The sequence below is a fragment of the Budorcas taxicolor genome, unplaced genomic scaffold, assembly GCF_023091745.1.
Source record: "Budorcas taxicolor isolate Tak-1 unplaced genomic scaffold, Takin1.1 scaffold172, whole genome shotgun sequence".
NCBI classification, from domain to species: Eukaryota; Metazoa; Chordata; class Mammalia; order Artiodactyla; family Bovidae; genus Budorcas; species Budorcas taxicolor.
Genome location: NW_026291674.1, coordinates 964 through 73052, shown reverse-complemented (window position 1 = coordinate 73052; position 72089 = coordinate 964). Strand labels below are relative to the sequence as shown.

The following is a 72089-nucleotide window of genomic DNA, read 5'->3' as shown; positions in this document are numbered from 1 at the left end:
CTCTCTATTCTGTTCCACTAATCTAATATGCCAATATCATTCTTGATTACTTTGGTTTTAGAGCAAGTCTTTGAAATTAGTGTAATTCTTCAACTTTTTCTATTTTTTGAGAGTTATTTCATATTTTTTAGGTTCTTTGCATTTCCGTATGAGGTTTTTTTTTTTCCCCTTTATTTTAATTTACAATACTGTATTGGTTTTGCCATACATTGACATGAATCCACCACGGGTGTACATGCGTTCCCAAACATGAACCCCCCACCCACCTCCCTCCCCATAATGTCTCTCTGGGTCATCACCGTGCACCAGCCCCAAGCATGCTGTATCCTGCGTCGGACATAGACTGGCGATTCGATTCTTACATGATAGTATACATGTTACAATGCCATTCTCCCAAATCATCCCACCCTTTCCCTCTCCCTCTGAGTCCAAAAGTCCGTTATACACATCTGTGTCTTTTTTGCTGTCTTGCATACAGGGTCGTCATTGCCATCTTTCTAAATTCCATATATATGTGTTAGTATACTGTATTAGTGTTTTTCTTTCTGACTTACTTCACTGTATAATCGGCTCCAGTTTCATCCATCTCATCAGAACTGATTCAAATGTATTCTTTTTAACAGCTGAGTAATACTCCATTGTGTATATGTACCACAGCTTTCTTATCCATTCCTCTGCTAATGGACATCTAGGTTGTTTCCATGTCCTGGCTGTTATAAACAGTGCTGCGATGAACATTGGGGTACATGTGTCTCTTTCAATTCTGGTTTCCTCGGTGTGTATGCCCAGCAGTGGGATTGCTGGGTCATAAGGCAGTTCTATTTGCAATTTTTTAAGGAATCTCCACACTGCTCTCCAAAGTGGCTGTACTAGTTTGCATTTCCACCAACAGTGTAGGAGGGTTCCCTTTTCTCCACACCCTCCGTATGAGTTTTAGAATCAGCTTGTCAGCTTGAAATAAGGCTGCTGATTGGAATTTCACTGAAACAATCAACTTGTGTAGATATGACATCTTCTCCGTCTTCCTTGGAATGAATTTGCTCACTCACACTCTCTCTCTCGGGCCTTTGTAAGTTTCTCTTAGCTTTGTTTTATAGTTTTTAATGAGCAAATGAGGGACTTTGCTGGTGGTTCAGCGGTTAAGACTCAGCATTCCCGATGCAGGGGACCTGGGTTTAATCCCTGATCAGGGAACTAGTTGTCTGAGGAGGCCTTAGAAATAGCTGAGGAGACAAGCGAAAAGCAAAGGAGAAAGGGAAAGATATACCCAACTGAATGCAGAGTTCCAGAGACTATCATGGAGAGATAAGAAAGCCTTCCTAAGTGAACAATGCAAAGAAATAAAGAGGAAAACAATAAAATGGGAAAGACTAGAAATCTCTTTAAGAAAATTGGAGATACCAAGGGAGCATTTCATTCAAAGATGAACACAATAAAGGACAGAAACAGCAAGGACCTAACAGAAGCAGAAGAGATTATGAAGATATGGCAAAAATACACAGAAGAACTGTACAAAAAAGGTCTTAATGACCCAGAAAACCACAATGGTGGAGTCACTCACCTAGAGCCAGACATCCTGGAGTATGAAGTCAAGTGGGCCTTAGGAAGCATTACTACAAAGCTAAAGGAGGTGATGGAATTCCAGCTGAGCTATTTCAAATCCTAAAAGATGGTGCTGTGAAAGTGCTGCACTCCATATGCCAGCAACGTTGGAAAACTCAGTGGTGGCCACAGGACTGAAATTTTCATTCCAATCCCAAAAAAGGGCAATGCCAAAGAATGTTCAAACTACCCACACAATTGCACTTATCTCACACACTAGCAAAGTAAGGCTCAAAGTTCTCCAAGCCAGGCTTCAACAGTATGTGAACAGAGAAATGCCAGATGTACAAGCTGGATTTAGAGAAGGCAGAGGAACCAGAGATCAAATTGCCAACCTCAGTTTGATCATAGAAACAGCAAAGGAATTAAAAAAAAAAAATCTACTTCTGCTTCACTGACTACACTAAAGCCTTTGACTGTGTGGATCACAACATACTATGGGAAATGGGAATACCAGACTACCTTACCTGTCTCCTGAGAAACCTGTGTGCAAGTCAAGAAGCAACAGTTAAGAACCAGATATGGAGCAACAGACTGGTTCCAAATCAGGAAAGGAGTACATCAAGACTGTATATTGTCACCCTGCTTATTTAACTGATGTGCAGAGTGCATCACGTGAAATGCTAGACTGGACGATTCATAAGCTGGAATCAAGATTGCTGGAGGAAATATCAACTATCTCAGATATGCAGATGATATGACTCTAAAGGCAGAAAGCGAAGAGGAACTGAAGAGCCCCTTGATGAGGGTGAAAGTGAAAACACTGGCTTAAAATGAAACGTTCAAAAAACTGAGATCATAGCATCCTGTCTCATCACTTCATGGCAAATAGGGAAAAAGTGGAAACAGTGACAGATTTTCTTTTCTTGGGCTCCAAAATCACTGTGGACCGTGACTGCAGCCGTAAAATTAAAAGATGCTCCTTGGAAGAAAAGCTATGACAAACCTAAACAGTGTATTAAAAAGCAGAGATCCATCCAAAAAAGGTCCATCTAGTCAAAGCTATAGCCTTTCCAGTAGTCATGTGAGAATTTGACCATAAAGAAGCCTGAGCACTGAAGAATTGATGCTTTTGAACTGTGGTGTTGGAGGAGACTTTTGAGTGTCCCTTGGACTGCAAGGAGATCCAGCCAGTCAATTCTAAAGGAAATCTGTCCTGAATATTCATTGGAAGGAATGATGCTGAAACTGAAGCTCCAGTACTTTGACCACCTGTTATAAAGAGCTCACCGTTTGGAAAAGACCCTGATGCTAGGAAAGATTGAGGGCAAGAGGAGAAGGGAGGGGACGGAAGAAGAGATGGTTAGATAGCATCACTGACCAATGGGCGTGAGTTTGAATGAACTCTGGGAGATAGTGATGGACAGAGAAGCCTGGCTTGCTGCAGTTCATGGTGTTGCAAAGAGTCAGACATGACTTAGCAACTGTACAGTAACAACAGCAATGAGCAAATAATGCATGCATTTGTTAAAATTATTCCTAGGCATCTCATGGCTTTTGATAAAATATAATGTAAGGCAATACTTTAAAATTCCAATTTCTAATTGTTCACTCTAAAATTGTGTACAAGCCCCCACGTCCTTGAAGCAAAATACTGACTCAAGATTTAATGATTGGTACATGGACTTCCCTGGTGGCTCAGACGGTAAAGCATCTGCCTACAATGCGGGAGACCCGGGTTCAATCCCTGGGTTGGGAAGATCTGGAGAAGGAAATGGTAACCCACTCCAGTACTCTTGCCTAGAAAATGCCATGGGCCGAGAAGCCTGGTAGGCTACAGGCCATGAGGTCGCAAAGAGTCGGACACGACTGAGCAACTTCACTTTCACATGTAAAGATGCAGAAACAAAGAATAGCTGTTGGGCTGGGAAACTGGTAACAACTTAGATTATAAATCCACCACATAACAGAATCATCAAAATATGTAGACAAAGGGCTGGCACACATTCCTAAGTTGTTTTACAGGAAGCAGACCCCCACCAGATGAAAATTGCTGGCCACCAGAGCAGATTGACCTAGATTGGTTGAAACTAGAAGGTTGATGATGTTCGAAACTTCACCATGATGCCAACCAATCCGAGAATTGTCCGCAAGTTGACCGTGCTCTGCTCCTTGAACACTATAAGACTCCACACCACCCCCTCCAGGGTGGGGCACATAGTCTTGAGGGCATTAGCCTACTGTGCTGCCCTTTGCCTGGCAAAACAATAAGAGCTGTTCTTTTCTATTTAGCCTACAACCCCACTCCCATATCTCTATTAGGCATGGGGGAATGGAGGCTGAGTTTCAGCAACAACTACTAATATATAGAAATGTATTTGACTAAAAAGAAAAAATAATAAATTTCAGTTCACCAAAAGTAATAGTATCTGTTCTTCAAAACTGCACCATTGATTAATTAATGGGAAAACCACAGGATGAGAAAAAAATATTTGTAATACAAATATCTACAAAAGACTTATATCTAGACTATATAACTAATTCTTATATCTCAATAAGAAGATAAAAACCCAACTAAAATGAGCATTCTGTTTGAACAGAAACATCACAAAAGAAGATATATAAATAGTTAATAAAACATGGTTAACATCATCAGTGGTCAGGAAAGTACAAATTAAAGCTACAATGAGACTGTGTTACACACTGGAGTTCTAATATGTGTGCTGTGCTGAGTCACTTCAGTCATGTCTGACTCTTTGTGACCCCACGGCTCCTCTGGGAGTATGGGATTTTCCAAGCAGGAGTACTGGAGTGAGTTGTCATGCCCTCCTCAGAGCTCTAATATATTACTGGTAATATCACACAGCTATGTCAAAAAACAGTTCGGTAGTTTCTTCTAAGTTTAAATATACACTTATAATATGACTCAGATATTTCATTCCTGGGTATTTACTCAAGAAAATTAAAACATGTGTCCACAAAGGACTTGTATACAGATGTTCACAGACACTTTATTCATGATGGTCTAAAATGGAAAACAACCCTAATGTCCATCAACAGATAAATAAACTGTAATATATTCATAAAACAGATTACTCTTCGCAATACAAAATGAATCAAGTGCAGATATGCACAGCAACATGAATGAATCTCAAAACATTATCATAAGCGAAAGAAGCCAGAAGCAAAATAGTCCATATTGTGTGATTCCGTATTTATGAAAATATTGACTGGCAAAATTCATCTTTATCAACAGAGAGCAAACCTGTGGTAACGCAATGCTGAGGTTGGTGGAGACTGACTGCAAAGAAGCATGAAAAAATGTTTGGGGTGATGAAAGAGTTCTATATCTTGATTATGGTGGTTGTGGTTACATGAGTGTGTGCATTTGTCAAATGTCATCAAAATGTAGAGGTAAAATGGTTGTGTTTTACTGTATGTAAATTATACCTCAATCTAAAAAAGTTTCTAACAGGTTTTCACGTTTAGAGTAACCTCTTTCAGGACTTCCCTATTGGTCCAATGGTTAAGACCCTGCACTTCCACTGTTGGGGGTGGCAGATTTGATCCCTGGTCCAGGAAGTTCCATGGTCTTCCCAGGTGGTGCAGTGGAAAAGAATGTGCCTGCCAACATAGGGCACCCAAAAGACACAGGTTCAATCCCTGGGTCGGGAAGATCCCCTGAAGGAGGAAATGGCAGCCCACGCCAGTATTTTTGCCTGGAAAATTCCATGGACAGAGGAGCCTGGTGGGCCCAATCCGCGGGGTCACAAAGAGTCAGACACAAGGGAGCGTGCACACACACGCACCCGGGGAAGTTCCACATGCCACTCATAGTGGCAAGAAAAAAAATTTCCGCTTCCTTTCTTGGCATAGGCTTCTACTCTCCCTTTCTGTGTGGTGGGAACTTCCCCTGCAACACACTGCTGTGGCTTCTTGTTTACAGATGGATTTATTCCGGATGGAATCCATTTCCTTGTTTCCCACAGTAAAAAAGCAATAAGCATCGTCTACCAGGTATCTTAGATATTGCGGGAGAGACACTTAACAATCAGCCAACTGGTTTAAAGTCTGACATCAGTAATTTGACGGCTTGTTTCTATAGATTAGGGACCAGTGACAGGAAGTGATTTCACCCAGTGTCGTGCAACGAAGTAGCGTCACTCAGACCCAGTGGTCTCAAAGCCCACTCTTGGTATCTTGCTGCCTCACCTTTACCTCTCTTAAGGCAGCAAACCAATTTAAAAAGTACGGATACTACTGAAAGTTAAGACACTAGAAATAAGAAGGGATTGAGGAAGGAAGAACGGAAAGACAGTGTTGGAGAAGCCTAGCCAAATAAGTGCCTTTTCTCTCTAACTATAAGAAATCTGCAGTTTTTCTAGTGATAGAAGGGGATCACTTCAGAAGACTTTATGGAGGGCAGTGTGACAGATTTGCCCTACAAATGGAGTGCTGCATTTGAAGGTGGTTGACCGTTAGCAAGAAGTCTTTGCAAATGATTAGATTTTTGAAAGGAAAGGGGACAAAGTGAAATGGAACATATATCCCAACCTGCACGGTTTAAGGAGTGATCTTAGAGGAGCATTGTGATATAGAGCCTCTTTGGTTACAATTTTTTTTTCCTGAAGTCAGAATGAAATTCAGAATGCAATTATATTTTAGTGGTTGGATGTTAAAATGAAATAAATGGAAGGCTGCTTGGAAAAATGAAGAATTGCCTGATGGAAATGTACTTTCTTTGCCTATAGTTTTAGGTATGCTCTTAACTCAATAAAGATATTTCCATTATATGTGTGTCATATCAGGTGGGTTAATTATTTACAAGAAGCTCAGGCTAATATTCCAGGGGAACCATAGACTGCTCCAAAGTTTCTAGGAAACTAGATTAGCTTTGTTTAACCTGTGCATCTCTTCTGAATACATATAAATCTATTACATGACTTGTTTTGAAAGCGACTCACGTGTTGTTTTGAGAGCAGCCACGTACTCCTGAGTTAACCCTGTGGTTAACCTCGCTCCCCACCCCCACCCCCCCACTGCCCTTGGTCTTGGTCACTCACTCACATGAACGAGGGCTTAAGCTTTACCGTGGCTTGTTGACACAAATGCCCAGTAACAGTTTTGGAGTCTGGAGGGCAGATGGGCGATGAACTCTACCAGAGTTCCTTATCTCCATTTCAGTTCAGATACAGTGTTGCCAGGTGAGTGCCTTCGCTTCTGTGAGCTTCGGTTTCATCCTCCTGGAAGAGGGAAAATTGTGCCCATCTCTGAGGCTTGTGAGGCTCCAGAGTGACTGTTCATGAGGAACTATTAATAGTCTCGCATACTGATGCTTTCAGAGAGGTCCTTTCTTCCCACCCTGGAACCCTGTGAGGAGGTTCCATGGTCTGCGGTTTTGCCCAGCTTGACTCTAACCAACAGACCTTTGCTTACTATACTGTTGTTTACCTTTTAATTTGGATTTATGCAATTATATTTTTAGAGAGACACTCACCAGCTAGTTCTTAACTTATAAGATGAGGGAATGCCAAAGAGAGGATGTCTAATTGAAACAAATGAAAATGGAATCATCTGGGGATAGCAGAGGCAAGGTAAAAATTAATGATGTTTAATATCTTTGTAAGGAAACAGGACATTTTATTTTGCCAGGGGCTGTTACCTTCCCTGTGTCTTTTAGGAGATAATCACCTAATTTTAATGTACAGCATCAATAAATGATACGGTCATTTTTAGTCCTAGAGAAACTATACAAAAGAGATTTCTGTGTTCATATTTATACTGCAGGAGTAACCTGAAATATTTATTTCAGAAAATTATATATATTTTGGTATTGAATGCAGTTTTAAAAATTAATCATTACCACATGGACTATGCAGTCCATGGAATTCTCCAGGCCAGAATACTGGAGTGGGTAGCCTTTCCCTTCTCCAGGGGATCTTCCCAACCCAGGGATTGAACCCAGGTATCCCGCATTGCAGGTGGATTCCTTATCAGCTGAGCCACCAGGGAAGCCCAGCTTAATTAGACCATCCTACTATATTTCTTTCTCTATAGTCTTCCCACTCCATATGACACTTACAAGTATACAACCCTTATAGAAATTTTGCGTGGCTTACCTCACATTGTACGCACAATTCTAGAGTCTTCTTTTTGTTTTAGCATTGTATCATAAATGTTTCCCATATTTCAGTATTATCTTTTTGTTTATAATTATAAAGCATTGTCTGCTGTCCCATTTGTTTCACGTGTCATGATTCTCCAGACACTTCCCAGTTGTCAAGCATTTACGTTGTTTTGGTTTTATATGTTATTCAAAGCACAGCTATTCTTTTTTTCTCATAGTGTTTAGCTTCTCTTGAGTTGTTTTCATAGGCTAACTTCCCAGAACTGAGATTTACTCTTCAAAGAATATGAATAACTTTCTACTTCTTGATATGTTGCGCTATGTTGCTTTCCAAAGGGCTATTGCATCGTACTGCCTGTCTCAAAATTTTTCAAGTGCCGGGCAGCACAGACGTCTCCCACAGGCCATTTATGGGTAGATGGATCCATAATCTTAAATTGGAAGACAGTTTAACCTTGGGGACTATTTTAATGGAAACCCCTAGGGAGAGGCTAGGATTATACCAAGGCAGACGTTTCTAAGCTCTGGCTTTTTCACTTGCACAGCTGATTCTGTCATTTCATGACACCTAATTGTGTCCAAACCTTGTGTGCATTTGTAGGCAAGAGTTGGTAGAATCTTGAATGCTAGTGGTCAGAAGGCTAGACATAAAGCATGCCACAACCACGACTCAGATGTGGCTGTTCAAGAAACTTTGATTTATAGCAACACAGAACCAGCTGAAGTGGAAGGTCTTACTGCCTCCAGGGACCTGGCAGGTGTTGTTCATGAGTGAAACAGCGCAGAGATTGGGCTGTACAGGAGGTCAGGGGAGGGTGGAGGGGGATGGGATATACAGGCCTTATCCAAAGGAGGAGTGCCATTCTTGGCTCCTGCTGATGGCTGCCACGAATGAATGCCAGACCAATATCTTCAGTGCTCTAAGTTTTTCAAGACAGTTTGGGAATCTGAATTTTTAGGTTTCTTAATTGATACAGCCGCTGCAACAAAAATATCACAGACTGGGTTGCCTAAACAACAAATGGTTAGTTCTTATCGTTCTGCAGGCTGGAAATTCCAAGATCAAGGAGCTGGCACGTTCAGGGTCTGGTGAGAACCCTCATCGTGGGTCCTGTTTTTACTGTGACATATGACAGAAGGGCTTCCCTGGTGGCTCAGAGGGTAAAGCGACTGCCCGCAATGCAGGAGACTTGGGTTCAGTCCCTGGGTCAGGAAGATCCCCTAGAGAAGGAAATGGCAACCCACTCCAGTACTCTTGCCTGGAAAATCCCATGGACAGAGAAGCCTGGTAGACTACAGTCCGCGGGATCACAAAGAGTCGGACACGACTGAGCGACTTCAGTTCACTTCATGGCAGAAGGGACAAAAGAGCTCTTTGGGGTCTCTTAAAAGAGCACTAATCCCATTCTGTAAGAGTGGGGCCCTGATGACCTAATCATTTCCCAAAGGCCCCCATTGCCAAATATCATCACATTGGAGAGTTCCATGTTAATTAGGCATGTCAGGGGAATGCCAGTGGTACCATTCAAAGAACTGTGTTTCTAACTGCATCAGGCTGTAATTAATGTCATCCTACTGGTGTGCCTTCAGCAAAAATTACTTGCATTTGATTAAATAAAAGTGTATATGGATTTACATCAAGGAGTGATGAAAGATGTCAGTGTCAGGCATTGTTAGGAAAAGACTGATTCATATCCCATTTTTGCTGTTGATAGTGTTAATAATAGGAAAATTACTGACTCTGCTGTACATATAAAATAGGGATAATAATACCTACTATCTATGGTTATTGTGGGCTTCCCTGGTGGCTCAGATGGTAAGGAATCTGCCTACAAAGCAGGAGACCTGGGTTTGATCCCTGGGTGGAGAAGATCCAATGGAGAAGGGCATGGGTACCCACTCCAGTATTCTTGCCTGGAGAATTCCATGAACAGAGGGGCCTGGTGGGCTTTAGACCATGGGGTTGCAAAGAGTGGGACATGACTGAGCAACTAAAACATACAGCTATGGCTATTGTAAAAGTTAAATGAGATACTGTCCATAGGGATATATCATAGCAGCGTGGCCTATCGAAATGGTCTGAAAAGCTACCTCCATGCTGTTTTCGCTTAGCCCAGTGGTTTGGCTATGACTCTGTCCCCAGCCCAGGGCTTCCCAGATGGCTCAGATGGTAAAGAATTCACCTGCATTGCAGGAGACCTGGGTTCAGTCCCCAGGTGGGGAAGATCTCCTGGAGAAGGGCATGGCTACCCACTCCAGTATTCTTACCTGGAGAAACCCAGGGACAGAAGAGCCTGGCAAGCTACAGTCCATGGGGTCACAAACAGCTGGACACGATTTGCATATCAGGAAAGGAGTACATCAAAGCTGTATATTGTCACCCTGCTTATTTAACTTATATTCAGAGTTCAGTTCACTTCAGTCGCTCAGTCATGTCCAACTCTTTGCGACCCCATGAACTGCAGCACGCCAGGCCTCCCTGTCCATCACCAACTCCCGGAGTTCACCCAAACCCATGTCCATCGAGTCGGTGATGCCATCCAGCCATCTCATCCTCTGTCGTCCCCTTCTCCTGTCCTCAATCTTTCCCAGCATCAGGGTCTTTTCAAATGAGTCAGCTCTTCACCTCAGGTGGCCAAGGTATTGGAGTTTCAGCTTCAACATCAGTCCCTCCAATGAACACCCAGGACTGATCTCCTTTAGGATGGACTGGTTGGATCTCCTTGCAGTCCAAGAGACTCTCAAGAGTCTTCTCCAACACCACAGTTCAAAAGCATCAATTCTTCAGCGCTCAGCTTTCTTCACAGTCCAACTCTCACATCCATACATGACCACAGGAAAAACCAGAGCCTTGACTAGACAGACCTTTGTTGGCAAAGTAATGTCTCTGCTTTTGAATATGCTATCTAGGTTGCTCATAACTTTCCTTCCAAGGAGTAAGCGTCTATTAATTTCATGGCTGCAATCACCATCTGCAGTGATTATATTCAGAGTACATCATGCGAAATGCTGGGCTGGATGAAGCACAAGCTGGAATCAAGATTGCCAGGAGAAATATCAATAACCTCAAATATGCAGATGACACCACCCTTATGGCAGACAGTGAAGAAGAACTAAAGACCCTCTGGGTGAAAGTGAAAGAAAAGCGTGAAAAAGTTGACTTAAAGCTCAACATTCAGAAAACTAAGATAATGGCATCCAGTCCCATCACTTTATGGCAAATAGGTGGGGAAACAGAAACAGTGAGAGACTATATTTGTGGTCTCCAAAATAAGTGCAGATGGTGATTGCAGCCATGGAATTAAAAGACGCTTGCTTCTTGGAAGAAAAGCTATGTCCAACCTAGATAGCGTATTAAAAAGCAGAGGCATTACTAACAAAGGTCCATTTGGTCAAAGCTATGGTTTTTCCAGTAGTCATGTATCGATGTGATAGTTGGACTATAAAAAAAGCTGAGCACCAAAGCAGTGATGCTTTTGAACTGTGGTGTTGGAGAAGACTCTCGACAGTCCCTCGACTTCCAGGAGATCCAACCAGTCCATCCAAAGGAAATCAGTCTTGAATATTCATTGGAAGGACTGATGCTGAAGCTGAAACTCCAATACTTTGGCCATCTGATGTGAAGAACCACCTCATTTGAAAAGACCCTGATGCTGGGAAAGATTGAAGGCAGGAGGAGAAGGGGATGACAGAGGATAAGATGGTTGGATGGCATCACCAACTTGATGGACATGAGTTTGAATAGGCTCCGGGAATTGGTGATGGACAGGGAAGCCTGGAGTGTTGCCGTCCACGGAGTTGCAAAAAGTCAGACATGACTGAGCGACTGAACTGAACTGAACTGAACTGAACAATACTTTCTCTTTTCACTTTCACTGCCCCCAGCCCAGTGATTAGCAATATTAGCATTTCAGATAATAATTTTGACTTTCTGTCAATCAGTAGGCTGAATGTATTTGTACCAATACTGCTCTTCTAGTACTTCGGACAGATTTATCCTCTCCAGCCGTTCACTCCATCTGCTTTGTCAGTCTCCCCACATTCATAGGATGGCTAATTAAGATGAAGGAGGGGCCCTTTTGAGTCTTGAAAACAAGCAAATTTAAAAGGTCTGTCTACATGGAGTCACTCTTGCTGTCTTGGGCTAACTATCTTTGTTCTGCATTTGCTCTTTGAACTCAAAGACAGCCAATTTGTTCCAGTAGCTTCAAAGATCCATGGTTGTAAGATTTTACTGTGCCATTTTCTTGAGAAAGTCATGATTTTAAAGTAAATTTAAAATTTAAATTGGTTTGTCTATAATTTATCAGGCGATGCATGGTCTGTGTTCACCAAACAATACATGCTTGGTCATACTTGACATAATGTTTCATATAATTAATATTACTTAAACTTTTTTCTTAAACTTAAACTATTTTACTTAAACTATTTTACTTAAACTATTTTCATAATAAAATTCTACCCAAAACTGGTGATTGGCTCGATCCAATGGAAAAATCACCTGTTAAAACTCTTTTATTTAGCCGCATAAAGAATTCATCCTTAATTCTAATTAAGAAGCTTATTGGACATGCCAAAGTATACCATAAGAAACACTTGATCTCACAGTTCTTATGGGACCAAACCCAGGCCTAGCTTAGTTGGGTGCTTGGCTCAGGGTCTCACAAGCCTGCAGAGTGTCAGCCAGACTGTGTTCTCTACTGGAGGCTCGCCAAGGGAAAAAAATCTGCTTTCAAGCTCACTTGGCATGTTGGCAGAATTCATTTCCTTTCTCTTGTAGGACAGAGAACTTTAGCTTTTTGCTGTCACTTTAGCTTTTGGGGGCTGTCCTCAGATGCCACGTAGTTCCCTGCCATGTGGCCCTCTCCGTGGCAGCATGTAACACGGCAGCTCCCTTTTTTAAGGCCTGTGAAAGAGCAAGAGCGAGTCAGCTAGCACGAGTGAGGCTCTTTTTTAAAAAAACTATTAGATATAACATCTATTTTTTAAAATTTCATTGATTTGTTTGTGACTCTTCTGGGTCTTCGTTGCTGCATGACCTTTTCTTTAGTTGTGTCTCGTGGGGGCTACTCTCTATCTGCATTCCAGTGACTTGTTGCAGAGCATGGGCTCTAGGGCTCAAGGGCTTCAGTAGTTGTGGCTCATGGGCTTAGTTCAGAAGGCAATGGAACCCCACTCCAGTACTCTTGCCTGGAAAATCCCATGGACGGAGGAGCCTGGTGGGTTTCAGTCTCTGGGGTCACTTCGAGTCGGACACGATTGAGCAGCTTCATTTTCACTTTCCAGTTTCATGCATTGGAGAAGGAAATGGCAACCCACTCCAGTGTTCTTGCCTGGAGAATCCCAGGAAAGGGGGAGCCTGGTGGGCTGCCGTCTATGGGGTTGCACAGAGTCGGACACAACGGAAGCGACTTAGCAGCAGAAGCATGGGCTTAGTTGTTCCGTGGCATGCGGAATCTTCCCAGACCATTGATTGAACCTGCATCTTCTGCACTGGCAGGCGGATTCTTTACTACTGAGCCATCAGGGAAGCCCAAGTCTGAGTCTTATTCACCATGAACTAATCACCCCTGTCCCATCACATGTGCCATATTCTGGTGAGAAGGGAATCATAGGTCCTGCGGAAATGCAACGAAAAGGATTACTCAAAGAACAGAGCAGCAGGAGGTGAGACCATAGGGGTGCCTTAGAATCTCCCAAAGGAGATGTGTTTGTGTCTTGCTCACCACCGAATCCTTGGTGTCCAGAATAATGCCTAACATATATTAGATACTTCATAAGTGTCAGTAGTTGAATTAATGAATTAACGTTGCAGATATTGAATCATGCATTGCTAATTTCCTCCCCCACCCAAGTCTATGGTTTACCTTTGGGTTGTATTTATGTGAGAGTTGGACTGTGAAGAAGGCTGAGCGCCGAAGAATGGATGCTTTTGAACTGTGGTGTTGGAGAAGACTCTTGAGAGTCCCCTGGACTGCAAGGAGATCCAACCAGTCCATTCTGAAGGAGATCAACCCTGGGATTTCTTTGGAAGGAATGATGCTAAAGCTGAAACTCCAGTACTTTGGCCACCTCATGCGAAGAGTTGACTCATTGGAAAAGACTGTGATGCTGGGAGGGATTGGGGGCAGGAGGAGAAGGGGACGACAGAGGATGAGACGGCTGGATGGCATCACTGACTCGATGGACATGAGTCTGAGTGAACTCCAGGAGTTGGTGATGGAGAGGGAGGCCTGGCGTGCTGCGATTCAGGGGGTCACGAAGAGTCGGACACCACTGAGCGACTGAACTGAACTGATTACATGTTTTGATGTATTCAGTTCAGTTCAGTTCAGTTCAGTCACTCAGTCGTTTCTGACTCTTTGTGACTCCATGAATCACAGCACGCCAGGCCTCCCTGTCCATCACCAAGTCCTGGAGTTGATGTATATAAATGTTAAATTTTGATTAAGACAAATCAACAAAAGTTTCCCTTAATTTGTTGATATCACTTTACATCTCAGGGAATCCTTTGCCCATCCAGAGATCAGATAAATGTTTGCCTGTATTTTCACCTAAATTTTAAATTACTTTTTTTCCCATGTAATTCTGATATATCTAGAAAGTCAAAAATTAAATGGAGAGTTATAACAGGATGTAGCAAATAATCTTTTTTTTCCCATCTATCCCTGTTTGCTACCTTATTTAGTTTTATTGAATTATTATGTACTAGTTTCTGGGCTTTCTGTTCTGTTTCATTATTTTTCATTCTCGTTTCAGTTTTTTCCATCTAAGAATTATAGCGTTCTTGGTCAGAAATGCCAAAGCAGTTACTGTCAGAATCATTCAGTATAATAATTAAGACATAGCCTAAGCTGTTGAAAGACTCCAGCATAGAGAGCCGGCATGGCACCCACTCAGTATTCTCACCTGGAGAATCCCATGGGCAGAGGAATCTGCCCGGCTATAGTCTATAGGGTAGCAGAGAGTCTACGCAACTGAAGCCACCTAGCACCGCACAGCACAAATACAGCTGAAGCATATTTACCTTTGGCATAATAGTGGGTAGGTGAAACCCAGACCTGGAGAGGCACCTCTTCCCCACAGAGTCGTTTGAGAACCCAGGCTCATCCTGTCCCGTAGCTCTGCCAGCCCCCAGGTCAATGTTCAGGCATGTATGGTTGGAGCTGTCTCATCTCCTCGTCCATGTTCCAGTCTGTGGGAAAGGAGGTGGTGCGTGTCTTGAGACATCCTTTGCCTTTGAGCTGAGGAACCAGAAGTAGCATGTATTATTTTGCTCAGATCCCTTTAGTCTAACTAATCCATGTTGCCACATCTACCTTCAAGGCATGGAAAATAGTTTAAACGGCCATCCTAGATTTGACTTGAAAGTTGAGAGGATCTGTTATTAAAAAAAAAAGAGGGATGGGTTCCAAGAACAACTAATGGTCTTTGCTGCAGTCCAGTTTGCATAGTCACAAATACTCATATTTAAGAGAAAGGTAATAATCATTTTCTGCAAGTGAAGAACTATCTTTGGCAATGAAATACAAATATGTCCTGATTTTTTATTTTAGATGGCCAATAACCCATGTGCCAGGTAGCACTCTATGCCAATCTTGAATGCCAACAGGAAGTCACTGGACGGCAAACCCTTCCAAGATCATAACTGGGCTGTTGGAGTAACTTGGGAAAGAAGAAAAAGGAATTGAAAGTATGGCAAAAGTAAATAGAGCTCGGTCTACCTCCCCTCCTGATGGAGGCTGGGGCTGGATGATCGTGGCTGGCTGTTTCCTTGTTACCATCTGCACCCGGGCAGTAACCAGGTAGGTGGGACTTTCTTCTTGATTTGTTATTATGATCTGGCTATTTTCCTAACTCGGCTGCATTCTATCTCTGAACCTGTCATTGTGAAAATAAATGTGTATATGTGTGTTATGTGTGTGTGTGTTTTCTTTGACTGCTCAGATATCTTCTTCTTGGCAAGGAACGTCATTTTCTGACACTTAAAAGTCCTGGATAGTGATCTCTTTTTTAATATCTGACCTATAAACCTGGAGTTTTATGACATTTTTGAGTAAATATCATGGCTATTGCCAGACATTTATTTTCATAAGCAGTTCATCCCACAAAGGACAAATGTATAAGCTCAAAATAGCCACGAGAACCTCTCGGCTCACCAGGATGCCGAGCCACGGGAAGCTTAAAGCCTAAAATTGAAATCCTTTTGCTTCATTTTGCACTTGGCTGTGGTAGTGGAGGCTGAACTCTGGGCTGAAGGAGAGAAACAGCACAAATGCAGGGATTCTCTCATCTCTTTGGGTTGTGGGTCCTCTTTTTCTTTTACTCAAGGACATATAGTGTGGAATATACTTGCGTTAAATGGCCATACGCTGAGATGCCTTCATCTCATTTACATTTGGAATAAATACACACTTGAAATCTGCATGTGCCAGCTCTTCTAGAGGTGCCTTTGTTCAGACTGAACTCTCTTCTCTGGCAACTCTCCCTCGGCTGCTCTGCTGCTGCTAAGTCGCTTCAGTCGTGTCCGACTCTGTGCGACCCCATAGATGGGGGCCCGCTGTCTCTGGGATTCTCCAGGCAAGAACACTGGAGTGGGTTGCCATTTCCTTCTCCAATGCATGAAAGTGAAAAGCAAAAGTGAAGTCGCTCAGTCGTGCCTGACTCATAGCGACCCCATGGACTGCAGCCCACCAGGCTCCTCCATCCATGGGATTTTCCAGGCAAGAGTCCTGGAGTGGGGTGCTATTGCCTTCTCTGCTCGGCTGCTCTACATAACTTTATTTGATGGTATCATCCATAAAAGCATTGATGTGTTCCCCATGACAAACAGATAATGCAGGAAAGAAGCAGTGTGTGTTTTTGCTACAATAAGGTTTTGTTATGTGTCATCATAAACTGTAGATTTATTTAAAATTATGTGATGGTTGAGTCTGATTTTTCTCCCATCTATTTTATGGATCCTCTGTTCTGGGAGTGAGGAGGTCATAGAGTTGAAAGGAATCTTTCATCTTGGTTCTTCCATGTGGATGCTTTCATCATTCATTTAAGCATTTCATCAATAGTTTATTTATTTTATATATAATTTGATGAGAGGAAAGTTCTGGAAGTGAGCTTGGTGCTTTATAAGAAGGGCGGCTGGAAATTTAAAAAGAGGCTTGTGGCTGGCAGCAAAGACTTGTCTTCAGAGCTTCCTGGGAGAGGCTGAGAGTAGGGTCCTTGAGCAGAATAAGCTTGGAGGAGACAAGTATGATGCACCAGGAAGCAGCCAAGAGAACTGAAGACAGAAGCAAAGACAACAGCCTACACGGGGGTTTGTCAGTTCAGAGAATCAGTGCCTATTGGGCAGTCTGATTAATTCTTTTTTCCACTTTTTTCAAGTTGTATTAAGAAATAATCAACCTTAGTCACTATATAGGTTCAAGGCATACATATTGATGAGTTTTTACTGAAGTATGTTTGATTTACAGTGTTGTGTTAGTTTCTGGTACAGAAAAGTGAAAGTGTTAGTCATTCAGTTGTGTTGGATTTTGTGACCCCCATGGACTTTAGCCCGCCAGAATTCCATGGAATTCTCCTGGCAAGAATACTAAAGTGGGTTGCCATTTCCTTTTCCAGGGGATCTTCCCCACCCAGGGATCGAACCTGCATTGCAGGCAGATTCTTTACCAACTGAGCCACTAGGGAAGCCTATTCTTTTCCATTATGGTTTATTACAAGATACTGAATGTGGTTGCCTGTGCTATACAGTGGGACCTTATTGTTTATCTATTTTATATATAGTAGTTTATAAGCATGATGATTTGATTTACATATATTATGGGCTCAGCTAACATCCATCTTCTCATATAACTACACTGAAAAGGGAAGAAAGAAGAAAAGAGGAAAAAAAATTTCTCCTCCTGAAGAGAACACTTAGAATGTACTCTTTTAACATCTTTCCTGCATATCATACCACAGTGTCAGCTGTAGTCATCATATTGTACATGACATCACTACTGCTTATTTATCTCATAACTGGAAGTTAGTATTTTTGACCACCCTCCTCCAGTCCCCTTTCCCCCACCCTCTGTCTCTGGCAACCACAAGTCTAATCTCTTTTTATATGAGTCTGGTTATTGTTTTAGATTCCATATATGAATACGATCATACAGTATTTGTCTTTCTCTGTTTAATTTATTTCACTTAGCAGAATACCTTAGAGAAGGCAATGGCACCCCAACTCCAGTACTCTTGCCTGGAAAATCCCATGGACGGAGGAGCCTGGTGGGCTGCAGTCCATGGGGTCGCACAGAGTTGGACACGACTGAGCGACTTCACTTTCACTTTTCACTTTCCTGCATGGGAGAAGGAAGTGGCAACCCACTCCAGTGTTCTCGCCTGGAGAATCCCAGGGACAGGGGAGCCTGGTGGGCTGCCGTCTATGGGGTCACACAGAGTCCGACATGACTGAAGCAACTTAGCAGCAGGATACCTTCAAAGCCCTTTCATATTGTTACAAAGTGGGAGGATTTCCACGTGTTTTTTCCTGGCTGAATAATATTCCATTGTATATATACACCACACCCTCTTTATCCGTTTATCCATGCGTGTCTTGGCGGTTGTAAATCACGCTGCTGTGAGCATGGGGACGCAGACATCTTTTCTTGTTCGGGCTCTCGTTTTCTATGGATCTATTCCCAGCAGTGGGATTGTTGGGTCCCATACTGTTTCCTGCGGTGGCTGTACCAGTTTACAGTCCCATCAACGATGCACAAGGGTTGCCTCACTGGAAAACAGATACTTAAGATTTCATATAGATGAGTCCATAATGTATTTAAAATGATTTTATTGATGGACATTTATATTGTCTCCTGGCTTTTGCTTTACAAATAATGCTACCATTATAATCTACCATTAAATCTACCATTTAAAAGTCATATTTCACTCTTGCCTTGTAACTGGTAATGCTTTCTTACACATGAAATTTATAAAAAGCTTAAAGTTGTGCAGGTTGTTAAAGCAGTCATTCCTGTTATTTGCTCCCTGTGCTTGTTAATATGCATTGAGTACCTGTTTTTGCTTCAAGATGTGTTATTACCAAACACATTATCTATGTTAATAAATTCATTTCATTGTGGAATTACATGACATTCTATTAGTAACTTGAAAAATTGAATTGGAGTTGATACTTGAAAAGCAATGTTTGTTTAAAGGCTCAGTTCTTGTAAATAATTTCTCATGTTACCTGAACACTTACTCTGTGTTTGTTGGCATTATTCCAAACAATTTTCATTGATTAAATCATTTAATCCTGGTAATAACACACAGAGGTTGAATAATGTGTCCAAAGTCACATGGTGAGTAAGTGATAGTACTTTTAACCACTGGGCTGCGTTGCCCAGTGGATTACTTACTGTGCTGACTTAGTGGATAACTTCATCAACGAGGAAAAAAAAAGTCTTTACCAAATATCAGATGTTGTCAGCTTCCAGTTCTCCAGGAGCCAGAGAAGAATTTTACAACACAGTGACAAGATAGAGGCAGCAAGTATGTTGACCCCTTGAGAGAGAGTATCTCTGAGAATGATATAGCAAACACCACTTGGATGATATCATGAATAAAACCTACTAACCCCTGGAGGCTGTTCGGGGTTGTTCGCTATTGCAGCACAATCGAATCCAATCTGACTGATACAGTCTGGCTTCTCCAAACGCTTAATTTATAGATGAGGAAATCAAGACCCTGAGAGATTTAGAAGCTTTATCACAACTCTCAGTTATTCAGCATGGGAATCAGAGATCAGAAACCAGTTCTGCTGACATCTGTCAGATGCCCAAATATTCCAAGGGACAACAAAAATAACTTGGGGTGAGAAGCACATGTACCGCCAATAAAATTTGTTTTCTTTCAGGTCGTGCCAGTGTTTGCTTGTGTGCTCTCTGTTGTGTCTGACTCTGTGACGTCGTGGACTAATAGCCTTCCAGGCTCCTCTGTCCATGGGCAAGAATACTGGAGTGGGTTGCCATTCCCTCCTCCAGGGGATCTTCCCCACCCAGGGACTGAATCTGCATCTCCTGAGTCTTCTGCTTTGGCAGGCGGACTCTTTACCTTTGAGCCACCAGCAAAGCCCCTTTCATGGAGACTTCCTGATTCTCTAGTCTCCACTCCCAAAGGACCCAAATTAGACTAATTCCTCAACTGAATATCCATTGAGCTTTAGGCTTATTTTATATTTCTGTAATATGTGCTTTCATCATTGTGCATCACCCCTCTTGGTGGCCTCTCACTTCTTAAGGGGCAAACACCTCTGGCACCAAAACTTGGGGAAAGCCTGTCAAAGCCAACATGCATGCCCATGGGTCTCACCTTCTGGAAAAATCTGAGCCTCAGTACTTTCTTCTTGTCTGTTACTCTTCCTCATTCAAAAAATATTTATAGAGAGAATTCCCTGGTGCTCTAGTGGTTAGGACGCCTAGATTTCACTGTCTGTGTTTACAAGGCATAAATCATAAAACTTTACCATCTATAAAGTTCCATGGTCCTTTCTGTTTGGAGAACAAAGGAAAGGACCACAATAATCCCTCCCATATTTCATAAAAGTCACAGTCATTCAGAAGCCTGTGTATGTAGTTATTAAATTTTACCGCTGACAAGCCTACTCACATGTTTAGACAAGAATCTCAAGTGTTACTTTTGAATTTTGCATGCCTATAGTTTGATATGACTAATCATTATCAGTTGGGGGAAAAAGCATCAAACAGAAAGCAAAATGACAATAGAACAAGATTTTTAAAAAGTCACAAGAGACAAACATAGCCTCACAGATTTTAAATTTCCCAAAACTATTTAGTGGAGAGAAGACACTTCCACAAGTGCTGATCCTAATCTATCTTCTGCACATCAAACTCCACCCCAGCGCCTTTGGGACTTAGAATTTAGCATCCTATCCCATCCCTTTTCTCTTTCCTATCACCAGCACTGGCAACATAATTGCAGGACCCAGTGCAAGAGGAAAATGCAAGGCCTCTTGTCCAAAAGGCAGGAAAGAAAGGGCTGGTAAATATACTAAAAGGCTTCCCAGGTGGCTCAGTGGTAAACAATCCACCTGCCAATGCAAGAGACTTGGGTTTGATCCCTGGGTTGGGAAAATCCCCTGGAGTAGGAAGTGGCAACCCACTCCAGTATTCTTGCCTGGGAAATCTCTTGGACGAGGAGCCTGGTGAGTTTCAGTCCATGGGACTGCAAAGAGTCAGACAAGACTTTGCGACTGAGCACAGACTTATGCGCACAAAAATGTACTAAAATAGGAAGCTTTTCCTTTTTCAGTAGTCTATCTTGATTTTTCATGATGTTTTCTCTTTGGTGTTGTTCTGAGTAAAGAAAAATGGAAACTAGCACAGATCTACTGATCATCTTAATATTACCAGTAGCCCTATCTTTTTCTTTCCTTCTGTGTCATCGTTTTCAGCATACGGGATCAAATAATACCGAGAAGCAACATGAGTAACAAAGGATCTGATAGGAATCCTTGTACCTTTGTGTTTCTTACAGTATCACTGCCTTCTGCATTTGAAGCAAGTGTTGATTTGAAAGGAAAGCCTGGTCTCTCTTCCTCCCCTATGTCCATGATCACTCAGTTATAGGCATAACCCACTTACCTTGTACTCAGTCTGAGCTTTACTGGACTCCCACACAAGAGTCTGCTGGAGTTTTGTGACCTGGAGCATCTCTAAGAACTGCAGACTGAAGAATCTGTGGCTCTTCTCGGCTCACACGCATGCTTCATTGTCCCAGTGGACTTCACTTACAAAACGCAACTTCAAAGATAAAATTATAAGGAATTTTAAGACAGTGACAGCTGAGTTAAACCAAGTTTTATGCCTCTAAGTATCAGATTCTGTGCAGTTGTATAGGTTGTAAACTGTAAAGCCAGACCTGCCTGACACCACTGTCCTCAGGCTTCCTCATTCTCTTCCCTCTTCTTTAACTTTCCCATCTACTCACTTTCACTTCCAGCAGCAACTGGAGAGTCAGGAAGAATAAATAACAGGTTGCTAGGGGCTGTTGAAGCATAAGGAGCTGGATTGTAAGGCCTGTCCCAGGAGACAGATACCCTTCTATCTCATCCCCAGCTGCAAGACCTGATTTCTTTCCCCGCTATCATGGAGCTCTAAAAGCTTCCTGGCCTGCAGTAGGACACCCTGCTAATCTGCGTGTGGTTCCGTCTGAGTTGTACAATGGTACAAACTGTTGCTTCTGACTCATTTATGTCTTGTTTTTCCTAAGTAATTCTCTATTTTTCAACATAAAATATTCTGTTTGTTTCTGTCTCTGTATATATACTGTCATATATATGTATATGCACACACACATAAGTTTCTGTATAAGAAATATTCACTGTCAAATAATTCAAAGTGCAGAACAAAATAAAAACCATTTACAGTATCACCATGCACATGTAATGGCTGGATACATTTTGGTTTATATGCTTTGAGGCTTTTTTTGTTTACATAAACTGTGTTTTTATAACAATAAGCCCTTTCTACGTGAACTATTTTGTAACTTAGTTTGTTTCTTAACATTATGTTGTGAATTTATTTCCAAGTCAATAAATCAAATACCTAATAAATATTTCATTTTATTGAGATCCTATAAGTTACTTAAGCAGTCCCTCAGTTCAGTTCAGTTCAGTTCAGTTCAGTCGCTCGGTCATGTCTGACTCTTTGTGATCCCATGGACTGCAGCATGCCAGGCTTCCCTGTCCATCACCAACTCCCAGAGCTTGCTCAAACTCATGTCCATCGAGTCGGTGATGCCATCCACCATCTCGTCCTCTGTCGTCCCCTGCTCCTCTTGCCTTCAATATTTTCCAGCATCAGGGTCTTTTCTAATGAGTCAGTTATTCGCATCAGGTGGCTAAAGTATTGGAGCTTCAGCTTCAGCATCAGTCTTTCCAAGGAATATTCAGGACTGATTTCCTTTGGGATGGACTGGTTGGATCTCCTTGCAGTCCAAGGGACTCTCAAGAGTCTTCTCCAACATCACAGTTCAAAAGCATCAATCCTTTGGCGCTCAGCCTTCTTTATGGTCCAGCTCTCACATCCATACATGACTACTGGGAAAACCATAGACTTGACTAGACGGACCTTTGTTGGCAAAGTAATGTCTGCTTTTTAATCTGCTACTTAGGTTTGTCATAGCTTTTCTTCCAAGGAGCAAGCATCTTTTAATTTCAGTCCCTTATCATTTCAGCGTGTTTTAATTTTAAACCAGTCCCTACTGGTGGACAAATAGGTTGGTGACAACATTTGGCTATTATAAATTGTTAACCACAATATATGTGTAACTTTTTTGTATTATTGTTTTCTATTATTATTATCACCATCATCTGTTTATTAACTTTGGTTAAAACCTAGAAGTGAAATTGGTGGGTGATGTATAATAGTTTATTGTCAAATCGTAACTTAAACAACCATCTCTTAGAAGCTACAGATGTTAGTGAAACACTAAGCTGAGTAAGAACCCATGTGTTTGTCCTGCCATCTTTTCTATAAGACTTTTCCTACAGCAGTGATCTTCACATCTACTTGGCTTCACAGCCCCTGTAGTGAATGAACACTTGTTCTTATCCCTTAGAATGTCCAATGGTTAGCTTCTGATTTCCCACTCACTATGGACCAGCAATGTATCATTGAAAATCAATCAAAATCAATTAAAACCCTTAGAGACTGGAACAGCTGATTGAACCAAAACTTGAAGCTCTAGGTCAAATCTATATTCATTGTTTTTTGTATAAAATACTTGCACTTTTTTTCAGATGTATTTCAATTTTTTTTGTGGAGTTCCAGACATACTTCTCTCAGGATTATGCACAGACAGCCTGGATCCATTCCATTGTAGACTGTGTGACTATGCTCTGTGGTAAGTATCTCCAGAGATAGACAATTGCTGGCTCCCTTTGAACTGTACATGACAGTGACCTTCCACTGCCTCTGATGACCTGTTTTTCTGAGTAGAAGGGCTATGGTAAAAATTGACTAAAACTATGTAAAGAGAAAAATATGATCCTGCCTTTAACCCAACTCAATCAGACATGCTGTTGGAATTAATGTTCTTCGTTGATATTGGATGGACCAGGTAGTGAGTACAGTCAGTTGGATACTTACCATTTGGTTCTTCCATATAAAGCGAGGGAGCCAGGCATCACAGGACTTGTCCTGATTTTGGATGCAGCTAACTATACATTGTACACTGTGTCTTGTTGTCTTCTTATTTTCCAGTCGTGTAAACAGCCATCAGAAGGCACTGTGAGCCATTTCCATGCAGTCTCCTTAAATACACGCCAGTAATATGCGCATCGTGCCTCAAGTTTTGTTTTCACTCTCGTTCCTTCCCAGAGAGTTCAAAATTTGGCTCATTGATTTATTTTTCATGCATACGTCTTCATTCTTCGACAAGTATTGTGGAAAAATAGAATGTTGCAGTCATAAGATAAGCATGTTCACGATGGCTATAATATCCTTCCAGAACCACAAAGGTGCTATACATAATGTGTAGAGTGGTCTCAAGATTCGTGGAGTCTCTCATTCCATCTGTACAGTAAAGAGAAAGTAGCCTTGAGATTTTTCTTTTTAAAAATTTCCAACCAAAGTTATTAAAGGAGTGTCATAGAAATTTTATGAGATTGGGTCAAATTGAAATGATCTGTTTGCAGGCTTGACCCATTAAATCCTTTCATTTATTGACTCCTGAACATTTTTAAAAAAAACTGTTATCTCTTCAGGCCATATCTTGGTGGCAGAAGAAAATGCTATATGGTTTACTACTACACTACTAAGTCGCTTCAGTCGTGTCCAACTCTGTGCGACCCCATAGACGGCAGCCCACCAGGCTCCACCGTCCCTGGGATTCTCCAGGCAAGAACACTGGAGTGGGCTGCCATTTCCTTCTCCAATGCATGAAAGTGAAAAGTCAAAGTGAAGTTGCTCAGTCGTCTCCGACTCCCAGCAACCCCATGGACTGCAGCCCACCAGGCTCCTCCATCCATGGGATTTTCCAGGCAAGAGTACTGGAGTGGGGTGCCATTGCCCTCTCCAGTAACACATAAATTACATCACCGTTCCATTCTAGGTACTGGTTCATATTTATTTTTAGAAAAATGTACGTAATCAGGAGCAGGTTGATTTGTTCTGATGTAGTTCCTTGGTTATTTGAATGCAATTCTAGGTTTCACAAGACCACTAAGTTGATGCTACTGATAACACTGGAAGGTCAGAAGGGATCAAGAAATCATAACTCGGGTTTTCTAGCCTATCTTTTTAATTTAAAACATTAAGATGATCACTTGATTTTCAGGGTCAGATGAGTAGTCATTGTCTTTGTGTGAGCACGCCTGTGCTCATGGCAGTGAGAACTTCCATGTTTATCTTTCACGAAGGACGCAGGTGACTCATTTCTCCCACTGTTATCTTTTGGAGAGTATTTATAATCCCTCAAAGAGGAATAAATGGCCTTCAGTGACCACTGTGGTCACAATGACCATGTGAACCGTTGAGCTAAAGCAGGGTCATGTTAGATGCAGTGTATTTAAGTTCTATCCAAGGCCTTGAGTCCTCTTGTACCCAATTACTGTATACTCGTTTGCTTATCTGGTGACATTAGTTGAGTTTGGAGTATGGACAAGAGGCTGCAGAATCACATCTGGGACATACCTTGGGGCCATATCTGCACTATGATGGGCAGAGAAGTGAACATTTTTCATTGAGTTTCATATACATCTTGTCACTTTCCAAGAGCCATTACAGCATCAGCCTGGAGAATTAAATGTATTTTTAGGAGATTTGCTCATTCCTATTATCTAGAGGTTATATATGCATCCAGCTACTATTCCAACTAGATGGGATATTAGGCTGATGACTGATGCTATCATGTACATTTGAATCAAGCCCCAATTTTAACCTGATCTATATAAAAATTATACTCTACAGATACCCAGAGAATTGGCTCTTCTGATCTTGTTCCCATGAATACTGGTGTCAGCATGAATTGTTTTTTAGAAAGAAATTCGCATGCTTTCTCCACTCATCTCCTCTGCCTGAAAGACCCAAGAAGCCAGAATAATAGGGTGAAATAACATTGTATTCGGTGTCAGGTGCCCTGAGCTGAATATTTTTTGGTGATCTTGGGCATGTCATATTCCCCTGAACTTTAGTTTCTTTTTGGCCTCTTCCAGCTTGAATTATTATCCTATAAACCTGGAAGTTGGCATAATTCTGACACATTGTTAAACCACAGATAGAATGAGGCTAACTGAAATGTTATCATCGCATTTCCTAGATTTTCTGGGCTTTCGTTTCTCATCCACAGGGTTTTCAAAAGCCCAGAAGCAGTGCCAGATTGTGAAGTGTGTCTGTGATCTCTCTCCCTGGCCTTTTCTTGCATAACACTGCTGGCCATGCAGTGTTGCCCACCTTCTTCTCCACAATATACCTGTCATTATTGTTGTTAATTGTGTATTATCCATGTTATGTGAAACATACAAGGCATATCACTGTGCAACCGTTGAGCTAAATCAAGGTCACGTTAGATGCAGTGTGTTTAAATTCTGTCCAAGGCCTTCATTTCAAGGAACTGGCTTGCTGTTTGAAAAGCAGCCCATTCTCCTGGGATTATGACCATTCTAGCATGGAGAAATGGAATGAGCAGTCAAATGCTAGTCAGGAGACCTGCTCCTGATTCTAGCCTTGCCACTTGCTCTCTGTGGGACCGTGGGCAGGTCATTCCCTCTCCCCTCGGTTTCTAACTCCATAGGATGAGTGGGGTGGGCAGGTCATTCCCTCTCCCCTTGGTTTCTAACTGCATAGGATGAGTCGGGTAGGCAGGTCATTCCCTCTCCCCTTGGTTTCTAACTCCATAGAATGAGTGGGGTGGGCTCGAGGATCTGAGGATGGGCGGCTATCTGCGCCACTGATACAGCACCCCAGCCTGTACACAGCGCCCTCAAGGCCTCTATGTTGAACCTATTTATTATTGTTTTTGAAGCTCCACTTGGGAGTGTTGTCAGTAACCATTTTTCCTGTCAAGTGGGAATCATGCTGGGTGGCTTGCTTGCATCCACTGGTCTCATCCTGGGCTCGTTTGCCACCAGTCTGAAGCATCTCTACCTCACTCTGGGAGTTCTTACAGGTAAGGGCACTTTGTACCACCCTTTCTCATCCCACCCTATCCAGGGGTTGTTAAGCCTTCCCACAGAGCAGTAATTCATAAAATATTCCTATTGTTGGATGCATAATTTAGCTGAACATCTGCCTACCAAACGATTAAACACAAGGGCTAGAAATTTAATGAACTGTCATATGTAATGAGACTGTGTCAGCACTTTAATTCAGCCACGTGACAACAGTGACTGCTGACTTTCCTTGGGCAGCCATGTATGGCTGAGATCCTTCACTCAGAAGCAGAGCAACATTAGCCAGGGCAACATAAATTTTTAGCAATGATCATTCTCCCAGCATCTTTGCCAAGACATAGAAATACTATCTGTGGTTGACCAGAGTTGCCCTTACTTTTTAGTGAGTATCATTGTCCAATAAATGGGGGTTTACAGTTAAAAAAAAAAAAAAAAGCCTCTTGTGAATATTCTTATATCACACATTCTCTTTCAATGTTATGGAAATATACTTCAGAGAATGAAGTCCATAGAAAGAGAAGCAACCGATGTGCATTCCACAGATCCCACTTACAGGGACTGCAGAGGATCAAGGTTGGTTGGAGGGGCTAGCATGATCTGGCCAATAAAAGATATAATCTCACAGTGAGGTTATAAATCGGGATCTGTCAGCTGAAAAGGTATCTATCTGTCCCATGTCACCCAAAGGGCCTGACCACTAGGGTGTCCCATCCTCTCAGTTTACCAGAAACTGTCCTGGGCCTGGTACTGAAAGCCTCACATGTGGGAAACCCCTCAGTCCAAGCAAACTGGGATCATTGCTCACCCTACCCCGAAGATGGAAATAGGAGGTGCAGGCAGTTCTCCTTTTCCTTCCTTGATGTTTAAATTCCAGGTTTAAAGCCTTTCTGATTTTCTTGACTTAAAAAAAATAGAACTGGAAAATCTTGAAGAGACTTTTCTGCTGGGGATATTTTCAGGTTGCTATATGTACATGCTATGTTCATGGGTAAAATTAGCACGTTTCTTAATATTTGAAATTACTCTGGAACTTTCACAGGATCACATATACTATTTAAATACAAATTCCAAAGTGGTCCAGATAATCAGGGTTGTATCTCCATGTGCAGTGATGAGTTAAAGTAATTCTCTGGATAATTTAAGTATTATCAATAATGTAAGTCTTATCAATAATTTAATAATACTTAAATTACCTGGAGATCACTTAATTTACTAAAATTAACTTTAATTTATTTAAAAAAGAATTGTTGTGGTAAGAATACATTTCTCAGGTCAGTGTTATCCTGATTTTCTAGTTAATTCAAATTTAACTTGTATAATAGATTTTAAAGTCTTCATTTTATTTTGCTTAAGTCATAGTCCCTTAAAGCTTTTCTTCCCAAGAAGAAAGTCATACAGATGCTATACTTTCCAAATTGTGGATGGCTGGTGAGGGGAGACTCATTTTCAGCTTGATGTAGAAAGCAATTTTAAAGGGATTTACTTGAGATTTAGATTCTCTTAAATCCCAATAGTATGATTCTCAGAGATGTTCTTTCAGGGGCTATTCATGGCATACCATTAGCACTCATAGACTTCTCTTTATCACCAGGTCTTGGATTTGCACTTTGTTACTCTCCAGCTATTGCCATGGTTGGCAAGTATTTCAGCAGACGGAAAGCCCTTGCTTATGGGATCTCCCTGTCAGGAAGTGGCATTGGCATCTTCATCCTGGCTCCTGTGGTTCAGCTCCTTATTGAACAGTTTTCCTGGAGAGGAGCATTACTCATCCTTGGGGGCTTCGTTTTGAATCTCTGTGTCTGCGGTGCCTTGATGCGGCCGATCACTCTTAAAGAGGACCAGACCACTCCAGAGCAGAACCATGTCTGCAGAACTCGGACACAAGACTTGAAGCGGGCATCTCCCTGTTCGACTTGGACTAAAGAATGGGTGCAGACCTGCCTCTGTGGCTCTTTGCAGCAGGAATACAGTTTTCTACTGATGTCAGACTTTGTCGTGTTGGCCATCTCTGTCCTGTTTATGGCTTATGGCTGTAGCCCTCTGTTTGTGTACTTCGTGCCTTATGCGTTGAGTGTGGGAGTGACTCATCAGCAAGCTGCTTTTCTTATGTCTATTCTTGGGGTGATTGACATTATTGGCAATATCACGTTCGGATGGCTAACTGACAGAAGGTAAAAATCTGTGAAACCACCACTGGTTCCCCACAAGGAACTTTAAGCTTTGAGTTTCCCTTCATCACCTTGGGCTTCCCTGATGGCTTAGCTGGTAAAGAATCTACCTGCAACGTGGGAGACCCGGGTTCAATCCCTGGGTTGGAAGGATCCCCTGGAGAAGGGAATGGCTACCCACTCCAGTATTCTGGCCTGGAGAATTCTAGTCCATGGAGTTGCAAAGAGTCAGACATGACTGAATGACTTCCCTTTCATCACCTTACCCTCTAGAATACCTAGGTCTAAATAATATTAACAGGTTTTCAATATCTGAAGGCAACTCCCTTGTTGGTTCTTCTAGTCAGGCGTCGGCAAACTTTTTGTACAGGGATAGACATTAAAGAGATAAAGTCTCATTGACTTTGTAGGTCATATGATCCCAACCACCCAACGCTGCTCTTGTAGCACAAAGCAGCCATAGACAATATGTGACTGAAAGAGAATGGCCATATTCCAATAAGACTTTATTTAAGGGCACTAAAATTTTAGTTTCTCACACAGTGTTTGCATGTCACAACATTTTATCGTTCTTTCGATTTTTTCCAATCATTCAAAAATGGGAAAACCATTCTAAGTTCACAGTCCAAAAAACAAGTGGTGGGCCAGATTTGGCCGTAGTTTGCTGACCCCTGATCTAGATAATTTAGAATGATGGGTATGTCTAAGTGGCAGAAGCAAAGGATAGTTACGAGTTCTGGTAACAAATTTAATTCCATTCTAAGTCAGGTCAGTCCTCCAGTAAAACAACTTCTGACTGGTCACTGTGGTTTTAGTGTCTTGCTAACCACCCCAGAGACTGGCTGGCAACAGAGAGAGGAATGGACTGCAGTCTCGGTAGGAGGACCAGGTCGATAATAGCACGTTATCTATAGCACCACATATTTATGTTTGACAGTGCAAGAAGCAAATAGCTTCATTATAATTTTAGACTTAGAAACCAGTATTTTAAGAAATCTGAGTAGTTTCTTCAGCTAATGCTAATCTAGATTGAAGAGAGCAAACTATTCATATTCTCCTAAATGATAGACTTTTCACACTTGAGCTATGACCTGGGAGAGCTATCATCATGTGGCTTCTTAGCTGTTATGTCTTTGGGAAGTAATCAGGATCCAACTACCTTTCACCAGTATCATGAATACAATATTTAGGATTAAATATAAAAGCCACACTTTTAATAGCTAAGGAATGTGGGGAAGAGCAAAGGGTATCTTTCTTTACAATCAAATAACCCAACCAGAAGCAGTCTGATACAGATCTGAAAGAGGGATTTCTAGTCTAAGATATAAAAGACCCAAGTTCTTGTCCTGGCTCTGCCCCATATTATCCCTGAGACTTAGAGAAAATCACCCAACTCTCAGATCCTCATGGGTCTTCATCTGTAAAATGGACCAGTTCAATATTTGCCTAAGGAAGGACTTTATAGCATTTTGTGAGGCTCACATGAGATTACAAGCAGAAAAGCATAAATTGCTTTTCTTTTCTTACATAATTTATAACGTGTAAATTGCTGATGCTAATATAATACAGAGTCTTTGTGATATTTGCTATCATACATGGGTTTGGATCTACAAAGGGAAAATATTCATGGATGTGCCACTGGGGAGATCTTGAAATAAGACTTAGTCCTAATACACGACCATCATAATCTCTGGCAAATCATTTTCATTTCTTCATGTCATGGCTTCCTCTTTGTATACCCCCTTGGGTTATTGAACATATATGGAGAGCTGGAGACTAATGGATGATGTATCTGAAAGCGTCGAATATGGTAGACTTGCAGAAAATATTAGTCTCCTGACCCTCTATGTGTTATTTCACAAATTTCCTTGATTAACTCTGCGATAGATAACATCTCATTTTATAGCTAAAGGAATTGAGGTTAGAGTTAGGCAGTTAGTAGATGGGAGAACTGGACTCAAACGTCTATCTTTCTAATTTTAGTGCACGGGTTATTTTCTACCATAATGCTTCCTGGGAAGATCCATTCTTGCGTTTGCATATACCAAAAGAAAGATAGGAAGACAACGTAGAAAGCACACAATGGGGAGGCCATCTCTATAAAGCGCTTACCGCTACACGGCCAGGATTCTAGAGCTCTTTGATAGAAGCTGTGTGTCCTGCACTCATTCTTGGTCTTCAAATCCACAGGTGTCTGAAGAACTACCAGTATGTTTGCTACCTCTTTGCCATTGGACTGGATGGGCTCTGCTATCTCTGCCTCCCAATGCTTCAAAGCCTTCCCCTGCTCGTGCCTTTCGCTTGTACTTTTGGCTACTTCGATGGTGCCTATGTGACTTTGATCCCAGTAGTGACCGCAGAAATCGTGGGGACCACCTCTCTGTCATCAGCACTCGGCGTGGTGTACTTCTTGCATGCGGTGCCGTACTTGGTGAGCCCACCCATTGCAGGTAAGTTTCCAGAGGAAACCCCCTGACCCCAGTCAGCTCTTCTCTTTGTCATTTTGATGTAAAAACAGTGGACTCACACAACATACTATGAGAAGTGGAAGTAAGTTGGGAAGAAAGAAAGAGAAAGGAATGGCCGAGCCGCCAAAATACCATGGTCTCACGTACTTCCTTTGTTGTATAATCTTCTTCCAACTAACGGAGGACCTTAGTGTACTTGGGGAAAAAGAGTCCCAAATTAGGATCTTGATTCTGTTCCACACAAACGGTGGGAGCAATGGAATGAAACAGCTGTTCAGACTTAGATATAAGTTGGGCACATTCAGAGGGAAGGCTGGCGGGCATAGAGGGTTTCAGTAGAGGTAGAATGATGAGGTAGGTGGTGAGCTGGAATGTTAATGTACAGGTGTCATAGTGGAGTGTCTCCAGTGCCCGCTAAAGGAGGTGGGGCCCTATATACTTCAGAGGATATGGGTCTCTAAAGTATTACAGCTTTTGTGCAAAGGAGTAATACAGAATGTGTTTTGGAAAGATGATCTAGTACTTTAGTGGAGAAGCAGTTAGAATTTCATTCTGATAGTTCAGGAGCCATCTGATAAAGGCCTGAACTGTGGCTTCTGCAGCAGAAATGAGAATGAACTCTGTGGTCAAAGGAGGAAATTTGGGGGGAAAATCAACTGATTTTAGCATGTGGGGGTATGAAGGAGGGAACAAGTCCAATATATCAGGAGATGATGGCACACTTGAAAGAAATAAGGCAGCGGAAGAGAGTAGCTTTGCCAGAAAATAATAAATGTAATATTTAGACATACTCAGATATCTGAAATACCCAATAAGGTATTTAAGGATGAAATCCGAGCATTAGAGGGAGGGCAGATTTGGATCCACAGATTTGGGACTCAAGATAAAGCATCTAGAATGTTTTGTAAAATGATAAGACATTAAAAACATGATTCAGTAATTCCACAAATATTCATTGAGTCCATTAGGTAATTCAGGAAATATGTATTGCATGCCTTAAACAAGTAATTCAACAGATATTTATTGCTGTGTACATCGGCACTGTGTCTGGTGCTGTTGGTGCATCAGCAAACAGGTAAGAACCCACTCCATCTTCTTGGGGTGTAGAGTCTAGACCAGCGCCTCTCAGGATGAGGTCTTGAGGTCACTGCAACAGAGTCCCCTGGGACCCTTGTTAGACTGCAGGTTCCATGGCCCTCCATCTGTGATTTGGATCTTTAGGGGTGAGTTCCAGGAACCTACATTCTCAAGCAGTTTTCTTGTGACTCTCCTGTACACTAAAGAATGAGAACGATTGGCCCAGATTATTACCTGCCTAGATTAAAACTGAGAGTGAACAAGGTCTCTGAAGACAGGCAAACGAGAAATGAAGTAAACATTTGCCTAGAAGGAAAGAAGGGGACATTTTGAAGAAGGCAGGATTGCTGCTTTAGCAACTGTTGTAAATAGACAACAGTTCAAGTTATTTCCAAACCCAGCAATTGCTAAAGTGTCAAACCAGGAGAAATTGTGACTGCTTGATGGCTACAGATAAAAACTCCTGGTCAGTTTAAACTCCATGATATAGGATGGTATGTTTAGTGCTTCAGTTTTGGAAAAGAGCCCCAGGATGTTCTCATATCCTCCCTCCATAGCCAGTTTTTGTATTTACCAACCTTTAAGAACACTGTGATTCTGTTAAACAGTCATGGAACATAAATGAGGATTCCTGGGTCCTTTTGTCAAACCATGGCCTTCATTTGAATTCAGTTCAGTTCAGTTCAGTCGCTCAGTCATGTCTGACTCTTTGAGACCCCATGGACTGCAACTTGCTAGGCTTCCCTGTCCATCACCAACTCCCGGAGCCTACTCAAACTCAGGTCCATTGCGTAGGTGATGCCATCCAGCCATCTGTCCTCTGTCACCCCCTTCTCCTTCTGCCTTCAATCTTTCCCAGCATCAGGGTCTTTTCCAATGAGTCAGTGCATCAGGTGGCTAAAGTATTGGAGCTTCAGCTCCAGCATCAGTCCTTCCAATGAATATTCAGGACTGATTTCCTTTAGGATTGACTGATTGGATCTCCTTGCAGTCCAAGGGATTCTCAAGAGTCTTCTCCAGCATTTGGCATATCAGATAGTATACTCATTACTAGGTATTAGAGGATCAGTGTGTGAGTTCCTGTTGTAATACTTCTCTTATTTAACGACTTTTAAGATGACAGTTCTTTACTCAGTCTCCTGCTTGCTGCTAAAGGAATGCACAGGTAAATAACATAACTAAAATATTTGAGAGTAACAGTTTGGATTGTAGGCTTCCCTCATAGCTCAGTTGGTAAAGAATCCACCTGCAATGCAGGAGACCCCAGTTCAATTCCTGGGTCAGGAAGATCCACTGGAGAAGGAATAGGCTATCCACTCCAGTATTCTGGCCTGGAGAATTCCATGGACTGTATAGTGCATGGGGTCACAAAGAGTTGGACATGACTGAGCAACCTTCACTTTCACTTTGGATTGTAGGAAACGTTATGGGGCTTCTCATAATTTTTTCATGCCATTTTTGGCTAATTGTTGAAGTAGATGAGAGCAGAAGTCATATACTTCTGTGTGGATTTTCTTGGCACATAAGTAAAGTTTGGAGGAACTTTAAAAACCTTTTTAATTACAAAATAATTTCCTGCCAATGTCTAATTTTACCCCATTGAGTCCCTGATTATTGGGACTTATATTTTGCATATCATATACTCTGATTCTCCTCAAAATTTAGAGCGGGAGTTGATATTGTGGTTAATTTGTTGCAACAACAGATACATTTTAAAAAGCTGTGATTACAGAATTATGCTTCGTGAAATTTGCATGTGAAACTTTAACATGGCCCAACGATCTGATTTTCAAACTGGATAGGGTAAAATGTCTGGATCTATTAGGAAATTTGGATTCTGCTTTATCTAGGAGCATGTTCTGTTACTCAAGGTAGACAGTATATGGGTGCTGGGAACATTACTACTAGGGTTCTGTACGATTATACTCTTCACACTCTAGATAAAGAGATAATCCTAAACTCTGTAATTTGAATGATGTTTTTATCTTTGCTACCATATTCATGGAATTAATAATGACTAATATTTATTGTGTACTAAGAATACTATTATTCATAGTATAGAATGTAGTACTTCTAAACACTTTACATAATAACAACAATTTAGGAGTTTCTCCAGAAAATAGAATGCATTTTTCAGCTGTTGCAAAATACTTTTGATCTACTCTTTGTGTGAAAATGATAGTGGTGGTGCTAGCAATCTATTGTTATTATCCTCACAAATTATTAGATTTGAATGAGTAAATAGTCAAATTTTCAACTCAACAATATCATCTTGCTGTTGCTTGTTACAGGATGGCTTGTAGACACAACTGGCAGCTACACTGCAGCATTCCTTGTCTGTGGATTCTCAATGATATTTAGTTCTCTGTTGCTTGGCTTTGCTAGAGTCGTAAAGAAGATGAAAAAAACCCAGCTGCGGTTCCTTGCCAAAGAATCAGATCCCAAGATGCAGCTATGGACCAATGGCTCGGTGGCTTATTCTGTAGCAAGAGAATTAGATCAGAAAGATGGGGAATCTGCGGCTCTAGCAATGCTTGGTTCCAGCCCCACATGACCAATGGCTTTGAGCCTAGGAATCTTCAGGGCTGAGAGAGGTGGGACACCGGATTGTATATGTTTCTGAAGGACTTTATTTTGGCAGAAGCATTGCCTTCCAAGGAAATTTATTGTTTTATTAATATGTTCATAGGGGGTTGGGAAATAGCAAATAACAAAGCAAACTGGACCGGCTGAGAGTTTCCCCATTTGGGATTCACGATTGAACTCAAACAGCATCACACTGTGGAGAATGTTAGGACACAACTGATATAATTTCCTGTAAACAGGGGTAATTTCAACAAATGACTAAAGCAGATAACAGTGGAACAGCTTTGTTTCAAACTCTCTGTCCCTCCACCTTCCTTCTTCAGTTAGAAGGTAAGCCAGAAGCATTGACATGTAGGTTTCTTTATGCTGTTTGGAAAAGGGGGTATCCCATTTTAATCACTGCCTTTTGAAGAATCTATTCTTTAAGCACTCTGTTTCACATCCTAATGAGAAGCTCCACCAGGAAGAAGGTTTAGCACCCTTACCTTCCACCGCCACTGAAAGCTCATTTCCTCTGGCCAGGTGCTCGCCTCTGTTGCTATCACGTGGGTGATTCCTAAATCTTACCAGAAATGTTAACACTAACATTTCCCTTTTTTTCTTCAGAAATAGAGCACTTATTTTAACTGTAGACTTCCCTGTTAGGAATGGGAAAATGTTGGCAGCATTCCAGCTGGGCAGGAATTGATTTCTTGAATCAGCAGGTCTCTGGTGAGAGTTTTCTTTTTAGATCAGACATTTAACTTCATCATTACCCAAAACAAGGTGAGAGTTTTGCCTGAAAAATATTATTCTAGAGATGTTCTGAAAGTGAGGTTCCTTTCTCCCTGTGTCAGTTATTGTTCCAGCGTCCACTGCTCTTCATCTCTTTATAAATAATCATTAGGAACTTGGTGGACCTTTTCCGCTGAATAAGAAGGCTTTGGGAGTTAACCTCAGCACTGTGGCCTTCTCACAAATTATAGCTTTGGCCAGGAGAGAGGAAGGACAAAGTTAAGAAGGCTACTGGTGTGTTGTTTTATAGTTCATAGAACTCTTTCACACACCTTAAGTCACTGGATTAGGATAGTTCTCTCATTTCCAAGTACCCTATCTCCCTATGGTTTGGGTCTTCAGATTGATGAGGGGAGGGCATGGGGAGATAAGAAAGAGGTCAGACCCCCAGCCTGTCCCTAACCATTTTAAGTCCTCTGAACTACAATCCTGAATCCCAAATCATGCTGCACTTATAAATAGGGGCAAGTTATACATTTGAAAGGAGATTTTAATTAATTAAAACTTTTAAATCTGGGAACTTCCCTGGAGGTGCAGTGATTAAGACTCCACGCTTCCAATTCAGGGGCTTCAGGTTTGATCCCTGGTTGGGGAGCTCAGATCCCTCATGCTGAGCCCCATGGCCAAAAAAAAAAAAAAAAAATTAAGTCTGAACCTCAAGGAAATATTTTGACCCTGAAGGTTATTCAATCCACTGTCCCCAGAGAGGTCTCACAAATGCCTGGACACAGGTACTGAAAGATAAAACACAGCCATGAGGGGCACCCAGGTTAACCAAGTATGTTCAGCATGAGTCTTTGCCTATAACTGGATTATTTTAAAAATTACATATTAATACAGTGCTTTCAGAATGAAATGCTGACTTGATTTGATGGCAGAAAGCTAGTATCTCATAGATGTTTTCCAAAGAGAAATTGGAATGTTTCCTGTTATTTTTATACTTAGTTTGAAGATTTAGTTGTGAAACCACTTTCCTTGTTGTTTGCCATTTCAAAGCAATGTTTGGAAAATATCTGTAAACAGTCAAAGTTAAAATGAAGTTGTATGTGTTTGGAATAACACTTTATACTAAATGTCATTTCTTAAATCTTCAAACCTAAAGATTGTTTGAGATATAAAGAGTTATAAGTATTCTTATATGTGTTTTTTCCTCTGATGGTCACAGTAAAATTATGTTTATCTTGTTCAGCAATGTAATTTCTCTAAAGTATTATAAATATTCATGAAAAATGAGCATAGAGATCAGAGCTTTTAAAAATTTGTGTAAAATATTTGGGATATTCTGACTTTATACATGCATACATTTGTATTTTATTTTTCTTTTTGGAGCAGCATTTTTAGAAAACCAGTAAAGAAAATGTAGATTTTAGAGGTTACCATTGTCATCTATACAAAATTTTACTGTTACGTTCCATGTGCCTATACTGTTTATTTTAAAATGGAGGGATTCATGAGAATAATGTGTATGCTTTGTGGAATCAAGAACAAAATTGTGGTGGGATGATTTTATATCTTAAATATTTCTTTATATCACTGCAAGTTCTACTTTGAAATTGAGTAAAAAAAAGGCAAAAGAAATATGTAACTTCTGTAGATACACTGTACCATTTGACTTTTTTTTTCAGATTGTGACTTCACTAATAGATCAGATATTTATGATAATATTTTCTTATTTCAAAAGCATAATAAAATGAGTTTATAGTCATGTTTGGAAAACATTTTTCTGCTGCACGAGGGGTTTGATTATAAGTGGGTCTGTCTGGGGTCAAGCCAAGTGGTCACTGGCATATAAAGATGTTGTAAGTAATGAAATAATTTACAAAAGCCAAAACCATTTATTGAGTACTTCAATGTGTTAGCTGCTGTGTTAAGCGCTTCCTATTGCAATGTCTTACTTAATCCCCATAATAACCTATCTTTTCACCCTTCCATGAACATGGAACCTGAGGCATCAGGTCCCATGACTTCTGACTCAGTAGTCACTGCACCATTTGGAAATAAGCCCTTCCTTGGGCAGATAAAATCCTTCAGATTATACTTCAGTCTTCCAGTGAGTATAGATGAGAAGACCCTGGACTGAAAATTTCCAAGACTTCCTAAGAGACTTCTGGTTTTATTAAGACCACTACTTCGGGCTTAGTGGTTTAATTTGCTGTCTGTTGATCCAGACGCCTCTTTGGGAGCATTTGCATGTGGGGGCACATGGAAAGGGTTGGGAAGCACGCTGTGCATGACCAAAGTCGTGCTTACTCAGTCAGGAAGTGCGTGCCTTCCGAAATCCCATTGCCCTGTGATGATGAAGATGATGATATCTATCTGGCACTCTCCTTCCTGGGCACAATAGATCTAATGCAGAAACTGCTTATTGACGTGAAATCGTGTGAATTCAAGATAAACATCCGAGTTTCTCTTCTCATACTTCAAAGCTGTGAGTCTTTTTAAACCCTGCCCAACCATGCATTTTTATACCTGTTGCCAGAGCAGCTCCCAGTAAGAGATAACTAGGGTTTTGTCCCATTAGCACAGAGAAACATTTGGTGGGAGCAGTGAGGAAAATAATAAATAATGACATAAAAAGAAACGTTTAAAAACATTTTTACTAATAATGAAACTTTCCAAACATAGACAAAACCAAAAAGAAAAGTACAATGTACTTGAAGTACCCATTGTCCCAGCATCTACAGTTCTTTACCTCTTTGCCTCCACTCCTGATGAAGCCATTTGAGATCATGTTGACAGGACATGTCTTCCTTCAGTTGTCAAGGAATAACTAAATTTGGCAAGAACAATTTGTTCATGCTAGTCAAGGGTACGGGTGGTCAGTGTCCCATATTAAAGGGCCACATCATTACCTACAAGGCTGATGGGGACCCCTTTCTTGCTGTGGACTTCCTTCAGGTGTCTGAATTGCAGGCTAAAACTCTTCCTTTCCTAGCCCACATGTGATCTATCTACCTGAAGCTTGCGTGCCTATGTGCTAAGGCGCTTCAGTCATGTCTGACTCTTAGCGACACTATGGGCTGTAGCCCACCAGGCTCCTCTGTCCATGGGATCCTCCAGGCAAGAGTACTGGGGTGGGTAGCCATGCCCTCCTCCAGGGATCTTCACTACCCAGAGACTGAATCTGAATCTCTTACATCGCCTGCATTGGCAGGCGGTTCTTTACCACTAGCACCACCAAGCTTAAGGAAGTGTCAAATAAGTGAAAAGTGCTTCTGAATTCTGGAAAAGAGTGATCACTATTAACTTGCATTAGTACTGTTAATTGTTTAAGTGTCAGAGGCCTCTTTGAGGGATCCAGGCTCTAAGATTGGTCTAAAATTAAATACAAACACTTTTATACTTTCCTTAAAAATGTTTTTTGGCCACTTGGTGAGGCTTGTAGGTTCCACAACCAGGGATTGAACCCAGGCACTTGGTAATGAAAGCATGGAGTCCTAACTACTGGACTGCCAGGGAATTCCCTATTTTTGAGGAGTTAATGTATGTTCCACTGAAGATTTGCACTGACATTCAGTTCAGTTCAGTTCAGTCACTCAGTCGTTTCCGACTGTTTGTGACCCCATGGACATGGCCAGGGCATGCTAGGCATCCCTGTCAATCACCAACTCTCAGAGTTTGCTCAAACTCATGGCCATCAAGTCGGTGATGCCATCCAAACATCTCATCCTCTGTCGTCCCCTTCTCCTCCTGCCTTCAATCTTTCCCAGCATCAGGGTCTTTTCCAATGAGTCAGTTCTTCGCATCAGGTGGCCAAAGTATTGGAGTTTCAGCTTCAGTATCAGGCCTTCCAGTGAATATTCAGGACTGATTTCCTTTAGGATGGACTGGTTGGATCTCCTTGCAATCCAAGGGACTCTCACGAGTCTTCTCCAACATCACAGTTCAAAAGTATCAATTCTTTGGTGCTCAGCTTCCTTAATATTCCAACTCTCACATCCATAACTAACTACTAGAAAAAAACATCGCTTTAACTAGATGGACCTTTGTTGGCAAAGTAATGCATTGAAAATGCATTGATATTAAAAGGCATTAAAATTAGCATTTTAAAGTGCAGCCCTTTTAAAGTTTTCCCATAAAACTGTTACTCCTGTGATGGCAGGTTAGGTCTTTCCCACCCTCCCCACGCCCCGGCACTTGAAATGATGGATGAGTTAGTGGTCCTGACCCTAGGAAAAGTGAAGACATGTTCTCAGTCCCTGTTTGTTCAACAGGGCCCTAAGCAGAGTCTGAGTGTGTATCAGGTGGGAAGCACCGAGGGGGAAGAATTTGGACATCTGACTCAAGTTTCTAAAGGTCAAACAGGGAGGGGTAAAGCCTTTTTTTTTTCCTTTAATTTTTTGGCCACACCACATGGCACGTGGTGTCTTTGTTCCCCAACCAGGGGTCGAACACACCCCCCTGCCTTTGAAGCATGGTATCTTAACCACTAGACTGCCAGGGAAGTCCCAGGGCAAGCCTGTTTCAGAATCACTGACGTTGCACGCTGGAGTATGGTCCGTGGTGTCCTGCATGGTGAGCTTCCGCCTCACTGCCAAACCTCCTGCTGGGCTACCCTGTTCTCACCACACTGCAGTGCCCTGTTCTGTTTCCAAGGTCGTTTTGCATATGCCGATCCCTCAGGATATTCACTTCTCACACTTTGGGCCTCAGTATAAATGTCACTTCCCTACCCTGAACTGTTGCCTCCACCTAAATTACTTATTGGGCTTCCCAGGTGATGGCAGTGGTAAAGAATTTGCCTGCCATTGCAGGAGACACAAGAGACGTGGGTTCAAGCCCAGGGCCGGAAGAGTCCCTACAGTAGGAAATGGCAACCCACTCCAGTATTCTTGCCGGGAGAATCCCAAGGGCAAAGGAGCCTAGTGGTCTACAGTCCATGGGGTCCCCAAAGTGTTGGACACGACTGAGCACACAGGCACACCAATTACCTATCACACTATCACCACCTGCACGACACGTTCTCATAGCACCCTGCTCTTTCGCACCAGAGAACGTATTTTAATTATAATTCCATATTCATTTATGTGTTTATTTTTAAATGTCATCTTTACAAAATCACAAGCTTTCTGAGGCTAGTGATCATGCTGACTGACTTGCCAGAGTCCAGTGCCTAATCCATAGTCACTCAATAAATACTTGGTGAATGAATGAGTGAAAAGAACAAAGGCAGCAGCTACTAAAGGGAATTATAATGCAGCAAGGGTGGGGCTAGTGAAGGTCGGGTTTGGTTGAAGTTGCGCACTCAGGAATGCATAGAGTACGTTGACAGGGCAAGTGTTAGTCGCTCAGTGGCGTCCTGAGCAGCCCCGTGGACTGTAGCCCACCAGGCTTCTCTGTCTGTGGGATTCTCCAGGCAAAAATACTGGAGTGGGTTGCCATTCCCTTCTCCAGGGAATCTTCCTGACCCAGGGATCAAACCCGGATCTCCCACACTGTGGCAAAATTCTTTACCATCAGAGCCGCCAGGGAAGCCCCAAGGTAGGATATGTTGGATGTTCCCAGTTCAGTGGGCCAAAATAGGACACCTGATGAGAAGTGTCCTATAAAAGAAGCAGGACCTCCAGAGCATTGCGTATCATGGGGCAGGTTTGGGGAAGGGAATAAAAGTGGCAAAGAGAAGAGCTGGTAGAAATACACTAAATAGAACTTAGATTGAGGCCTGAAAGTAAAAATGATACGACTATGTTGAACTGAGACTAGTTTAATTAAATAACTGTGTTGTGCTCAAATTAAGCCCAGGGCCAGGCCCAGGCGTGGGGCACTGCCCATGCCAGGAAACCCTAGAAAGTTGGGAAAAAATGCAGCACATGTGCCTCAAGTGTGAAAAGATGGGGTTTCAGTTACAGGGACCAAACGAGCTGCTTTTACTTGACACAGAAACCTTGTACCAGGATTTGGCCCATAGCAGAAGTTCCCCACTAGAGTCTTAACCTGCTCTGATGGCTGGCTTCTAACTCAACTGGTGTGCCTGAAAATCAGATGGCATGCTGACAAACTCTTTAAAGAGCTGGTGAGAGGAGTTAATCAACCACAACTATTTATTAAGCACCTCCTTGGACTCTGGCACCATGTTATATATAGCAGGGAATTCAAAACACACGTACTACCCTGTCCAGTGGTCTCAGGTGTACCGACTAATTGGTAAATTGAAATGAACACAGGTGAGAACAACCACAAGAGGTTTTCAATGCTGACCTTGGGCTAAGGGCACGGCATACATGCTGGAGGTTAGGAGAGGAAGAATTCATGAAGGGCCAAAGAAATCTGAGATGATTCTGAGGAACTCTGGTACGGAACAGCCTCTTGTGTTTTCAGGGGAAGAAGCTGGGGAGTAAAGGGAAAGGATGTGGGGAAGCTGCTTTATGCAGCTACCTGGGGCTCTAGTTGATTCCTATAAGTGAAAGTAGCTCAGTCGTGTCCTACTCTTTGTGACCTGGAATTCTCCAGGCCAGAATACTGGAGTGGGTAGCCTTTCCTCTCTCCAGGGGATCTTCCCAACCCAGGGATCAAACCCAGGTCTCCTGCATTGCAGGGGGATTCTTTACCAACTGAACCACAAGGGAAGCCAATTCCTGAGGCCAGTGCAAAACCATGCATAAGCTGACAGTAACAAATATCTTGATGAGGGGATCCACAGAGGTGTCTGGAACTTTGGGGACTGCCGGGACTTGGGGTTGCATTTGCTGTCTCTAAATTAAAAACTTCCTGGCGGCTCAGATAGTAAAGAATCTGCCTGCAATGCGGGAGACCCAGGTTTGATCCCTGGGTTCAGGAAGATCCCCTGGAGAAGGGAATGGCTTCCGACTCCAGTATTCTTGCCTGGAGAATCCAATGGACAGAGGAGCCTGGCAGGCTACAGTCCATGGGGTCACAAAGAGTCTGACAGGACTGAGTGACTAACACTTTCACATTCACTTCACAAATTAAAAAGAGACTTTCAGAGCATGGGGTTATACTTTAATAATTACTTCTCACCCCTAAAAAGAAATGTTTTGTATGTTTTTTCCTTCTTAAGGGGTCCAGAGGTTCAAGAAGGTTTTTTTGGTGGATTTTATTTGTAAATAACTATAATACCTATTATGCAGCATTGCACTGCCATCTGCTGGAATGACTGAGACCACTTCCCTAAAGTTGGTGGCGCCTCCAATTACAGCTTAACTGGACAAGACCAGGCTTAGAAGAAACATTAAAATTTGTTATTGCCTTCTCTTCCCTCCCTCATTTCCTACTCGCGACCCATCCCGCATTTATCCTCTTCCTCTTGCAAGTATCAATGCAAATATAGGGATAAAGATGCTGTGTTGTGTTTTTCTGTATATATTCTTATTTCCTAGGTCACTTCTCTATTTAGCATATCAAAGTTAATATAAGTGATGATTTTAATTGACCTAACACAGGATTGTTGCTGTTCAGTTGCCCAGTCATGTCCGAATCTTTGCAACCTCATGGACTGCAGCATGCCATAGGCAAAATTTAATGTGAAAAAGTGTTTTGAGCCCTTTGTGGACTTTTTTGGGAATTCAGATTGCTGTCCTGGTTCCCGTTTTTGGTCCCCTACTATTGTGTTAACTGGTTTGATGTAAGTTGATAAACAATTAAATTAAAGTATAAGATAAAGTCTCAAACACATACCAGAAGTCGAATTTGAGAAATGTTGAAACCAAATGAATAGAGGCGTGTATTCTGTGTAATCTGGAAGCATAAAGCATCTTTGTTTTACTGTATACAAATTATGCTGGATTTGGTGATTGAATTTATTTTTAAATGTGTAATTCCTATGAAATTGTAAGGGGCTGCTATTTATTTATTTATAGCAACAATTGCCTTCAAAGGAGAGTGTATCATATAAGCATTAAGGACTTTTTGTTGCACTAAGCAAGTTGAATTTGGTTATGCATAAGTGGGTCTGTATATGAGGATAAGAGAAAACCGAATTGTTCTTTTTAAGGAAATCAGTAGAATTGGTTCTTATTTCAGAACAGTAGAGATAGGGAAGGAGGTAAGGCCCAGAATCAGGGCAAGAGGTGGAACTATCCAGAAATGGTTGAGGGTGTTTCCTTCTTTCTCGTTTCCCTTCAATCCATCTCTCTCTTTTCTTTCTTTCTTTTTTCCCATCTCTGTCTTTCCTTCTACGCTTTCTTCCTTTCTCTTCCTTTAAAAAAGTGATTATCTAATATTAAATTATTAAGTTATAGATTCTCTCCTAAACTTTGTCAATAAAATGCTTTTATATACAAATGACCTGTAAGCAGTTTTCATTTTCAGTGTTTGTTTGGTTTTTATGTTTTTTGTTTGTTTTGGTGAGATTGGGGTAAGGTTGCTAGAGTTAAAATGGTATGGAAGAGGGAAAGGATGTGAAGGGAGGTAAAGTGTCTCTTAAGCTAAATTAATAATCAGTGGAATTAGGCGCTCAGAGCTACTTTCCAAAGTCCATGGCTTGGAGGTTCAAGGCAAGGCTTACTTTCTTTTTCAAGGAATTTATTCCAAATCTCTGATTTTTAACATCTAACCTGTAAGATGATTGAGTCCCTTGATTTCTTGGGCCATTCTCTCCAGTGGTTTCAGAGCAGTTGTTAATCCCTGTTCCTTTCACAATTCCTTCCAGGGGGTTTGGAACTCTCTGTGAAAGTGTTGGGTGGCCTATGACTGTAGAATGTCTGTCTTTCATGTCACTCTCTGTGGCATTCTCCTAAGTGTCTGCAAAGATTGGTCCTACCTCCCCACATCCTTCATTCCAAATTTTAGAACTATCTAGAAAATATTGTATAGTAAATTGTATCCTAGAACCAGACATCCATGGTTTGAATCCTTTTTCTACCTCTTATTAGCTATGTGACCTTGGGCTTACTTTGTATCTCTAAATTTCAGTGTCTTCATATGCAAAAGGAAATAACAAAAATGTTTATCTGTAAGGATTTTGTGAACATTTTATAAGTTTAATACATGCAATGCATTTAGAACAGCACGTAGTACACATTGTATTCCATGTAGCTACGAGTTAGCTATGGCTATTCACGTGTCACTAGAGTCTAAAATGGGGCTGAACTAGCATTCTCTCCTTCCCAGGGCTTTGCTCCAGTCTGGTGGTGAGTTAGGAACATGTTTGGAGGCAACTGACCTATAGGCTCACTTCTGAACTCTGGAGTACTCGTCTCTCTTTCTTTACCCTCAGCCCATTTTACCCTTTGATGTTGGAAGAAGCTTAGACAGGCATCGCTTTTCCTGAAGGACAGGAAAGGCCGTATGTTCAGTATCTTCGGTGTTCAGTCCAAGAGACATCAATCCATGCTTGTCCTTCAGAGTTTAGCCATGAGGCACCTGTGTGTTCCCATGAGATATGGCTTTCCCAAAACGTCACACGTCTCACCTTCATTATTCTGTTGCTCGCTCTGCCTAGGCCATCATGATCGGAAATATTAAGATTCTAGTTATCACTTATAGAGGACCCCTTAGTTCAGAGCAAATAGAGGAATCTATACATGACACTTCTGCGCATGTTTCTAGTAATTAATCTGTTTTTTAATTCACTTGAAGTACAATAAAATGCTTTATGAACACATTTATCTTAGGAAATAAGACACTGCCAGAGAGGGTTGGAGTGGTTTGGGGTGGGATAGGTCTATGTGGCTTGATCACAGGACAAGAGGAAACTAAGGCGGAAAAGAAACCACATCTCAGTGATCCAGAGAACTTTGGCTAAGAAGACACCTGCAGAGGAACGAGAAGCTATGGTCCTGGGAGAGAAGTGGGCGAGAGGAGTGGACAGGTAAGATCCTCCCCTTGTGTGATTCTGATTGTTACTTAACTAACTTCTGAGGAGTTGTTTGTTCTATTCATTTGCAGTGTTGATATAGTTAAATGAGGTAACATATTAAAGTACCTTTTAATGAATGCAAAGCAGTTATTTTCATACGGGCCTCTACCATTGCAGACATATATGTTTGCACAAGCTGACCACATGGGTAATCTGTCTTTTGATGTCTAAGTCACACCATACTCACTTTTATCACCTCCCTTTGTCACTTTGAATTTGGACTTGTCTGGTTCAGGGCCTGTAGCCCTCATGGCAGCTGTGAATAAGCTGGTGATGATGGCTTCTTCTGGGGCTGCTCAGCTCTGTTGGATACAGGTCATTATTTTGGTCATCACAGTCATCTCTGGTACTTCAGGTACATTCACAAGCTGTAATGCCTCTGGTTATTCTACCTATTTCTTGAAGTCATCTGAATCACAGTTGGTGGCAATTACTATAATGTGAGTATAACTGCTTCCCTTGGTTCACCTTCCACACACCACTGCCCCTACCAGGCTGCCTTCCATGACGCTGAGAACAGATCTGAAGGGATAAAGAGGAATAAGAGGACCAGACTAAAATCCCAACAGAAAAAGTTTACTGGGGCCTTCATTATTGACTAGAGTTTGAACGACTAGCTCCTTTTGGAAATACTCTACTTGCTAAATGTATGTAGTGGGGAAGAAGGCACAATTTGAATCTACGTATTTTTGGTATTTTGGGCTGTGTTCCAATCCTGATTTTCTTGGTATTTCCACCCCTACCACTTGCAGTCCATATACTTCCAGGGAAGTCAACTTTCTCTTCATTCCTGGCTTTCTGGGTCAGCTGTGTGGTCTCTTTCTCTTTGGCCGGGATGACTTATTTGAAAATGGTTTTGCAAGGAGATCCAACCAGTCCATTTGAAAGATCAGCCTGGGTTTTCTTTGGAAGGAATGATGCTAAAGCTGAAATTCCAGTACTTTGGCCACCTCAGGCAAAGAGTTGACTCATTGGAAAAGACTCTGATGCTGGGAGGGATTGGGGGCAGGAGGAGAAGGGGATGACAGAGGATGAGATGGCTGGATGGCATCACTGACTCGATGGACCCGAGTCTGAGTGAACTCCGGGAGTTGGTGATGGACAGGGAGGCCTGGTGTGCTGCGATTCATGGGGTCGCAGAGTCGGACACGACTGAGCGACTGAACTGAACCGAACTGATGTAACCCAAGATGGCCCTATCAGAGCAAACCTGGCATTCTCAGATGGTTGTGGGAGATGCACACTTTCCCACTGCATAGAGACAAGAGTGCGTGTGGCTCCCATATGAGGACCACAGAGTTATTTTTCTCAGAATGGAGCCAGATTTGATAACTCAGTCCTGAGAAGGAGAGACAGCGACTTTGTCTTGATCACACTGTTTTGAGATCAAGCCTTGTTTGAAAACATGATGTACTGGTTTTTTATTAAAGACAGCTTAACCTGGGGTTTCTATTGTCTGTTCTGTTATTTGCAATGGATAGCATATTAGACAGACATTTCCTCAACAACTTCTTGAAGAGATATGGATCATCTGAATTGACGTGCTGAATGCTACCAAGTTACATAAAACACTTTCAGAGCCAAATGCTCAGGGTTAGGATATGAAAGGCATATCTTAAAATGGATTACACGTTAAGTAGGTAGTACGCGTATATTATTTTGCCTAAATTAATATACATATAATCCCTAGAAAAGAAAGACAAGGGATCATTCTACCAGAGTCCTAAAGCCTCATTCTGGGTATGAAGTTAAACCCAGACAAAGGATAAGGACAATGTGTAGAGAATTCAAAATAACCATGATGAGGAAGAGATTTCAATATGTCTTATGAGAGTGGGTGGAAGAAAACTGCATGTTTAACTTAAAGAAGTTTCAGGGACACATGGCAATAGTCTTCAATTACTTTAAGATATATGTAGCAGACATTTGGTTTTTGGCTATTCAGCATTGACTTCCAACAATAGCCATTATGTATTTGGTGATTTATTTGTCTCTTCAAATTTATCTGAAATTAGTGCTGTTCCTGGACTATTAAATTGGCCACTATATTCTCATTTTTGCTTAGGTCATTTTAGCTGAGTTTTCTGATTTGCAATCAAGAGTTTTAACTAATGCAAAATGTCATCTCTAGGAAGGCTTAGATCTCTGAGGTCCCTATAGACCAAAATGTGTAGACTACAGGCTAGACGTCTTCTGTTAAATGGAAGAAACAAATTTCAAAGAATAAGGACTATCTGAAGATGAAATTATCATTTAGGAAGATAATTCACGATTCAAAATTTGATGGTTAATTAATAAAGGTGAAGTTTGAGGTCTTTTTTTAAAAGTAAGAGTCTGAAAGTATCTCTAAATACTTATAAATTTTAAGTAGGCAAGCAAAATTATTGACAAAATTTAAAGTTAATTAATTTGATTAAGAGTTGTATTTTTCATATGATTTTATACTGATTTTATACTTTCTTAGTATGTTATGCTTCTTATATATTTCAAAATTTTTGTATCTAGTGGATTTTAAAGTCACTTAATAGACTTAAAAGTCTAATGTTTAAATATAGAGGTTTGTAGTTGTATCTTTGTTTTGATATCACAACTGTAATTTTATTGACTGTGAAGTCTCTACTTGGGAACACAGCCTTAATCATAGTATTATTCTCAATGGGAAAACTGACTTACTGCAAAATAAAACATTTGCTACAAAACAAGCCAAATATTTCTACTGATAGGTTAGGACTTCAGTCCTAAATTACTGAAATACATAAAATCATTCCTTGCCTATTCTTCCTTCTTGAATAAACAAATGAAAACAGCAAAATAAACAAAAACAGCAGGGACATAAGTAAAACAAACATTAAAAAATTTAATTTATGAGATACACTGAAGTATTTAGGTGTGTTTGAATATGCATAGAAAAAATATCTGGAGGGATACATATCAGATTATTAACAGTTTACCTTGGGCATGTGGAATTGGGATAGGGTGAAGGCAGTGCTCTTATTTTTAAATTCTTACACTTCTGTATTTTGTGAAATTTTACAATGAGCATTTATTACTTTCATAATAATGAAAACCATAATAGAAATTTAAAAAATAAACATAGTAAGAAAAAGTGAAAAACACACATATTTACAGTAGTTTTAAGAGCTTCATTGGAGGTACAGAGAATTAAACCATATGGCACATTTCCCCACTAATACTGTGGTGGTAAATATAACTGCATACTTTTAGCAACATCTCAATTTAAAAGTCCTCTGGGATAAGAGCCCTTAAGCAGTGACCCTTCAAGGTGAATATTAAAACTGAAAACAGGGTTTAACTGTTTCTAGAGGATCTATGGGAAAACATGTCAATCTGAAAACTTCAGACAAAACGAAAAGCTTCACAGAAGTAACTCTGGCATACTAAAACAGCTAACCAAAGGCCAGAAATGACCCAGTTCAGACCCAAAACTAAATCACTGAAATCTTGGTAATCTAGGGAAACAGGTTAGGGGTATCTATTTTACCCATTTGTTTATTATTTCTCCCAAATTTTCAATTGGTCTGCTTTTTAATCTCAATGATTTTACCCTAAAAATACTGCAATTTTAATGGGAAGGAATTAAATTAGTTCCATCTAATTAGCTTTAGGTTTATTCTTCCAGTTAAAACAACTAGAAAAAACTGAGACTAATGATTTTCCCGTCCTTGTTTTTTTCTCATCACTATTTCTAGCCACTCGATGAACATTCTGGGAGTTAATACTTTGGATTTCTCATGAGTCCCTGAAGTTCTGTATTTGGGAAGATATTTTCTCTTATGTTCTAATTTTTCCTCCTTTTACTGAAGTCATCAGGGATGACAAACTTATTATTATAAACTTTTTTCTTCCAACACAGAGGATTCTTTAGATGACTATCAGGCTTGTGGTTAAATATCCTCATCAAAGTCAGAACATCTGTAACTTGGAAGTTTCCATCTTTGCAAGCTACAAGTTAAGTGCTTAACTGATATAATTTTGCACTCCTGAAAAAGTGCTCATGACTTAGGTGTCAAAAGCTTGTGTAGGATTAAACTTAAAGCATAAATAATATGGAAAATTTGACAAAACTTAATCAGAAATTATTATAAATAGCACAGATAAAGGATATAAAGTCATAATAACCATATGATTTTTAAAAGCTACAACAGCTGAAATTTTGCTGTTTCTCAATGGAAAATTTTTTAAAAAACAAAAGATTCATCATAATGTATATAAAGTATTTAGCATGATGCCAGGTACATAGTAACCATTCAATAAAAGTTAGGTATAAATGAACAATGGATTAAAGCAATAAACAAAAATATAAGAACCCAAAAAGGAGAGAAAAGCTTAGAACTGATTTCCTAGAGTGTGTACTTAAATGGAAAGTCGAAGCTCACAGAGAGCAGTAAGAAATTCTGCATTTTCTGGATCTATCTTTTGGGCCCTTTCATAGTACTCAGCTGCTTGCCTCTTTTCTCCCTCTAGCTTGTAAACAAACCCTAGGGCACTTAAACTCTGCACATCCGAAGCATTATAGCCAAGTCTCTTAGTAGCCAGTTTCTTCAGAGCACTTGTCAGTTTAGGACGCAGAGATGACCTGTCTTTGACCTTTAAGGCTTCTAAATAATGGTGGATGGCAGTATTTTCTGATTTACGGTGAAATTCCTGAAAGCGGCCATAGTGGTAGTGGATCTGATGTTTGTGATCATCAGTTATGTTCTCCAGACGAAGAGCTTTCTGGAAAATGTCTTCAGCATTGCTATACTGGCCGCCCTCGGCATACATGTTGGCCAGGTCCGTGTAGGCAAATGCAAACATAGAGTCTCGCTCCACAGCTGCTTTGAAATGAGAAACAGCCGAGGTAATCAGCTCCTCAACTTTCAGTTTATCCTTTCCTTTAGGTCTGTTGCGAGTGGCCTTCTTGATTTGGATCATTTGTGCCCTATAGCAAAGTCCCATTTGGTGATGCAAGAAAGAAGAGGTTGGTGTCACCTCCAAGGCCTTTTTCAAAAGTTCTAGAGCTTTGTCCCAGGAATTTTTTCTCCTATAGAATTTGGCTGCATAACGAAGGACATAAGGTTGGGCTGATATCTGGTCCAGGATTTCTTCAATATACTTTTCCCCCTCAGCTTCTGCATGCACATCTTGAAGCTTCAGTGCAAGAAAAACCTTAATGTAGGAATTATCTGGGTTCAGGGTGACAGCTTTCCTCAGGGGGCCCAGGGAAAAGCTTTTTATAGACCCTTCTCTGTCAGAATCATCCAGCCGATACACTGTGATGGCATAGCCGATGTTAAATTCTGGATTGTCTGGTTCTGCTTCCAGAGCCTTCTCAAAAGCGGCTTTAGCCTTTTGGTAATATTTTCCTCCAAATTTCAAGAGTGCCCATCCTTTCTCACAGTCAATCTCTGGACGCTCCAACTTGTAGTTAGAAGGACTAGACAATTTCTTGCAGACGTTCCCTATCTTGTCTATATACTTCTGAGCTTCTTTAAGCTGATCCATGTAATAATAAACCCAGGCATAGTTTCCCCAAGTGACCAGACTTCGTACTTCTTCTTTGTCTGAGTGCTCTCGCTGTATAATTTCTTCTGCTTGTTTCAAGCACTTCAGCGCATCTTCATTTTGGCCCTTTAGGTGTTTCACGTACGCCAATAGGTTATAAAGAGTGAGTCTGGATTTTGTGGTAAGAAATTCAAGCTGTTGCCCAATAGTATCTTCTACATCAAACAGATCAATGTCTTCCTTCAGTAAATTCCATGTGAAGTGACATTCCAACTCCAAAAGAATGGTCTTCAAGCAGTCCTTAGGAATGTCACTGTTAAAGATAAAAACACTTTTTAATTTCTGAAGAAATAAAGAAAATAATACATTTTTAAATCTTAAATACAGTTCTTTGCTTAACAATCTATCTTATCTACTTGATTTCACAGTTAAAGCACTAGGCTTCTGTAAGTTTATACTAGTTTCCTCTGTGTATAGGTATGTTCTAGAAATATTCCATTAAATTCACACTATTTATTGCAAAACCAATTCTGGAGAGAACAGCATTTTCTATTTTACAAGGTATCTATTTCCTTTAGGCAGTCACTAACCCACAAGGAACACCTGTTTTTAGAGAGGGGAATTTAAATTATTTTATTTACTAGCTTTGAAAATTAAGAATAATAGATATATACACAATAAATAACATAAAAATTTCATTTCTATATTATGAATAGTGAAGGAAAAGAGGAGAAAATGAAAAATAAGAAAAAGAAAAAGACTGAAGGAGAGAGAGAAGCCACATGAATACATAATTTTTGCAGAGAAAGAAAGGGAACTCCACACAGAAAAAAAGCAGAGTCAGACAGGAACAGGTACACCAAGAGATGGGAAGAAGTATACGTTTGAGAAGTAACAAAGATTTAGAGAAAACGCGGCAAAGGCAAAAGGAGGCTTAGCAGGTTTTACTGTTAAGTGCCACATCCTTCTGACCTTTAGGGTTGTGGGCAACAATAAAGACTGTCGCCTATTACCGCCCTTACAGTTCACGTCACAAATAGTTGTTAAACTCCCTTTGTGAAGCACAGTGTAATTTCTTCAGGGCCTAGTTTCATCTCTGAAACCAGGAAGATGAAGAGGAAGGAGGGGTTAGGAAATATCTACTCATTACCGGTAGGCTTCTATGTGCAAGATCTTCTGAATAACCCTGGAGGTATAACTGTGAATAAGACACAGGCCTACTTATACAGAGCTTGTAAGTACACAGCCAATTACAAATCAGCATTCCAATACAGTGGCATGGAAGTGACTCGGGAAGGGCACACAGTCCAGTGTTGTAGACATCTGTGGCTTTCATTTGGCAGAGCAACATCTCCCCCTCCTCTCAATCCATGTGATTTGAGACAGGCTGCCTACACTTCCTCCAGCGTGTGAAGGCATGCAATATTCCAGCCATTCCCTGGCCTCAGTGATTTATTCAGATTTATTCAATTAAAACATAATTTTGCTGAAATGGGGCTTTGCTGGAACTCTCTCTCTTCCAAAAATTTTAAGCTGGTAGAATATAAGCTGGAGTTGCTGGTGGCCATCTTTCCAAATCCTTGGGACAGCCTGCCTAAGAGAGACTCAAACACAGAGAAAAGCAGAGCTTAGGAATAAAGACAGATTGCTTGTGACGCTTACTAAATTCCTGAAACCAGGTATTGCCCGGATCACCCTGTCAATCCCTGTACTACTACCTTTTTAAGGAAATAATCTCTCTTTTCTTAAGCCAGTATGAACTGGATTTCTCCTGTCTGAAGCTGACAAATTCCTGATTGATATACCTAATTTTGTTTGTTTTGCTTATGGTAGTGGTGAGGCAGTCAGGAAAGACTTTCTAAATCTAGTATTGGGCATAATTAAGGGTCACAAGAAATTTACAGAACAAAGCTGCTTAAGGCTTCTCTCCAAGAAGGAAATGTTCTAATTATTGGATGAACAGTATATGTGTATTTATTTCCCTTTCTGCGGCACACAGGACTCTTTCTCTTATATGTACGTATGCATATTTGTATAAATGTTTTTCAGAACTATAGTAATATTTCTATCAAGAAACATTTATTGATCACCTCATGTCATACATGCCAGGCAATATGCTAGCTGTAGTCGATATAGTAATGAGCAAGATAGAAAAAGGCCTTTTCTTCATGGTAATTCCATTACGGGAGAGGAAGGAACAATAGGGGTTGACAGAAAATAAACATGTAAACAAATCAATGGACAACGTAATTCCAGATTTTAATAAGCGTTAAGAAAAAAACCAGAGTAATGGGATTATGTGGTGGTTTACTTTAATACACTTTTTATTCCCTCACTCTGTGAACTTTTCCTAGGAGAGTATTGTGCTTAGTTGCTCAGAGGTGTCCGCCTCTTTGCGACCCTATGGACTTGTAGCCCGCCAGACTCCTTTATCATGGGGATTCTCCAGCTAAGAATACTGGAGTGGGCTGCTATGCCCTCCTCCAAGGGATCTTCTCAACCCAGGGATCGAACTCAGGCCTCCTGCACTGCAGGCGGATTCCGTACCATCTGGGCCACCAGGGAAGCCCTGGGAAAGTAGAGGGCTTACTTATTCTCACAATTCTGGCCTTGGCTCAAATCTCAGCTCTTCAAAGAGGCTGACCCCTGACCACCATAGGTTAAACTGCATCTCCACCTTGCCTGCCATCCTAAAGTCTCGTCTATCACATTTTCCTGTTCTCCATGGCACTTTTATCAATATTTTCTGGGAGCTGGGGAGGAAGGGGAGCGGGCTGTGAATCAAAGTGAGATTGAGGCTTTAAAATGTATTGGGCTGAGTTTCAGGAACTGGAAAGCAGCTGTCCTAATTGCCAAAAGTGGCCGAAGAGTTAGAGAATTGGATTAATTAACAGAATTAGTAGTAGTGATTAGAAAAATAAAACCACTTCATATTTATAACCTAATAGTATACTTCATGAAATGTTTCCCGATTTTTATAAATACTAAATTTAAACATTAATAGCTTACTTAATAATATATTTAGATATTTAGTAGACATGTTCACTTATATTATTAACTTTATAATTTTTTCTTATTTATCCTCTTTCTTTTATCATCTGTGTATACATATAAACACATATATACAGGTCCTACATTTTAGCGATTGCAGGTTCTAGACCAGAGCTTTCCAACAGAACTTCCTGCCAAGATGGAAATGTTCTTATCTGTGCTATACAGTATGGTAGCCACTAGCCACATATGACCACTGATCACTTGAAATGGTGGCTAGTAAAACTATGAACTAAATTTTATATTTTATCTACTTTTAGTTAATTTAAATATTATATGACTAGTGGTTATTGTATGTGACAGGACAGTTGAAGACACTGGGCCTATGGAGCTTAATGTATAAGAAAACCTTAAGCTCAATAGGTTAGACTTCTTTAACTTGAAATTTTCCCCGTTTTATTTAAGGTGAAGAGCTAAATTAAATGGCAAACAGGGATATACCTGAGAAGAAAACTTTATGCATATGACCTAGGTTCACTACAGGTTCAACTCAATAGCACAAATGTTACACATGTAACACACACTTCCAGAATCAGACGAGAGCTCAAAAAAAAAAAAAAGAAAAAACCCAAAACATCCCCCCAAACCATTCACTTGCCACACTACCCAAGCCAGGCAGAGTGCCAAGCAATTTACACAAATTATATTTACTTTTATAACATCTTATTATTTTTACAATTTTATAAATGAGGACTGGGAAATAGAGTTTAAATTACATATCCAAGGCTATGTACTATAAAGTGGCCAAGCACAGGTTCAAAGTTACTTCTGACTAATTCAAACAAAAGCTTATGCCTTTTAACCATAATGCTATACGACATCTTTCATATAAAAATTGGAGTTCTTGTTAAAGAATGATTTGCTTTAAAATACAGGCTATGTCTAATGTATGTAAAGTTCACTTTGCCTAGGAAGGACTTAAAAGAAAAACATAGAGATTTTAGAGCAGCTTAAAGAGCGGCTAGAGGTTGTGTAACTGCTCATTGAGAAAGACAGGCCAGACAGTTAAAAGTCTGGGGATAAGAAAACAATGGTTTCAAACATAAGCCCTCAATCTGAAGTCACAGCATTCTACATTGTTGGAGTTATTTTGAGATGGAGCTCACTAGGACATGCTGTGGAGTGACAGAGAGGATTGATTATTTCAAACAATAAAGGATCTGAGTAGAAATGTGTGAAAACTGATCTGAAGAAAGATTAAAACTCTTAGTTATCAAAGATATAATTATCATCATTATTAGTGTAAGGAAATTAAAACCTCTTTTTTCCCCATAAACCAGTTAAAAGATATAGTACATGCTGATGATTTCCCAAGGTATGTCCTCTCTCTCTGCTTCCTCCTGAATTCCAGACTTCTAGTTTTTAGTTTAAATCTTCAATTAGAAGTTCAGTCGGGATCTCAAGTAAATATATTCATTACAGAAATCTGGGTTCCTTCAATCTGTTCATACCTTAGTTTTCCCCATCTTTTTTTGGTACCTCTTAGTCCCACAGGCCAAATAACCTAGAAGTCATCTCTTGATTCCTCTTCTCTCAACCCCTCATCTAATCCAATGGGAAATTCTGTTAATTCTACCACCCAGATATATAAAATCCATCCACTTTCCTTCCCCCTATTTCCACTGTAATTTTGCTAGTCTAAAAGACTATTTCCTTTAAAAATCTGGTCTCCCAGTTTTTGCTCTTAGTCCCCATATAATATTAGTAAACTTCTGAAAATGTAAACCAGGTTATGTCAGTCTTTTGATTTAAAATCTTCCACTAGCTTCGAAACACCCTTAATCTAGCCTCTGCCATGTCTTAAAAGCCTCTAAAGATGCTGGACCTGTGTATCCACCCAACATTCTCTCCTTTCCTCCTCTTTATCGTGTTTTAGACATACTGACCGTCTTCCTATCTTGAACATATCAAGTTCAAAGACTTTTACACTTGTTTTTACTCTACTTGAAAAGCTCTGTTCCCAAATCCTTGTATGACTAGCTCCTTCCTTTAACTTGGCTCAAAAATTCCCTATCCAAGAGGCCATCTGTGGCAAAGGTATCTAAAATAATCCCCCCTATTCTTTGTCACTCTCTTAGCCCACTACACTATTTTATTTTCCTTATAGCTCTTACCACCTTCTGAATTATGTTATTTATTCATTCATTTTTGGTTATTTACCCACTTATTTTTGGTTGTCTATTTCCCCCATTTAAATGAGAATAGGGACTTTGTTCTGGTTTGATTTTTTTCACCCGTGTGTCCCCAGAATCTATGATTTCAGTATATAAGAGGAGCTCAATAATAAATACTTGCAGAGTGAATGAATGAATGCAGTTATATACTGGTACCTTCCGGCATTTTCAACCCAGAGGCATGAGCCTAGCATTAAAAAAAAAAAGCACCTGAATTTCTGATGAGGGAATTCCTGCTAGTTCTTTCCATCCTGCTACTGGTTCCAAACTTTCTGCCACTTCAGTCTTCCCTATCCTATTTGTTTTTCCATCTTGGCATGCTGTCTGGCTCTCTGTTTACATTTTGAAAGTAGGTTTTGGACTAAGGTCCTAAGGTCCTGACTGGGAAACATGGTATGACTGTCCCTTGGTGGTTCCTTTCTCTGGTGTAAGTGCACCAAAATCGTAGGCAAGACATGCCACGCCCTTAATAGCCTGCTCAGATCCACAATATGGGCTTACCAGCCTCTGCCCATCCACAGAGTGAAATGAACCTCTGCCTCTGCCCAAGGCGGATGAGGAGGGAGGGCTGCCCAGGGCTTGTCATGTGGCTGAGATCTCCAGGGGACATTCAGTCAGCCATGTTAAGTGCCTTGCCTACACTCTATGGAATTTATGCACAACCGGGCACTATGACAAATTTTACTTTTTCAACTCTACTTACTTTTTTAACTTTGTCTCTGGGAAGCTGGGGAGAGAGGCTATTGTGTCTGAAGAAGCAACATTTATCTTTAGACAATTTTGTGTGTGTGTGGTGGGGAGTTGTTTTATTGTGTTTGTTTTTTTTGCCAGGGAGAAGCAGTCTTTCCTTTTCCTTGATAGACAGTTAGTGCCCAGTGGGGTTCACCCCTCTGCATCCCATCCACCAGACACTCGCAGGGCACCACCGGCCTTTTCCTCCCTATACCTCCCACATCCCTCCTTTCTTACAAAGGGTAGAAGTTAAGGCATTTATTAAACATTTTTAAACATAACAAAAGTCAACATCTGCAAATATATGAGCTGGGCATTCAGCAACAACCGTTTCCACAGTCCTAAGAGATGGATGCCATCACTTTTTACAGACAAGAAACAGCCTCACCGAGTTGAAGAAACTTTGCTTTGGGTTACCCAACTAGTAGGTGGTCCGAGTCAGGATTTAGAACAAAAGGCTGTAAGGCCTGCAGGAGCCCACCATCTGAGCCTCCTCAGGCCTCAGCTTCCTACATGCAGACCGTTCACCATCCCCGTGCGGGTAGGGGACCAGATGAAAAGGGGTCAGCCGAGGACCCCCACCACAAGCCAGTCTCGGAAACGGAGAAAGCAAGCCCCACAAAACGGGGGATGGGGTGGAGCCGGAACAATGTGTCCACGGTACAAAGGAGGGGGGAGAAGTCAGACCCAAGAATCAAAACGGCAAAATGGCAGAAGCGGACGCGTGTGACGCGGGGGCTGCGGCCTGCGGGGGCCTGCACCGCAGAAGCTCCCGCACCGGCCCGGGGGCGGCGGCGACCGGAGCCGCAGGGAAGTGACCAGTCCCCGGGGCGCATCGCCCCTGCCCCCCCGCCCCCCGACTCGGCCCGAGAGTCCGATCGCGGATGCCTGGGACGTGCCGGAAGGGTCCACGCGGCCACCCTCCCCGGCAGGCCCACCTTCAGCCGCCCCGGACCCGGACCGGGCTCCCGGGCGGGGAGCGCCCCCAAAGCCGACGCCCGGCGGCCGGGCTCTGGGGCTCGGCTCAAGGGCCGCAGCGCTGCCCTGCAAACGGAACGCGAGAGAAAGGCGTGCAAAACAAAGGCCACAGGGAGTTGGGGAGGGGCGGGGAGAAGCCCTTACCTCATGGTGGCAGGGCTCCGCTGCAGTTCCGGGAGGTGCAGGTCCCTTCGGGCTTTCTCCTCGCCCTCCGCTCCTTTGCGGCTGAGCGGCGGCGCGCGGGCGCGGGCGTGGGCGCGCGGGCGCGGGCGTGGGCGCGCGGGCGCGGGCGTGGGCGCGCGGGCGCGGGCGTGGGCGCGCGGGCGCGGGCGTGGGCGCGCGGGCGCGGGCGTGGGCGCGCGGGCGCGGGCGTGGGCGCGCGGGCGCGGGCGTGGGCGCGCGGGCGAGGTGACCGCAGCGCGAGGCCCGCGCACGAGGGCGGCCGCCTTTGTTAAAGGGCGGACGGGAGCGGGAAAGGGAAACTAGAAAGTGAATCTGATCCCCGACTAGGCGGAGTCCAGCTCCGGGAAACAGAAACTTCTGGAAGAGCTGAGCGGGGGCGCCCCCCGGCCGGGCTGAGGAACCGCTGTGAGAGGTTTGCGCAGCGCGGGGACGTTCTGGGTGGAATTTGCAGCTGGGCCTTGAGACCTTGGTCTTGGCCGCTCAGCTGCCTTTTTGAGTCCACGTGCCTTCGCTTTTTTGCGGGGTGGTTGTTATTTGTTGGATTTTTTTTTCCCTTAGCTAAGATGACTGAAGATATTTCAGCGTTATGTTTGTTGGGTGGCACCGATGCGATGTATAGCTTTGTGCATCCTAGGCTAAAACTCAAGTCTTGACTCAACAAACACAAGTGCAATGCCATGCACTTGTGCCGTGATTTTCACTGGGTAAACCTAGAGAAATTTGGGGGCCAAAACGTGTATATATTCAAAATTTTGGTAGCTATTCCAGGTTCGCTTTGCAAAGAGGTTTTTACACCCCACCCACAATTCTATGAAAATTCCCTTCCCTTCCATGCCCTTGACAGCTGAGCTTCCTATAATAAGGTCCCATAAGGTCCTATAATACTATTATAATAATCCTATAGTAAGGTCCCATCTTTATGATGGGGTTGGCTTCCCCTGGTAGCTTAGATGGTAAAGAATCTGGCTTCAATACAGGAGACCTGGGTTCGATTCCTGGGTAGGGAGGATCCCCAGGCGAAGGGAATGGCAACTCACTGCAGTATTCTTGCCTGGAGAATCCCCATGGACAGAGGAGCCTGGCGGGCTATGGCTATAGTCCATGGGGTCACAAAGAGTCAGCCAGGACTGAGCAACTAACACACACACCCACAAAGATGGGGTGGTTTGGAACCTAAGCAGAAAATATCAAATGCCCATACACTTTGCCCCCTTCAAATTCAGTCATTCCTTCTTTCAACACGTTTTTTTTTTTTTTTTTTTGGCTGCACTGGGTCTTAGCTGCAACATTTAGGATCTTCAGTTGCAGGATGCAGACTCTCACTTTCAGCATGTGGGATTGAGTTCCCTTACCAAGATCGAACCCGGGTCCTCTGCGTTAGGAGTGCAGAGTCTTAGCCACTGGACTACCAGGGAAGGCCCCTCAATAGGTTTTATTAAACGAATGCTAAGAGCTATACATTGTTCAAGGCCCTGTCAGTATAGCCTGGAATAAATCAGACAAGGGACAAGCCCTCCCCCCTCCTCCCCCCTCACACTGTCTGATGCATTTTGTTCCTGATTATGCACAGGGTGGAGATAATTCTCAAACTTCGAGAAAAGTGTTCGTCACAGAGTTTAAAAGGCACAAGTTTATCACTTTTATGCCTTGGCAAAATGCCGTGCTAGGCACTTTGTTTTTCAAATGAATGGACAACAATGTACAGTTTTTGCTGTGTCTATTAGTTTAAATGATGCTGACTTTGGCTTTGCAAGAAAAGGGGCCTTATACCTAAAGCCAGTTCTTGCTCCTTCAGAATTAAGTTAAGCGTGGCTAACTCACAGTGTAGATCCAGAACTGCAGTTAGCTGTGCATTTGTGATTTTGTCACACTTGTTTGTTTGGAGTTAATTTCTAGTGTGAGAGGTGAAGGTAAATAACAGATAGAATATTTTATGTCAGATTGTGCTATGGAGAAAAAGCAGAGAGAGGGTTGGTGTTTTGCTGTTATGAATATATTGGGGAGGAAAGGTTTGAGGTGGGGGAAGAAGTGAGCACTGTGGATATGGGGTCAGGGAAGAGCTTTCCAGACTGGGGGAACAGTAACTGCAAAGGCCTAGGGATGGAAGCATACTTGGCATGCACAGATGGTGTGGTTGGAGTGGAGAGGGCAGGGAAGAAGTCCTAAGAAATGAGGTTGGGGAGGTAATGTGGATGTGGTGGGTCTGTAGGCTATGGTAACCTTTACGTGGGAAACCACATTTTAGAAAAAGTACTGAATGGCTTATTTGGAGGTACAAAGATATGCCCAGAATTTCCTCCTTCCTGAAGATTTGCAATATTTAATAGAGCTCTGTTTGAAAAAATGTCCAGTGTGTTGATGGTGTTTTTTTCTTCCTTGTTCCTACTTCTTTCCTTTCTTTTAGCTGTAGCTGGGCCGAGAGATTGTCTTTGGTTATCAAGGTTTGAATGAACAGCAACTAAACAGTAAATGATAAAAATCAAAAGAGGAAAAAAAATCCTGATTATCAGCTTATATTGTTTAGGATTTCAGATTCAGAAAGACTAAAACGATCTGTAAAAAGTTTAAAGGAATATGCATGATCAGGATTGAGAAGAAGAAAAGACCCAGCTGTTGAGTAGGTGTTGAACATGCTGAGTTTATTAGATGGAATTTGAATATCAGTATTTTTTTCATAACTTGTCAGATTGGGTAAATTCATGGGAAAATTAGCAGTGTATTGTCTTCTGAATTCTTATCAACCTGTAAAACACAGCAACTGGAGAAAAAGAGAAATAGAACATGAAAAATGGCAACTAATAGAAAGTCTGCTTGGGAAACTGAAAACTTAGTAACTCTTCCAAGGTACAGATCTAAGCCTGAGTTTCTCAACCTTGATGCTATTGACATTTGGGTTGTGGGAAGCTGTGCAGTGCATTTTAGGATGTTTAAGCAGCAATCTTGCACCTATCCACTAGATGTCAGTAGCACGCTGCAGTTATGAAAAACGAAATTAACTCCAGAGATTGCCAAACCCAACTTTTTTTTTTTGGCCTTCGGGGCAAAATCTTCCTCCTTTCTCTTCCCCACAATTGAGAATCATGTAACACCCTCATGTATATACCTAATTTATTTGAATTAGTCTTCACAGCCCAGGCTGCAAGAGATAAAAGATGGACTTTAGGTAGGAGAGGAAAAGTTGAAATTAGATCACAGAAAGTCAAGGGTGGTACTGGAGTTCAGGAAGTGGCCTAGGTGAATGAGTTGATATCCAGGGTAATGACAGAGAAGGCTTACTCCCTTAAGCACCGGCTCCAAAGTAGAGGTGGCTGGGTCTGACTGGGGGCAAGATCCGGAGCTCTGGACACCGACTGAGGGTGGGAAGTTCAGGCTGGGGCATGCTGCAGGGTGGAGGCTCTTAGCCCCTATGCAGTCCCCGTTCTGGCAGCCTCAGGAGAATGGAGACATTGGTTTCAGGATGGTCCCCAGGTGGGTGGATCCTGTGGTGGTGTGTAGACAGTGGTTATCAAGGACCTAGACTGGGGCACTTACAATAGTAGTGAATGGCCTGAGCTAAGGTTTGGCCTGATTTAGGGTACATGAGAGACATTCCCTGGGCACTCAGGGAATTCTAAATAAGGACAGTGAATGACTGAGGTTCTGTCAGTCATTTACATGGGAGTAACAAGCTCCTAAAATTCAGCTGTCAATTTCAAGACTTCTTGGTAATGCCTGGAGATACTCATTTGTAAATTCGGCAATAGTATTTTCAATACCAGAGAGCATCTCTTTTCCTGGATTCACTGCTTGCTTTTCTCTGCAGACGTCCAGGCTGTCCCACATTTTAGTTTTACTGAACTCCCCAAAGGGCAGAGATGTCTTCCAGAGTTGGGAAAGATGGGAGAGCGAGATGATTGTTAGGTTGTTAAACACAATAAGTAAATGTGATCTTTGAAGCTTGTCAAACACATATCACACAAACACATTGCATAATCCAGAGATTTATTTTGCCTTAAAGAGCTCTGCTTTCTGGGTACAGATGATGTATAACAATATTGGGGAAGAGTTACCTCATCAAAAATTGACACTTATCTGATAACTATTTGATTTTCATATTTCTGACCTAGGGGAGTTGGCAGTGGGTAGACTTATTTTAGTACCTTTAGAGCCTCCTTCCTCAAACACAAGCACTTTGAGTCGTGTTTCTGTTAATAAACCTCTTGTTTTAGTGATACGGAAATTGTGAAGATGGCTTCTGTGTAACGCTCATGCCTGCTCCTGATACAGACCTTACTCACTTCAGTTCTTATAGAATTTCAGTAATAATTTCCCATAGAAATCCAAGGCCTTGTTCAGTATTTCTGTGAATTCCTTGGGGACTTGTCTTTTCTGTGGATTTAGGGTTCCCACCAGGAAATACAGGCAGCCTCTAGAATGTGGAAAAGGTACCAAAAGAATTGTCTCCTAGGGCCTCCAGAAGGGATTTGGATGTGCCAACACCTTCATTTCAGGCCAGTGAAACCCATTTCTAGAGGCTTCTAACCTCTAGAACTGTAAGATAATAAATGAGTGTGATTTTAAGCCACCCAGTTCATGGTAATTTATTAGCCACAATAGGAAATGCATACATCTTCCCCCCAAACACGTACAAGAATGAAAAAACAATGACATTGTTTCCTTAATTTTCCTTTTAAAAATGTTATTTGTGGGGCATTTAATAAAATGTTATAAAATGTTTTAATAAAATGTTATAATCAAAGGGGATTGCTACAGATGGTCTTTCAGACTCTTTAACATCCTTTTCCTATTTATTCATCTAACTAAATCTGTGCTAGCAAATGACTGAAGCAATAGTGCTTCAAACAAAATGGCATAAAGCAACAGAAATTGTTTGGAACAACGAATTAAATTTCAAACATCTTCGTGGAGAAAATTGACCTTTAATTGACTATGTACTTGTTTCCCTGTCTCTCTCACTAGCTGCTTGAGGTTTGGGGGGAAATGTCTGCTTTGTTCACTGAGGGGTAGCAGAATATGCCATCCCCAAATATGCCACCTTGCCATAAGGATTATTTTGAGCTGAAGGCAATTGAAAAGAAGCAGATAGAAGAAGAGCTCTCTATTCTCCCCCATCTGCCTGAAAAATAATGTCTCTCCTCTCTCTACCAGGAAGGACAGAAGTTAATCACCTGAGACAGCCCTAACCCTAAACAGCCCAGAGACACTGACAGAAAGATATATGTAACACACCTTATAAGCAAACTCTTACCTTCTGTTAGTTTCCCCCAGATATTTGCCTTCATACAATTTGCTCCTTAGAAATTTGAAGTTCTTTGCCTTTGCCTTATCATTTCTCTAAAAATGTATCATTTGGTTGTTAGGATGCTATATAAGCCCATTTTCTGGTCCCCGCTTTGAGTTACTCATCACTGGGTACTCAGGTGTATGCCTGATGCATGTGTTAATACACTTGTTTTTCTCTTGTTAATCTGTCTTTTGTCAGTTTAATTTAAGGCTCTAGCCAATGAACCTAAGATGGGTAGAGGTGAAAGAACCTTCCCTTCGCTCCTTCACCCTAGTACTTTTGATATCTAGCACTGAAAGCTATTTATTGATAAAATGAATGAATTGAACATTTTATTTTATGTAAGTCCAGTGTTTGGTGGTTTTTTTTTGCTTTAAATCTACTCAACAAACTACTATTTTTTTCTCCTTTTTTCCCTACTGTATAACATTCACAGAGAAATGGTTCTTTCTCTTCTCTCTCTCTCACATATAGAGGCATGTATGTTCTGTTTGACTATTTTCTTTTTTTAAAAAAAGACAATTCACGGTACACATTTTATTTAGTTTTAATGAGTGGGATCGCTTTTCTACTTGAGCCAATTTTTTAACCAAAGCAAAATAACCTAAGTAATACAAAGTGTTAAAGTACAGCATAAAGATACAAAAACGGACATACTAATTCTAATTAGGAATGTAATTATGATACTACATTTTTTATAATACACAACTAAGTTTAGGAAATCACACAAACATAGATCAGTGATTTGAATGAAAAGCATACATTTGTAGCAAAGCATTGTAGTTACAAAAAAAAATTACCAAAAAAGGCACAAAATTAATGTTTATTCTACCTTTATGTCATATTCCTAGATTCTTCACCAATGTTACATGAAAAAGAAAAACTAAAGCAAAACACGTGAAAAACTGAAATCAGAGTCACTAATGTTATCAAATAGGGAAACAAATAAAATCTAGCAGCCATCAGCAAGAGTACAGCACAGAGAATGCTGTAAAAAGAAACAAAATTGCCAGAAAGCTATGCATCATACTCTTTCAAACCAGTAAAATACGCTCCTTCATACAATGGAATGTAAACAAAATCATTCTCCTGTAAGGTATAGAAATGCAAGTTCTTTTTTTTAATACTGTAGATGGGTCAAATGTTTTTGTAATGGTTAATTCCATTTTATAGAGTGGGCCAGGAACACATTTATGGATTCTGGGGATGATATGATGTGTACTGTAATACTTTGATTGGGATAATGGACACTCTAGCTAAAAAAAAAAAAACGAAAATATGAATACAGAAGTATAAGACAAAGGCTAATGAAACTTCCTTATATCTTAGCAACATTTAGAAGGAACTCAAATTTAAATGCAGTCCATCCTGCTTTTGAAGAGGCTTTCCTTCAGCTCCCAAATCTTGATTGCTTGAGGCAGTTGCCTATGGGAAACAACAAACCTGTTTTTAGTGGTGGAGCTGCTCTTAGTAGCTGTGTCTGCATGGGACTGATAACCAGTCACTATCTTTGGAGGAAGTCCTAACTTTTCCTTGTATACCCTGCCTATATGTGTAACAGTTTCGCTGTTTTCACATTCAGTAGTCCATATTGCTATTTCATCACCTTTCAGTTCAGTTAAGTCGCTTAGTCAGGTCCGACTGTTTGCAACACCATGGACTGCAGCACACCAGGCCTCCCTGTCCATCACCAACTTGCAGAGTTTACTCAAACTCGTGTCCATGTCTTGTCACCTTTAGCTCTAACATTAACAACAGCTCCACATACATCATCATTGTAGTCATCAAAAGATTCTCCAGTAAGGCACAGCAGTATCTCTAGCCAAAAAACATCGAGGTCACTTCATCTCTGCTGTTTGTTCAGTGTAATTAGCCATTGTCCTCCTCATTTGTTTTTCTCATCTTCCCACATAGGCTCAATACCATCCTTAAAAAGTGAGTAGTCACAGCCAGACATGAAATTACTAGATAACTGGTTTTGGTTGTACAGAGCCCAAAAGTTCTCAACAGTGTCGAACTTAGAGATCAATCAAAGGTTTTGCTTTTATCATTTTTAAAAACCAGAGTGCCCATTCTGTAAAGGTTGTTTATTTAATAGTGTTCTGGGTTAGCAACCTCCTGATTAGATTCTGTTTTCTCTTCTTCTGTAGGCAGGGGATTGGGAATAGGGGTGGTTTCTGGTTCCACAGTTGCCGTCTCACAACCACTCCTGAAGGCTGTTTGACTATTTTCTGAATACAGCTAATGTTTTATCAGGTTTGAGTAACTGTTCAAAGATGACATCACTGTGGTGAGCTACATAATGTGTTTCTGAAAGTCACAAGCAGAAAAGATGGTTAGTATGTTGGGACAGCAGCCCATATTTCAGTGCCTGGGGGTCACAGCAGAGTTCTCCAAGTCAGGAGCCAGCCTCAGGGCCCGCTCATAATACTCCAGGGCTTCATTCATTTCTCCTTTTACTTTGTGGATTAACCCAAGGATACTCAAGCTTTCTATATCTGATGGATTTTTCCGGAGTTTCTTTGAAGCCAATTTTGTCAAATAATTGATGCTTTTATCCCTATCTATTGAAGTGCTTTCTATTTTTATTGCTTTTAAATAATGGCTAATTGCATCAACTTCAGATTTTTTGTGAAGTTCCAGAAATCGGCCGTAGTGGAAATGTATGTGTTGCAGCATATCTTTGTCGAGTGATTTCAAGCTGAACGCTTTTTGAAAAGTATCATCAGCTTTTCTGTGCTCACCCGCTTCTGCGTACATTTCTGCCAGGCTTGTGTAAGCGTACTCAAATGTGGGCTTTAGTTGCACAGCACGTTCGAAATGTTGTAAGGCTAATAATACCATTCTGTTGATGTTTTCTTTATCCTGTCCTTTAGGCTGACAGTTTGCAGTTTTCTTTATTTGGATTATTTGTGACTTGTAGCAAAGCCCTGTCTGGTGATGCTGGAAAGCAGAGGAGGGGGTTTCCGCCAAGGCCAATTTTGAGAGCCGAAGAGCTTCATCCAGAGCGCCTTTTCTTCGGTAAAACTTGGCAGCATACCGAAAGACATAAGTCTTAGAGGACTCATTGGTCAGTGCTTCTTTGATGTACTTTTCTCCTTCAGCTTCTTGCTCTACATCTTGAAGCTTCAGGCCGAGAAGAGCCTTAATGTACGCATCGTTTGGATTTAGCCTGACAGCCTGTTTCAGGAGGTTCAGACAGAATTCCGCACCACTCTGTGGTCCTTTGTTAAAGCCCTCCAGGCGATAGATGACGATCGCATACCCAGTGATGAATTCAGGGTTTTCAGGGTCCTCTTCCAGAGCCTTTTCAAAGCAGACTTTGGCCCGTTCATAATTCTTTCCTCCACATTTCAGCAAGGCCCATCCTTCCTCACAGTCCATCTGAGGACACTCCATTCTATAGCTGGAAGACTTCCCAAGGTTCCTGCAAGTGTTCTTCACCTTGTCCAGGTAAATCTGGGCTTTTGCCTGTTGGCCCATATGGTAATACAACCAGGCGTAGTTGCCCCAGGTAACCAGACTTCTCACTTCTGATTGGTTGGCCTGTTCTGGCTGGGTTAAGTCTTCAGCTTTTTGTAAACTCTTCAGGGCTTCTTCATTCTGGCCTTTCAGGTGCTTCACATAGGCCAGTAAGTTGTATATTCCCACGTTGTATTTGATGTCCAGGAACATAATCTCCTCCAAGACCCTGTTTTCTAAATCCGGTATTTCTGTCTCTTCAATGATCAACTCCCATGTAAAGTGACATCTCAACTGTTGCAGCTTATCCTTGATCTGATCCTCATCAGCATTATAACTGTAAAAACAAAAGCAGATTTTCTTTGTTCGGTGACAAACAGCCAATAGAAATAAGCCAGGTAAAACACTTCCTATTTAGAGCCTAGCCTTGGAAAGGGCATGCCTGCTTTGATCTTCCTCGAGTTCCTGTATTTCTAAGATCCATGTGGCCTCTGAATGCAGCTTGCTTGGCTCCATACACTGACTCCAGCATTTTCTAGCCATGAAACTTCTCTGTGCTTCAGAACCTCCTTTGTAAAGCACAGAAGATAAACTTATCACACTGGATTTGGTGAGAATTAATAAGCCTATCTATGTAAAACACTCAGAGCATGCATATTTCATGCTATATAAGAGTTTTCTGTTTTCCTATTGCTGTATTTAAGGTAGAGACCAGTAAGAAACGCAAAGCCTTAGGAAATATTATTGACATCAGGACCTTAGTCTACAGATTGTGTAGCAAATAAGACTATCTAAAATGGGATCATATTTGACCCATTTATTTTAGTTGGATTTATTTGTGGGAAATATTTATTTACATATATTCACAGAAATTTGCAAAGATAGTACATAAGGCAGTTCTCCCAAAGATTATATTTTATCCAACTATAGTACAACGTCAAAATTAGGAAACTGGCCGTGGTACAATATGCACACTGTTCATTTTTCATTCCTACTAGGAATGTATGCTTCCCTGGTGGCTCAAACGGTAAAGAATTCGCTTGCAATGCTGGAGACCCAGGTTCAGCCCCTGGGTTGGGAAGATCCCCCGGAGAAGGGAATGGCAGTCCACTCCAGTACTCTTGCCTGGAAAATCCCATGGACGGAGGAGCCTGGTGGGCTGCAGTCCATGGGGTCGCTAAGAGTTGGACACGACTGAGCGACTTCACTTTCACTTGAAGAGCAAAAGTTTTTACTTTAAAAAAAAATTTTTTCTGGTCCTGAGAAACAGCATGTGGGCTCTTGGTTTCCTGACCAGGGATCAAACCCATATCTCCTTCTTTGGAAACACAGAATATTTTTTTTTTCCTTTTTTAAAAAAATTATTATTTATTTTTAATTGGATGATAATTGCTTTATAATATTGTATTGGTTTCTGCCATACATCAACATGAATCAGCCATGGGTGTACATATGTCCCCTCTCTCTTGAGCTTCCCTCCCACCTCCCGCCCCACCCCTCTAGGTTGTTATAGAGTACCAGAGTTGAGCTCCTTGCATTATATAGCATATTCCAACTGGCCATCTAGGTTTTTTTCCATCCTTTTTTTTTTTTTTAAACTATTTTTGAGACTTTCCTGGTGCTCCAGTGGCTAAGACTCTGAGCTCCCAATGTAGGGGGCCTGGGCTTAATCACTGGTCAGGGAACTAGATCCCACATGTGGTTTGCACAACTAAAGATCTCTCAGAAAACAACCAAGACCTAGCAGCCAAATTAATTAATTAAAAATTATTTTTAATTAAAGAAAAAATTGCTTTACAATATTATATTGGTTTCTGCTGTATGTCAACATAAATCAGCCATAGGCATATAGTGTCCCCTCCCTCCTGAACCTTGCATCTCCCACTGCATGCCACCCCTCTCGGTTGTCTGGGTCTGAGCTCCCTAGTCATACAGCAGATTCCCACTATCTGTTTTACATATGGTAATGTATATGTTTCAATGCTACTCTCTCAATTGAAAGTGCAGAGTCTTAACCACTGGACCATCAGGGAAGTCCCCAAAGTTTCTACTTTTGATGAGGTATAATTTATTGATTTTTTTTTCTCTTAATGGATCATGTGTTTGGTGTCATGTCTAGGAACTCTTCACCAGGCCCTAAGTCCTGAAGGTTTTCTCCTGTGTTTTCTTCTACAAGTTCGATCATTTTACATTTAAATCTGTGATCCATTTTGAGTTGCTTTTGCGTAATGTATGGAGATTAGATCAGTGGCTCATTTTTCAGCCTGTGGATACCCAGTTGTTCCAGCATCATTGGCTGAAACCTGTTCATCCTCCATTTACTTGAATTTGCAACTTTGTCAAAAATCAGTTGGCTATGCTTGTGTGGGATTATTTCTGGTTTCCTTATTCCATTCCACTGATCTCTGTGTTTATTGTTCCACCAATACCAACCATCTTGCTTACAGTATACAAACAGTCTGAAAATTGGGTAGGGTGATTCCTCTCTATTCTTCTTTTTTTCAAAATTGTTTTTCTAGTTCCTTTGCATTTCCATATAAATTTTTGATTAATATTTCCTGAGTCTATAAAAGTCTTGCTGGAGTTTGATAGGAAGGTTTTTGTCAACTGTGGAAAATAGACATTTTTACTATGCTGAATCTTCTAATCCATGAACATGCTGTATCTATTTATGTAGCTAAAAATCCCATGGATGGAGGAGCCTGTTAGGCTGCAGTCCATGGGGTCGCTAAGAGTCGGATACGACTGAGCGACTTCCCTTTCACTTTTCACTTTCATGCATTGGAGAAGGAAATGGCAACCCACTCCAGTGTTCTTGTCTGGAGAATCCCAGGGATGGGGGAGCCTGGTGGGCTGCCGTCTATGGGGTCGCACAGAGTTGGACATGACTGAAATGACTTAGCAGTAGCAGTACTATGCTGACTCTTCTAATCCATGAACATGCTGTGTCTATTTATGTAGCTATTCTTTGATTTCTTTCATCAGCATTTGTAGTTTTGGGCATTCAAGTCCTATGCATGTTATGTTAGGTTTACACTTAAGTACACGTATGTGTGAGGTGAGTTGGGGAGAGTGGCCTTATTACCTCTTTATGGTGGTGAAAATCCTAAACTCCACTAGCCCTCTCTGTTGCCATCTCAGTGGGCAGTGGGAAGGCACCTCATTACCACCAGGTGGGGACTGATATCTACATTGCCTTTATGGTCTTCACTCCCCCACTGCAAAGAGAGGGACCCTTGTTGCTACCCAGGTGGGGATGAAAATCTTTGCATTCCATTCGGCCTTCTCTGGCATCATCCATTGGCGAGGGAGAGGAAGAGTCCAGATGCCTAGCTCATAGCCTGGTGAGAATAGAAGTCTGGGCTACCCACTCAGCCTTTACTAGCAGAGTTTGGAATGGGGCCTTAGTTTTTGTTTGACTTTTCCTGTGGTATTTGGCTGGAGTAGTGGTTGTTTATAAATTTTTTGTTTTGCTAGACTGTCTCCTTTCTGGGCCCTTTGGCTAGAGAGAGCAGGTTTTTCATGGGACTTTTCTATTCACGCCTACTGGCATTTCTAGGTTTCTGGTTTCTCCAGCACTCAGTCTGGGATATATGCAGAAAAGAGGAATATCCATATACAAAAGATTGAAGTTGGACCCCTTCCTTATACTATATACAAAAAATGAATTCAAAATGTGTCAAAGATCTAAATGTAACACCTAAAGCTATAAAAATCTAGAAACAAAACAGGGAAAAACTCCATGACATTGGATTTAGCAACAGTTTCTTGGATATGCTAAAAACAAAGGTAACAAAAGTAAAAATAAACAAATTGAGCTTTAGCAAAACTAAAAAGTTTTGTGCATCAAAGGGCAGTATCAATAGAGTGAAAAGATATCCCACAGAATGGGAGAAAATGTTTGCAAATCATGTACCTGATAAGGGATTAATATTTAGACTAATAAGCAGCTCCTATAACTCAATAACAGAAAAACAAATAACTGATTAAAAGAATGGGCAAAGGACTTGAATAGACATTTCCCTAAAGAAAATATACAGATGGCCAGTAAGTACATGCAAAGATGTTCAACATCACCAATCATTAATGAAATGTGAATCAAAACCATAATAAAATACCTCTACACATCCATTAGGATGGCTATTTACCAAAAACATAGAAAATATCAAATGTTGTCAAGGATGTGGAGAAATTAGAACCCTTGTGCATTGCTAGGGAGAATATAAAATCGGGCAGCTGCTGTGGAAAATGATGATTCCTCAAAAAATTAAATATAGAATTATCATATAATTCATCAATTCCACTTCTGGTAGATACCCAAAATAAATGAAAGCAAAGACTTGAATAGATATTTGTATACTTATATTCATAGCAGCATTATTCACAGTAGTCAAAAGGTGGGAGAATCCCAAGTGTTCTCCAGTGGATGAATGGATAAACAAAATGTAGTCAGTGCATACAATGGAATATTATTCAGCTTTAAAATGGAAGTGCATTCTAAAACATGCATCAGTATGGATGAACCTTGAAGGCATTATGTTAAGTTAACTAAGTCAGTCACAGAAGGCTGTGTGTTGTATGCTTCCATATATATGAAATATCCACAATAGACAAATCTATAGAGACAGAAAGCAGATTAATGGTTACCAGGTCTTGGAGTGAAGGCTGAGAGGTGAGTGACTGCTCAGAGTGACGAAATTTTCTTAAACTAGATAGTGGTGATGGTTGCACTACATTGTTGTACTAAATACTACAAAATTGTATACTTAAAATAGTTAAAGCTATGGTTTTTCTAGTAGTCATGTATGGATGTGAGAGCTGGACTATAAAGAAAGCTGAGCGCCAAAGAATTGACGCTTTTGAACTGTGGTGTTGGAGAAGACTCTTTAGAGTCCCTTGGACTGCAAGGAGATCAAACCAGTCCTGAATATTCATTGGAAGGACTGATGCTGAAGCTGAAACTCCAATACTTTGGCCACCTGATGCGGAG

The 72089-nt window shown here is 41.3% G+C and overlaps 3 protein-coding genes and 1 pseudogene across 3 annotated transcripts; 1 reads left to right on the top strand and 3 right to left on the bottom strand.

Moving 5' to 3' along the window:
- The first annotated feature begins 15271 nt into the window (after positions 1–15271).
- LOC128071134 (monocarboxylate transporter 12-like) lies at positions 15272–35107 on the top strand. The gene is given in 6 exon segments (XM_052664100.1): positions 15272–15474; positions 23469–23572; positions 26693–26836; positions 28432–29011; positions 31199–31458; positions 34845–35107. Coding segments are annotated over 6 exon segments (1554 nt in total).
- A 14997-nt stretch (positions 35108–50104) lies between these two features.
- On the bottom strand, positions 50105–58028 carry LOC128071131 (interferon-induced protein with tetratricopeptide repeats 5-like). Its single transcript, XM_052664097.1, has 2 exons — positions 57775–58028; positions 50105–51548 (listed from the first exon to the last, which is right to left on the bottom strand). Exons 1-2 carry the CDS (start codon positions 58026–58028, stop codon positions 50105–50107), a joined length of 1698 nt encoding a protein of 565 aa, XP_052520057.1.
- A 6961-nt stretch (positions 58029–64989) lies between these two features.
- On the bottom strand, positions 64990–65998 carry LOC128071130 (eukaryotic translation initiation factor 4E-like; annotated as a pseudogene).
- Positions 65999–66001: 3 nt separating this feature from the next.
- LOC128071133 (interferon-induced protein with tetratricopeptide repeats 1-like) lies at positions 66002–67436 on the bottom strand (the record flags this gene model as incomplete). The annotated part of the gene is made up of 1 exon (XM_052664099.1): positions 66002–67436. A coding segment is annotated over one exon (1435 nt), but the record flags the coding sequence as incomplete, so codon positions are not given.
- Positions 67437–72089: the final 4653 nt, after the last annotated feature.

Coding starts and splice junctions, on each gene's coding strand:
- LOC128071131 (XM_052664097.1), bottom strand. CDS start 58,028: ATGCGCCCCGGGGACTGGTCACTTCCCTGCGGCTCCGGTCGCCGCCGC. Junction 51,549..57,774: donor GTTTCCGAGACTGGCTTGTG/GTGGGGGTCCTC, acceptor TATCTTTAACAG/TGACATTCCTAAGGACTGCT.